General features: G+C 42.3%; 2 protein-coding genes across 2 annotated transcripts; both read left to right on the plus strand.

The window, feature by feature from the left end:
• Window positions 1-15,815: 15,815 nt before the first annotated feature.
• Window positions 15,816-26,542, plus strand: INO80B (INO80 complex subunit B). The gene is made up of 5 exons (XM_077280459.1): window positions 15,816-15,937; window positions 21,702-21,900; window positions 21,965-22,083; window positions 23,868-24,028; window positions 25,910-26,542. The coding sequence occupies exons 1-5, from the start codon at window positions 15,925-15,927 to the stop codon at window positions 26,423-26,425; spliced, it is 1,008 nt and encodes a 335-aa protein (XP_077136574.1). The 5' UTR covers window positions 15,816-15,924; the 3' UTR covers window positions 26,426-26,542.
• A 42,293-nt stretch (window positions 26,543-68,835) lies between these two features.
• LOC143801273 (uncharacterized) lies at window positions 68,836-71,360 on the plus strand. Its single transcript, XM_077281238.1, has 2 exons — window positions 68,836-69,100; window positions 69,892-71,360. The coding sequence occupies exons 1-2, from the start codon at window positions 68,860-68,862 to the stop codon at window positions 71,358-71,360; spliced, it is 1,710 nt and encodes a 569-aa protein (XP_077137353.1). The 5' UTR covers window positions 68,836-68,859.
• Window positions 71,361-72,089: the final 729 nt, after the last annotated feature.

The following is a 72,089-nucleotide window of genomic DNA, read 5'->3' on the forward strand; positions in this document are numbered from 1 at the left end:
GGCAGCACTCCTCCCCCAGGCAGATCCTGTAATGTATAAGGCAGCACTCCTTCCCCAGGCAGATCCTGTAATGTATAAGGCAGCACTCCCCCCCAGGCAGATCCTGTAATGTATAAGGCAGCACTCCCCCCCAGGCAGATCCTGTAATGTATAAGGCAGCACTCCCACCCAGGCAGATCCTGTAATGTATATGGCAGCACTCCTCCCCCAGGCAGATCCTGTAATGTATAAGGCAGCACTCCTTCCCCAGGCAGATCCTGTAATGTATAAGGCAGCACTCCCCCCCAGGCAGATCCTGTAATGTATAAGGCAGCACTCCTCTCCCAGGCAGATCCTGTAATGTATATGGCAGCACTCCCCCCCAGGCAGATCTTGTAATGTATATGGCAGCACTCCCCCCCAGGCAGATCCTGTAATGTATAAGGCAGCACTCCTCTCCCAGGCAGATCCTGTAATGTATAAGGCAGCACTCCTCCCCCAGGCAGATCCTGTAATGTATAAGGCAGCACTCCCCCCCCCCCCAGGCAGATCCTGTAATGTATAAGGCAGCACTCCTCCCCCAGGCAGATCCTGTAATGTATAAGGCAGCACTCCTCCCCAGGCAGATCCTGTAATGTATAAGGCAGCACTCCTCCCCCAGGCAGATCCTGTTATGTATAAGGCAGCACTCCCCCCCCCAGGCAGATCCTGTAATGTATATGGCAGCACTCCTCCCCCAGGCAGATCCTGTAATGTATAAGGCAGCACTCCTTCCCTAGTCAGATCCTGTAATGTATAAGGCAGCACTCCCCCCCAGGCAGATCCTGTAATGTATAAGGCAGCACTCCTCCCCCAGGCAGATCCTGTAATGTATATGGCAGCACTCCTCCCCCAGGCAGATCCTGTAATGTATAAGGCAGCACTCCTTCCCCAGGCAGATCCTGTAATGTATAAGGCAGCACTCCCCCCCAGGCAGATCCTGTAATGTATAAGGCAGCACTCCCCCCCAGGCAGATCCTGTAATGTATAAGGCAGCACTCCCCCCCAGGCAGATCCTGTTATGTATAAGGCAGCACTCCCCCCCCCAGGCAGATCCTGTAATGTATAAGGCAGCACTACCCCCCAGGCAGATCCTGTAATGTATAAGGCAGCACTCCCCCCCAGGCAGATCCTGTAATGTATAAGGCAGCACTCCCCCCCAGGCAGATCCTGCACTCCCCCCCAGGCAGATCCTGTAATGTATAAGGCAGCACTCCCCCCAGGCAGATCCTGTAATGTATAAGGCAGCACTCCCCCCCAGGCAGATCCTGTAATGTATAGGGCAGCACTCCCCCCCCCCCAGGCAGATCCTGTAATGTATAAGGCAGCACTCCCCCCCAGGCAGATCCTGTAATGTATAGGGCAGCACTCCCCCCCCCCCAGGCAGATCCTGTAATGTATAAGGCAGCACTCCCCCCCCCCAGGCAGATCCTGTAATGTATAAGGCAGCACTTCTCCCCAGGCAGATCCTGTTATGTATAAGGCAGCATTCCCCCCCCCCTAGGCAGATCCTGTAATGTATAAGGCAGCACTCCCCCCCAGGCAGATCCTGTTATGTATAAGGCAGCATTCCCCCCCCCCCATAGGCAGATCCTGTAATGTATAAGGCAGCACTCCTCCCCCAGGCAGATCCTGTAATGTATAAGGCAGCACTCCTTCCCTAGGCAGATCCTGTAATGTATAAGGCAGCACTCCCCCCCAGGCAGATCCTGTAATGTATAAGGCAGCACTCCTCTCCCAGGCAGATCCTGTAATGTATAAGGCAGCACTCCTCCCCCAGGCAGATCCTGTAATGTATATGGCAGCACTCCTCCCCCAGGCAGATCCTGTAACGTATAAGGCAGCACTCCTCTCCCAGGCAGATCCTGTAATGTATAAGGCAGCACTCCCCCCCAGGCAGACCCTGTAATGTATATGGCAGCACTCCCCCCCAGGCAGATCCTGTAATGTATAAGGCAGCACTCCTCTCCCAGGCAGATCCTGTAATGTATAAGGCAGCACTCCTCCCCCAGGCAGATCCTGTAATGTATAAGGCAGCACCCCCCCCCCAGGGCAGATCCTGTAATGTATAAGGCAGCACTCCTCCCCCAGGCAGATCCTGTAATGTATAAGGCAGCACTCCTCCCCCCCAGGCAGATCCTGTAATGTATAAGGCAGCACTCCTCTCCCAGGCAGATCCTGTAATGTATAAGGCAGCACTCCCCCCCCAGGCAGATCCTGTAATGTATAAGGCAGCACTCCTCTCCCAGTCAGATTCTGTAATGTATAAGGCAGCACTCCTCTCCCAGGCAGATCCTGTAATGTATAAGGCAGCACTCCCCCCCAGGCAGATCCTGTAATGTATAAGGCAGCACTCCTCCCCCAGGCAGATCCTGTAATGTATAAGGCAGCACTCCTCTCCCAGGCAGATCCTGTAATGTATAAGGCAGCACTCCTCCCCCCCCCCGGCAGATCCTGTAATGTATATGGCAGCACTCCCCCCCAGGCAGATCCTGTAATGTATAAGGCAGCACTCCTCCCCCAGGCAGATCCTGTAATGTATATGGCAGCACTCCTCTCCCAGGCAGATCCTGTAATGTATAAGGTAGCACTCCTCCCCCCACAGGCAGATCCTGTAATGTATAAGGCAGCAATCCTCCCCCAGGCAGATCCTGTAATGTATAAGGCAGCACTCCTCTCCCAGGCAGATCCTGTAATGTATATGGCAGCACTCCCCCCCAGGCAGATCCTGTAATGTATATGGCAGCACCCCCCCCCAGGCAGATCCTGTAATGTATAAGGCAGCACTCCTCTCCCAGGCAGATCCTGTAATGTATAAGGCAGCACTCCTCCCCCAGGCAGATCCTGTAATGTATAAGGCAGCACTCCCCCCCCCCCAGGCAGATCCTGTAATGTATAAGGCAGCACTCCTCCCCCAGGCAGATCCTGTAATGTATAAGGCAGCACTCCTCCCCAGGCAGATCCTGTAATGTATAAGGCAGCACTCCTCCCCCAGGCAGATCCTGTTATGTATAAGGCAGCACTCCCCCCCAGGCAGATCCTGTAATGTATATGGCAGCACTCCTCCCCCAGGCAGATCCTGTAATGTATAAGGCAGCACTCCTTCCCTAGGCAGATCCTGTAATGTATAAGGCAGCACTCCCCCCCAGGCAGATCCTGTAATGTATAAGGCAGCACTCCTCTCCCAGGCAGATCCTGTAATGTATAAGGCAGCACTCCTCCCCCAGGCAGATCCTGTAATGTATATGGCAGCACTCCTCCCCCAAGGCAGATCCTGTAATGTATAAGGCAGCACTCCTTCCCCAGGCAGATCCTGTAATGTATAAGGCAGCACTCCTCCCCCAGGCAGATCCTGTAATGTATATGGCAGCACTCCTCCCCCAGGCAGATCCTGTAATGTATAAGGCAGCACTCCTTCCCCAGGCAGATCCTGTAATGTATAAGGCAGCACTCCTTCCCCAGGCAGATCCTGTAATGTATAAGGCAGCACTCCCCCCCAGGCAGATCCTGTAATGTATAAGGCAGCACTCCCCCCCCAGGCAGATCCTGTAATGTATAAGGCAGCACTCCCCCCCCAGGCAGATCCTGTAATGTATAAGGCAGCACTCCTCCCCCAGGCAGATCCTGTAATGTATAAGGCAGCACTCCTCCCCAGGCAGATCCTGTAATGTATAAGGCAGCACTCCTCCCCCAGGCAGATCCTGTTATGTATAAGGCAGCACTCCCCCCCAGGCAGATCCTGTAATGTATATGGCAGCACTCCTCCCCCAGGCAGATCCTGTAATGTATAAGGCAGCACTCCTTCCCTAGGCAGATCCTGTAATGTATAAGGCAGCACTCCCCCCCAGGCAGATCCTGTAATGTATAAGGCAGCACTCCTCTTCCAGGCAGATCCTGTAATGTATATGGCAGCACTCCTCCCCCAAGGCAGATCCTGTAATGTATAAGGCAGCACTCCTTCCCCAGGCAGATCCTGTAATGTATAAGGCAGCACTCCTCCCCCAGGCAGATCCTGTAATGTATATGGCAGCACTCCTCCCCCAGGCAGATCCTGTAATGTATAAGGCAGCACTCCTTCCCCAGGCAGATCCTGTAATGTATAAGGCAGCACTCCTTCCCCAGGCAGATCCTGTAATGTATAAGGCAGCACTCCCCCCCAGGCAGATCCTGTAATGTATAAGGCAGCACTCCCCCCCCCAGGCAGATCCTGTAATGTATAAGGCAGCACTCCCCCCCCAGGCAGATCCTGTAATGTATAAGGCAGCACTCCCCCCCAGGCAGATCCTGTAATGTATAAGGCAGCACTCCCCCCCAGGCAGATCCTGTAATGTATATGGCAGCACTCCTCCCCCAGGCAGATCCTGTAATGTATAAGGCAGCACTCCTTCCCCAGGCAGATCCTGTAATGTATAAGGCAGCACTCCCCCCCAGGCAGATCCTGTAATGTATAAGGCAGCACTCCCCCCCAGGCAGATCCTGTAATGTATAAGGCAGCACTCCCACCCAGGCAGATCCTGTAATGTATATGGCAGCACTCCTCCCCCAGGCAGATCCTGTAATGTATAAGGCAGCACTCCTTCCCCAGGCAGATCCTGTAATGTATAAGGCAGCACTCCCCCCCAGGCAGATCCTGTAATGTATAAGGCAGCACTCCTCTCCCAGGCAGATCCTGTAATGTATATGGCAGCACTCCCCCCCAGGCAGATCCTGTAATGTATATGGCAGCACTCCCCCCCAGGCAGATCCTGTAATGTATAAGGCAGCACTCCTCTCCCAGGCAGATCCTGTAATGTATAAGGCAGCACTCCTCCCCCAGGCAGATCCTGTAATGTATAAGGCAGCACTCCCCCCCCCCAGGCAGATCCTGTAATGTATAAGGCAGCACTCCTCCCCCAGGCAGATCCTGTAATGTATAAGGCAGCACTCCTCCCCAGGCAGATCCTGTAATGTATAAGGCAGCACTCCTCCCCCAGGCAGATCCTGTTATGTATAAGGCAGCACTCCCCCCCCCCAGGCAGATCCTGTAATGTATATGGCAGCACTCCTCCCCCAGGCAGATCCTGTAATGTATAAGGCAGCACTCCTTCCCTAGGCAGATCCTGTAATGTATAAGGCAGCACTCCCCCCCAGGCAGATCCTGTAATGTATAAGGCAGCACTCCTCCCCCAGGCAGATCCTGTAATGTATATGGCAGCACTCCTCCCCCAGGCAGATCCTGTAATGTGTAAGGCAGCACTCCTTCCCCAGGCAGATCCTGTAATGTATAAGGCAGCACTCCCCCCCAGGCAGATCCTGTAATGTATAAGGCAGCACTCCCCCCCAGGCAGATCCTGTAATGTATAAGGCAGCACTCCCCCCCAGGCAGATCCTGTTATGTATAAGGCAGCACTCCCCCCCAGGCAGATCCTGTAATGTATAAGGCAGCACTCCCCCCCAGGCAGATCCTGTAATGTATAAGGCAGCACTCCCCCCCAGGCAGATCCTGTAATGTATAAGGCAGCACTCCCCCCCAGGCAGATTCTGCACTCCCCCCCAGGCAGATCCTGTAATGTATAAGGCAGCACTCCCCCCCAGGCAGATCCTGTAATGTATAAGGCAGCACTCCTGCCCCAGGCAGATCCTGTAATGTATAAGGCAGCACTCCCCCCCAGGCAGATCCTGTAATGTATAAGGCAGCACTCCCCCCCAGGCAGATCCTGTAATGTATAAGGCAGCACTCCCCCCCCCAGGCAGATCCTGTAATGTATAAGGCAGCACTCCCCCCCCAGGCAGATCCTGTAATGTATAAGGCAGCACTTCTCCCCAGGCAGATCCTGTTATGTATAAGGCAGCATTCCCCCCCCCTAGGCAGATCCTGTAATGTATAAGGCAGCACTCCCCCCCAGGCAGATCCTGTTATGTATAAGGCAGCATTCCCCCCGCCATAGGCAGATCCTGTAATGTATAAGGCAGCACTCCTCCCCCAGGCAGATCCTGTAATGTATAAGGCAGCACTCCTTCCCTAGGCAGATCCTGTAATGTATAAGGCAGCACTCCCCCCCAGGCAGATCCTGTAATGTATAAGGCAGCACTCCTCTCCCAGGCAGATCCTGTAATGTATAAGGCAGCACTCCTCCCCCAGGCAGATCCTGTAATGTATATGGCAGCACTCCTCCCCCAGGCAGATCCTGTAATGTATAAGGCAGCACTCCTCTCCCAGGGAGATCCTGTAATGTATAAGGCAGCACTCCCCCCCAGGCAGACCCTGTAATGTATATGGCAGCACTCCCCCCCAGGCAGATCCTGTAATGTATAAGGCAGCACTCCTCTCCCAGGCAGATCCTGTAATGTATAAGGCAGCACTCCTTCCCCAGTCAGATCCTGTAATGTATAAGGCAGCACTCCTCCCCCAGGCAGATCCTGTAATGTATAAGGCAGCACTCCTTCCCCAGGCAGATCCTGTAATGTATAAGGCAGCACTCCCCCCCAGGCAGATCCTGTAATGTATAAGGCAGCACTCCCCCCCAGGCAGATCCTGTAATGTATAAGGCAGCACTCCCACCCAGGCAGATCCTGTAATGTATATGGCAGCACTCCTCCCCCAGGCAGATCCTGTAATGTATAAGGCAGCACTCCTTCCCCAGGCAGATCCTGTAATGTATAAGGCAGCACTCCCCCCCAGGCAGATCCTGTAATGTATAAGGCAGCACTCCTCTCCCAGGCAGATCCTGTAATGTATATGGCAGCACTCCCCCCCAGGCAGATCCTGTAATGTATATGGCAGCACTCCCCCCCAGGCAGATCCTGTAATGTATAAGGCAGCACTCCTCTCCCAGGCAGATCCTGTAATGTATAAGGCAGCACTCCTCCCCCAGGCAGATCCTGTAATGTATAAGGCAGCACTCCCCCCCCCCCAGGCAGATCCTGTAATGTATAAGGCAGCACTCCTCCCCCAGGCAGATCCTGTAATGTATAAGGCAGCACTCCTCCCCAGGCAGATCCTGTAATGTATAAGGCAGCACTCCTCCCCCAGGCAGATCCTGTTATGTATAAGGCAGCACTCCCCCCCCCAGGCAGATCCTGTAATGTATATGGCAGCACTCCTCCCCCAGGCAGATCCTGTAATGTATAAGGCAGCACTCCTTCCCTAGTCAGATCCTGTAATGTATAAGGCAGCACTCCCCCCCAGGCAGATCCTGTAATGTATAAGGCAGCACTCCTCCCCCAGGCAGATCCTGTAATGTATATGGCAGCACTCCTCCCCCAGGCAGATCCTGTAATGTATAAGGCAGCACTCCTTCCCCAGGCAGATCCTGTAATGTATAAGGCAGCACTCCCCCCCAGGCAGATCCTGTAATGTATAAGGCAGCACTCCCCCCCAGGCAGATCCTGTAATGTATAAGGCAGCACTCCCCCCCAGGCAGATCCTGTTATGTATAAGGCAGCACTCCCCCCCCCCAGGCAGATCCTGTAATGTATAAGGCAGCACTACCCCCCAGGCAGATCCTGTAATGTATAAGGCAGCACTCCCCCCCAGGCAGATCCTGTAATGTATAAGGCAGCACTCCCCCCCAGGCAGATCCTGCACTCCCCCCCAGGCAGATCCTGTAATGTACAAGGCAGCACTCCCCCCAGGCAGATCCTGTAATGTATAAGGCAGCACTCCTGCCCCAGGCAGATCCTGTAATGTATAAGGCAGCACTCCCCCCCAGGCAGATCCTGTAATGTATAAGGCAGCACTCCCCCCCAGGCAGATCCTGTAATGTATAAGGCAGCACTCCCCCCCCCCAGGCAGATCCTGTAATGTATAAGGCAGCACTCCCCCCCCCCAGGCAGATCCTGTAATGTATAAGGCAGCACTTCTCCCCAGGCAGATCCTGTTATGTATAAGGCAGCATTCCCCCCCCCCTAGGCAGATCCTGTAATGTATAAGGCAGCACTCCCCCCCAGGCAGATCCTGTTATGTATAAGGCAGCATTCCCCCCCCCATAGGCAGATCCTGTAATGTATAAGGCAGCACTCCTCCCCCAGGCAGATCCTGTAATGTATAAGGCAGCACTCCTTCCCTAGGCAGATCCTGTAATGTATAAGGCAGCACTCCCCCCCAGGCAGATCCTGTAATGTATAAGGCAGCACTCCTCTCCCAGGCAGATCCTGTAATGTATAAGGCAGCACTCCTCCCCCAGGCAGATCCTGTAATGTATATGGCAGCACTCCTCCCCCAGGCAGATCCTGTAACGTATAAGGCAGCACTCCTCTCCCAGGCAGATCCTGTAATGTATAAGGCAGCACTCCCCCCCAGGCAGACCCTGTAATGTATATGGCAGCACTCCCCCCCAGGCAGATCCTGTAATGTATAAGGCAGCACTCCTCTCCCAGGCAGATCCTGTAATGTATAAGGCAGCACTCCTCCCCCAGGCAGATCCTGTAATGTATAAGGCAGCACCCCCCCCCAGGGCAGATCCTGTAATGTATAAGGCAGCACTCCTCCCCCAGGCAGATCCTGTAATGTATAAGGCAGCACTCCTCCCCCCCAGGCAGATCCTGTAATGTATATGGCAGCACTCCTCCCCCAGGCAGATCCTGTAATGTATAAGGCAGCACTCCTTCCCCAGGCAGATCCTGTAATGTATAAGGCAGCACTCCTCTCCCAGGCAGATCCTGTTATGTATAAGGCAGCATTTCCCCCCCCCATAGGCAGATCCTGTAATGTATAAGGCAGCACTCCCCCCCAGGCAGATCCTGTAATGTATAAGGCAGCACTCCTCCCCCAGGCAGATCCTGTAATGTATAAGGCAGCACTCCCCCCCAGGCAGATCCTGTAATGTATAATGCAGCACTCCCCCCCAGGCAGATCCTGTAATGTATAAGGCAGCACTCCTCCCCCAGGCAGATCCTGTAATGTATAATGCAGCACTCCCCCCCCAGGCAGATCCTGTAATGTATAAGGCAGCACTCCTTCCCTAGGCAGATCCTGTAATGTATAAGGCAGCACTCCCCCCCAGGCAGATCCTGTAATGTATATGGCAGCACTCCTCTCCCAAGCAGATCCTGTAATGTATAAGGCAGCACTCCTCCCCCAGGCAGATCCTGTAATGTATAAGGCAGCACTCCCCCCCCAGGCAGATCCTGTAATGTATATGGCAGCACTCCCCCCCCCATAGGCAGATCCTGTAATGTATAAGGCAGCACTCCCCCCCCCAGGCAGATCCTGTTATGTATAAGGCAGCATTCCCCCCCCCCATAGGCAGATCCTCTAATGTATAAGGCAGCACTCCCCCCCCAGGCAGATCCTGTAATGTATAATGCAGCACTCCCTCCCAGGCAGATCCTGTAATGTATAAGGCAGCACTCCTCCCCCAGGCAGATCCTGTAATGTATAATGCAGCACTCCCCCCCAGGCAGATCCTGTAATGTATAAGGCAGCACTCCTTCCCTAGGCAGATCCTGTAATGTATAAGGCAGCACTCCCCCCCAGGCAGATCCTGTAATGTATATGGCAGCACTCCTCTCCCAGGCAGATCCTGTAATGTATATGGCAGCACTCCCCCCCCCCATAGGCAGATCCTGTAATGTATAAGGCAGCACTCCCCCCCAGGCAGATCCTGTAATGTATAAGGCAGCACTCCTTCCCTAGGCAGATCCTGTAATGTATAAGGCAGCACTCCCCCCCCCCATAGGCAGATCCTGTAATGTATAAGGCAGCACTCCCCCCCAGGCAGATCCTGTTATGTATAAGGCAGCATTCCCCCCCCATAGGCAGATCCTGTTATGTATAAGGCAGCACTCCTTCCCCAGGCAGATCCTGTAATGTATAAGGCAGCCTCATTAAAAATACACAATAAATACTCACCTCTTGTCCTGACAGCGGGCGCCGGGCAGTGACGTCACCGCGCCAGCTGTCAGTGTCGGCGTCTGCGATGTCAGACGCTGACAGGGAATGATGGGAGGAGCGCAGCGTAGCGCTCCCTCATCATTGCGGTCAGCTGTATCTGCTAATGCCAATACAGCTCACCATACGATGACAGGCGGGGGGCCCACTGCTGGCACCGGGCCCCCCGCCTGCTCAGGGGCCCCATAGCACAGAGCAGGGGGATTGATTGATGTAACTGTAGCATAGCTCCGGGTGGGCCCCCTCAGAGCACCGGGACCGGGCCGATGGCCCCCACTGCCCCCCCCCCCCCCCCCAGTAGATACGCTACCGCTTCCCGGGCCAAGACTGAAGGCTGGGCTAAGAGTATAGTGACTTATACTTCTGAGCTTGTGACATCACTAAAGGGCTGGTTAATGATATGCACTAATCTGATAGTTATTTACACTTCTCCAAAGTCTCAGACAAAGGCATTCCTGAGTGAGAGGGGAGGGACAACGAGTGGCTTTACAGGATTGGTCACCTGCAGTTTAAAGCTACACCCTGCTCACACACTAGTTTCAAGTTACTTAGTGTGGCTGCTCTTGGCTTTGCCTTTGGGTGGAGGATGCAGCTGCATGGTGTGTGTAGAAAGCCATGTCCTTCTAAACTCACAATATGATATGGCATTATCGTGACACTCGTCCCTCAGGGTCTGGTTATTATTGGGGGATCACACTGATCGCTCGTCCCTCAGGGTCTGGTTATTATTGGGGATCACACTGATCGCTCGTCATCTGGTTATTATTGGGGGATCACACTGATCGCTCATCCATCAGGGTCTGGTTATTATTGGGGGATCACACTGATCGCTCGTCCATCAGAATCTGCTTATTATTGGGGGATCACACTGATCGCTCGTCCCTCAGGGTCTGGTTATTATTGGGGGATCACACTGATCGCTCGTCCATCAGGGTCTGGTTATTATTGGGGGATCACACTGATCGCTCGTCCCTCAGGGTCTGGTTATTATTGGGGGATCACACTGATCGCTCGTCCCTCAGGGTCTGGTTATTATTGGGGGATCACACTGATCTCTCGTCCCTCGGGCTCTGGTTATTATTGGGGGATCACACTGATCGCTCATCCATCAGGGTCTGGTTATTATTGGGGGATCACACTGATCGCTCGTCCCTCAGGGTCTGGTTATTATTGGGGGATCACACTGATCGCTCGTCCCTCAGGGTCTGGTTATTATTGGGGGATCACACTGATCGCTCGTCATCTGGTTATTATTGGGGGATCACACTGATCTCTCGTCCCTCGGGCTCTGGTTATTATTGGGGGATCACACTGATCGCTCATCCATCAGGGTCTGGTTATTATTGGGGGATCACACTGATCGCTCGTCCATCAGGGTCTGCTTATTATTGGGGGATCACACTGATCGCTCGTTCCTCAGGGTCTGGTTATTATTGGGGGATCACACTGATCGCTCGTCCATCAGGGTCTGGTTATTATTGGGGGATCACACTGATCGCTCGTCCCTCAGCGTCTGGTTATTATTGGGGGATCACACTGATCGCTCGTCCCTCAGGGTCTGGTTATTATTGGGGGATCACACTGATCTCTCGTCCCTCGGGCTCTGGTTATTATTGGGGGATCACACTGATCGCTCATCCATCAGGGTCTGGTTATTATTGGGGGATCACACTGATCGCTCGTCCCTCAGGGTCTGGTTATTATTGGGGGATCACACTGATCGCTCGTCATCTGGTTATTATTGGGGGATCACACTGATCTCTCGTCCCTCGGGCTCTGGTTATTATTGGGGGATCACACTGATCGCTCATCCATCAGGGTCTGGTTATTATTGGGGGATCACACTGATCGCTCGTCCCTCAGGGTCTGGTTATTTTTGGGGGATCACACTGACGCTCGTCATCTGGTTATTATTGGGGGATCACACTGATCGCTCGTCCCTCAGGGTCTGGTTATTATTGGGGGATCACACTGATCGCTCATCCATCAGGGTCTGGTTATTATTGGGGGATCACACTGACCGCTCGTCCCTCAGGGTCTGGTTATTATTGGGGGATCACACTGACGCTCGTCATCTGGTTATTATTGGGGGATCACACTGATCGCTCGTCCCTCAGGGTCTGGTTATTATTGGGGGATCACACTGATCGCTCGTCCCTCGGGGTCTGGTTATTTTTGGGGGATCACACCGACGCTCGTCATCTGGTTATTATTGGGGGATCACACTGACACTCGTCCCTCAGGGTCTGGTTATTATTGGGGGATCACACGGATCTCTCGTCCTTCGGGCTCTGGTTATTATTGGGGGATCACACTGATCGCTCGTCCCTCAGGGTCTGGTTATTATTGGGGGATCACACTGATCGCTCGTCATCTGGTTATTATTGGGGGATTACACTGATCGCTCGTCCCTCAGGGTCTGGTTATTATTGGGGGATCACACTGATCGCTCGTCCCTCAGGGTCTGGTTATTATTGGGGGATCACACTGATCGCTCGTCATCTGGTTATTATTGGGGGATCACACTGATCGCTCGTCATCTGGTTATTATTGGGGGATCACACTGATCGCTCGTCCCTCAGGGTCTGGTTATTATTGGGGGATCACACTGATCGCTCGTCCCTCAGGGTCTGGTTATTATTGGGGGATCACACTGATCGCTCGTCATCTGGTTATTATTGGGGGATTACACTGATCGCTCGTCCCTCAGGGTCTGGTTATTATTGGGGGATCACACTGATCGCTCGTCCCTCAGGGTCTGGTTATTATTGGGGGATCACACTGATCGCTCGTCATCTGGTTATTATTGGGGGATCACACTGATCGCTCGTCATCTGGTTATTATTGGGGGATCACACTGATCGCTCGTCCCTCAGGGTCTGGTTATTATTGGGGGATCACACTGATCGCTCATCCCTCAGGGTCTGGTTATTATTGGGGGATCACACTGATCGCTCGTCCATCAGGGTCTGGTTATTATTGGGGATCACACTGATCGCTTGTCCCTCGGGGTCTGGTTATTATTGGGGGATCACACTGATCGCTCGTCCATCAGGGTCTGGTTATTATTGGGGGATCACACTGATCGCTTGTCCCTCGGGGTCTGGTTATTATTGGGGGATCACACTGATCGCTTGTCCCTCGGGGTCTGGTTATTTTTGGGGGATCACACTGATCGCTCGTCCCTCAGGGTCTGGTTATTATTGGGGGATCACACTGATCGCTCGTCCCGCAGGGTCTGGTTATTATTGGGGGATCACACTGATCGCTCGTCCCTCAGGGTCTGGCTATTATTGGGGGATCACACTGATCGCTCGTCCCTCAGGGTCTGGTTATTATTGGGGGATCACACTGATCGCTCGTCCCGCAGGGTCTGGTTATTATTGGGGGATCACACTGATCGCTCGTCCCTCAGGGTCTGGCTATTATTGGGGGATCACACTGATCGCTCGTCCCTCAGGGTCTGGTTATTATTGGGGGATCACACTGATCGCTTGTCCCTCGGGGTCTGGTTATTATTGGGGGATCACACTGATCGCTTGTCCCTCGGGGTCTGGTTATTTTTGGGGGATCACACTGATCGCTCGTCATCTGGTTATTATTGGGGGATCACACAGGTCAGGTATCAGGCTTTTGAGAGATTTCAAGTGTTCTGATGTCTGTGGGTGTGGGAGGACGAGAACAGACGGAGAAAGAGGGAACAACCGAGAACAGGGAGGATGAGTCATGTACTGAGCAGTACATGAGGAATGGTCTGCAGATATGTGGGGAGGAGGAGGAATAGTCTGCAGTGTGTAATGTGCAGGAGGAATAGTCTGCAGGGTGTAATGTGCAGGAGGAGGAATAGTCTGCAGGGTGTAATGTGGGGGAGGAATAGTCTGCAGGGTGTAATGTGGAGGAGGAATAGTCTGCAGGGTGTAATGTGGAGGAGGAATAGTCTGCAGGGTGTAATGTGGGGAGGAGGAATAGTCTGCAGTGTGTAATGTGCAGGAGGAATAGTCTGCAGGGTGTAATGTGCAGGAGGAGGAATAGTCTGCAGGGTGTAATGTGGGGGAGGAATAGTCTGCAGGGTGTAATGTGGAGGAGGAATAGTCTGCAGGGTGTAATGTGGGGAGGAATAGTCTGCAGGGTGTAATGTGGGGGAGGAATAGTCTGCAGGGTGTAATGTGGGGGAGGAGGAATAGTCTGCAGGGTGTAATGTGGGGGAGGAGGAATAGTCTGCAGGGTGTAATGTGGGGGAGGAGGAATAGTCTGCAGGGTGTAATGTGGGGGAGGAGGAATAGTCTGCAGGGTGTAATGGGGAGGAGGAGGAATAGTCTGCAGGGTGTAATGGGGAGGAGGAGGAATAGTCTGCAGGGTGTAATGGGGAGGAGGAATAGTCTGCAGGGTGTAATGGGGAGGAGGAATAGTCTGCAGGGTGTAATGTGCAGGAGGAGGAATAGTCTGCAGGGTGTAATGAGGGGAGGAATAGTCTGCAGGGTGTAATGTGGAGGAGGAGGAATAGTCTGCAGGGTGTAATGTGGAGGAGGAATAGTCTGCAGGGTGTAATGTGGGGGAGGAATAGTCTGCAGGGTGTAATGTGGAGGAGGAATAGTCTGCAGGGTGTAATGTGGAGGAGGAATAGTCTGCAGGGTGTAATGTGGGGAGGAATAGTCTGCAGGGTGTAATGTGGGGGAGGAATAGTCTGCAGAGTGTAATGTGGAGGAGGAATAGTCTGCAGGGTGTAATGTGTGGAGGAGGAATAGTCTGCAGGGTGTAATGTGCAGGAGGAGGAATAGTCTGCAGGGTGTAATGTGGGGGAGGAATAGTCTGCAGGGTGTAATGTGGGGGAGGAGGAATAGTCTGCAGGGTGTAATGGGGAGGAGGAATAGTCTGCAGGGTGTAATGTGGGGGAGGAGGAATAGTCTGCAGGGTGTAATGGGGAGGAGGAATAGTCTGCAGGGTGTAATGTGGGGAGGAGGAATAGTCTGCAGGGTGTAATGTGGGGAGGAGGAATAGTCTGCAGGGTGTAATGTGGGGAGGAGGAATAGTCTGCAGGGTGTAATGTGGAGGAGGAATAGTCTGCAGGGTGTAATGTGGGGAGGAGGAGGAATAGTCTGCAGGGTGTAATGTTGGGGAGGAATAGTCTGCAGGGTGTAATGTGGGGGAGGAATAGTCTGCAGGGTGTAATGTGGGGAGGAGGAGGAATAGTCTGCAGGGTGTAATGTGGGGGAGGAGGAATGGTCTGCAGGGTGTAATGGGGAGGAGGAATAGTCTGCAGGGTGTAATGAGGAGGAGGAATAGTCTGCAGGGTGTAATGTGGGGAGGAATAGTCTGCAGGGTGTAATGAGGAGGAGGAATAGTCTGCAGGGTGTAATGTGGGGAGGAATAGTCTGCAGGGAGTAATGTGGAGGAGGAATAGTCTGCAGGGTGTAATGTGTGGAGGAGGAGGAATAGTCTGCAGGGTGTAATGTGGGGAGGAATAGTCTGCAGGGAGTAATGTGGAGGAGGAATAGTCTGCAGGGTGTAATGTGTGGAGGAGGAGGAATAGTCTGCAGGGTGTAATGTGGTGGAGGAATAGTCTGCAGGGTGTAATGTGGAGGAGGAATAGTCTGCAGGGTGTAATGTGGGGAGGAATAGTCTGCAGGGAGTAATGTGGAGGAGGAATAGTCTGCAGGGTGTAATGTGTGGAGGAGGAGGAATAGTCTGCAGGGTGTAATGTGGGGAGGAATAGTCTGCAGGGTGTAATGTGGGGAGGAATAGTCTGCAGGGTGTAATGTGGGGAGGAATAGTCTGCAGGGTGTAATGTGGGGAGGAATAGTCTGCAGGGTGTAATGTGGGGAGGAATAGTCTGCAGGCCGCGCTCTCTCTTGACGTCCCTTTCTCCTTCCTCCACCTACATGGCGGTGGCGCTGAGCGATTCTCCTGTGTTTGCTCTTTATCTTCCCGCGGAAACGAAAGAATCAATATATAGTTCCGGGAAGACGTTGTCGGACGTTTTATGAGGAGCACTGACCGGAAGTCTTGTGTTATTTGGATTGTGCACCGTTTATCACATGGAGGGAACAGGTGAGAAATACCCCGTTATACAGCGACCACACCAGCACCGCACTCTCGTCATGCAGCGCCCCCGTCATGCAGCGCCCCCCGTCATACAGCTCCCCCCGTCATACAGCTCCCCCCGTCATACAGCTCCATCATACAGCTCCCCCCGTCATACAGCTCCCCCGTCATACAGCTCCCCCCGTCATACAGCTCCCCCCGTCATACAGCTCCATCATACAGCTCCACCCGTCATACAGCTCCCCCGTCATACAGCTCCCCCGTCATACAGCTCCCCCCGTCATACAGCTCCCCCCGTCATACAGCTCCCCCCGTCATACAGCTCCCCCCGTCATACAGCGCCCCCGTCATACAGCTCCCCCCGTCATACAGCTCCCCCGTCATACAGCTCCCCCCGTCATACAGCTCCCCCCGTCATACAGCTCCCCCCGTCATACAGCTCCCCCCGTCATACAGCTCCCCCCGTCATACAGCTCCCCCCGTCATACAGCTCCCCCGTCATACAGCTCCCCCCGTCATACAGCTCCCCCCGTCATACAGCTCCCCCCGTCATACAGCTCCCCCGTCATACAGCTCCCCCCGTCATACAGCTCCCCCGTCATACAGCGCCATCATACAGCTCCCCCCGTCATACAGCTCCCCCCGTCATACAGCTCCCCCCGTCATACAGCTCCCCCCGTCATACAGCTCCCCCCGTCATACAGCTCCCCCCGTCATACAGCTCCCCCCGTCATACAGCTCCCCCCGTCATACAGCGCCCCCCCGTCATACAGCTCCCCCCGTCATACAGCTCCCCCGTCATGCAGCTCCATCATACCGCTCCCCCGTCATGCAGCTCCATCATACCGCTCCCCCGTCATACAGCTCCCCCCGTCATACAGCTCCCCCCGTCATACAGCTCCCCCCGTCATACAGCTCCCCCCGTCATACAGCTCCCCCCGTCATACAGCTCCCCCCGTCATGCAGCGCCCCCGTCATGCAGCGCCCCCCCGTCATACAGCTCCCCCCGTCATACAGCTCCCCCGTCATACAGCTCCCCCCGTCATACAGCTCCCCCCGTCATACAGCTCCATCATACAGCTCCCCCCGTCATACAGCTCCCCCGTCATACAGCTCCCCCGTCATACAGCTCCCCCCGTCATACAGCTCCCCCCGTCATACAGCTCCCCCCGTCATACAGCTCCCCCGTCATACAGCTCCCCCCGTCATACAGCTCCCCCCGTCATACAGCTCCCCCCGTCATACAGCTCCCCCCGTCATACAGCTCCCCCCGTCATACAGCTCCCCCCGTCATACAGCTCCCCCCGTCATACAGCTCCCCCCGTCATACAGCTCCCCCCGTCATACAGCTCCCCCCGTCATACAGCTCCCCCCGTCATACAGCTGCCCCCGTCATACAGCGCCCCCCCGTCATACAGCTCCCCCCGTCATACAGCTCCCCCGTCATACAGCTCCCCCCGTCATACAGCTCCCCCCGTCATACAGCTCCCCCCGTCATACAGCTCCCCCGTCATACAGCTCCCCCCGTCATACAGCTCCCCCCGTCATACAGCTCCCCCCGTCATACAGCTCCCCCCGTCATACAGCTCCCCCCGTCATACAGCTCCCCCCGTCATACAGCTCCCCCCGTCATACAGCTCCCCCCGTCATACAGCTCCCCCCGTCATACAGCGCCCCCCCGTCATACAGCTCCCCCGTCATACAGCTCCCCCCGTCATACAGCTCCCCCGTCATGCAGCTCCATCATACCGCTCCCCCGTCATACAGCTCCCCCCGTCATACAGCTCCCCCCGTCATACAGCTCCCCCCGTCATACAGCTCCCCCCGTCATACAGCTCCCCCCGTCATACAGCTCCCCCCGTCATACAGCTCCCCCCGTCATACAGCTCCCCCCGTCATACAGCTCCCCCCGTCATACAGCTCCCCCCGTCATACAGCTCCCCCCGTCATACAGCTCCCCCCGTCATACAGCTCCCCCCGTCATACAGCGCCCCCCCGTCATACAGCTCCCCCCGTCATACAGCTCCCCCGTCATGCAGCTCCATCATACCGCTCCCCCGTCATGCAGCTCCATCATACCGCTCCCCCGTCATACAGCTCCCCCCGTCATACAGCTCCCCCCGTCATACAGCTCCCCCCGTCATACAGCTCCCCCCGTCATACAGCTCCCCCCGTCATACAGCTCCCCCCGTCATACAGCTCCCCCCGTCATGCAGCGCCCCCGTCATGCAGCGCCCCCCCGTCATACAGCTCCCCCCGTCATACAGCTCCCCCCGTCATACAGCTCCCCCCGTCATACAGCTCCCCCCGTCATACAGCTCCATCATACAGCTCCCCCCGTCATACAGCTCCCCCGTCATACAGCTCCCCCGTCATACAGCTCCCCCCGTCATACAGCTCCCCCCGTCATACAGCTCCCCCCGTCATACAGCTCCCCCGTCATACAGCTCCCCCCGTCATACAGCTCCCCCCGTCATACAGCTCCCCCCGTCATACAGCTCCCCCCGTCATACAGCTCCCCCCGTCATACAGCTCCCCCCGTCATACAGCTCCCCCCGTCATACAGCTCCCCCCGTCATACAGCTCCCCCCGTCATACAGCTCCCCCCGTCATACAGCTCCCCCCGTCATACAGCTCCCCCCGTCATACAGCTCCCCCCGTCATACAGCTGCCCCCGTCATACAGCGCCCCCCCGTCATACAGCTCCCCCGTCATACAGCTCCCCCCGTCATACAGCTCCCCCCGTCATACAGCTCCCCCCGTCATACAGCTCCCCCGTCATACAGCTCCCCCCGTCATACAGCTCCCCCCGTCATACAGCTCCCCCGTCATACAGCTCCCCCCGTCATACAGCTCCCCCGTCATGCAGCTCCATCATACCGCTCCCCCGTCATACAGCTCCCCCCGTCATACAGCTCCCCCCGTCATACAGCTCCCCCCGTCATACAGCTCCCCCCGTCATACAGCTCCCCCGTCATACAGCTCCCCCCGTCATACAGCTCCCCCGTCATGCAGCTCCATCATACCGCTCCCCCGTCATACAGCTCCCCCCGTCATACAGCTCCCCCCGTCATACAGCTCCCCCCGTCATACAGCTCCCCCCGTCATACAGCTCCCCCCGTCATACAGCTCCCCCCGTCATACAGCTCCCCCCGTCATACAGCTCCCCCCGTCATACAGCTCCCCCCGTCATACAGCTCCCCCCGTCATACAGCGCCCCCCGTCATACAGCTCCCCCCGTCATACAGCGCCCCCGTCATCCAGGGCTGTAGTCAGTAGCCAAACCTCCAGCTCCTCAATTTCCCTCCACAGCCCGGCCTGGGGCGCTGTGATCTCAGGATGGGGGGGGGGGCTGTGATCTCAGGATGGGGGCGCTGTGATGTCAGGATGGGGGGGGCTGTGATGTCAGGATGGGGGGGGCTGTGATGTCAGGATGGGGGGGGCTGTGATGTCAGGATGGGGGGGCGCTGTGATCTCAGGATGGGGGGGGCGCTGTGATCTCAGGATGGGGGGGGGGCTGTGATCTCAGGATGGGGGCGCTGTGATGTCAGGATGGGGGGGGCTGTGATGTCAGGATGGGGGGGGCTGTGATGTCAGGATGGGGGGGGCTGTGATGTCAGGATGGGGGGGGCTGTGATGTCAGGATGGGGGGGGCTGTGATGTCAGGATGGGGGGGGCTGTGATCTCAGGATGGGGGGGCTGTGATGTCAGGATGGGGGGGCGCTGTGATCTCAGGATGGGGGGGCGCTGTGATCTCAGGATGGGGGGGCGCTGTGATCTCAGGATGGGGGGGCGCTGTGATCTCAGGATGGGGGGCGCTGTGATCTCAGGATGGGGGCGCTGTGATCTCAGGATGGGGGGGCGCTGTGATCTCAGGATGGGGGGGCGCTGTGATCTCAGGATGGGGGGGCGCTGTGATCTCAGGATGGGGGGCGCTGTGATCTCAGGATGGGGGGGCGCTGTGATCTCAGGATGGGGGGCGCTGTGATCTCAGGATGGGGGGGGGGCTGTGATCTCAGGATGGGGGCGCTGTGATCTCAGGATGGGGGGCGCTGTGATCTCAGGATGGGGGGGCGCTGTGATCTCAGTATGGGGGGGCGCTGTGATCTCAGGATGGGGGGGCGCTGTGATCTCAGGATGGGGGGGCGCTGTGATCTCAGGATGGGGGGCGCTGTGATCTCAGGATGGGGGCGCTGTGATCTCAGGATGGGGGGGTGCTGTGATCTCAGGATGGGGGGCGCTGTGATCTCAGGATGGGGGGGGGGCTGTGATCTCAGGATGGGGGGGGGGCTGTGATCTCAGGATGGGGGGGCTGTGATGTCAGGATGGGGGGCGCTGTGATGTCAGGATGGGGGGGCGCTGTGATGTCAGGATGGGGGGGCGCTGTGATGTCAGGATGGGGGGGCGCTGTGATGTCAGGATGGGGGGGCGCTGTGATGTCAGGATGGGGGGGCGCTGTGATGTCAGGATGGGGGGGCGCTGTGATGTCAGGATGGGGGGGCGCTGTGATGTCAGGATGGGGGGGCGCTGTGATGTCAGGATGGGGGGGCGCTGTGATGTCAGGATGGGGGGGCGCTGTGATGTCAGGATGGGGGGGCGCTGTGATGTCAGGATGGGGGGGCGCTGTGATGTCAGGATGGGGGGGCGCTGTGATGTCAGGATGGGGGGGCGCTGTGATGTCAGGATGGGGGGGCGCTGTGATGTCAGGATGGGGGGGCGCTGTGATGTCAGGATGGGGGGGCGCTGTGATGTCAGGATGGGGGGGCGCTGTGATGTCAGGATGGGGGGGCGCTGTGATGTCAGGATGGGGGGGCGCTGTGATGTCAGGATGGGGGGGCGCTGTGATGTCAGGATGGGGGGGCGCTGTGATGTCAGGATGGGGGGGCGCTGTGATCTCAGGATGGGGGGGCGCTGTGATCTCAGGATGGGGGGGCGCTGTGATGTCAGGATGGGGGGGCGCTGTGATGTCAGGATGGGGGGCGCTGTGATGTCAGGATGGGGGGCGCTGTGATGTCAGGATGGGGGGCGCTGTGATGTCAGGATGGGGGGCGCTGTGATCTCAGGATGGGGGGCGCTGTGATGTCAGGATGGGGGGGCTGTGATGTCAGGATGGGGGGCGCTGTGATCTCAGGATGGGGGCGCTGTGATCTCAGGATGGGGGCGCTGTGATCTCAGGATGGGGGGCGCTGTGATCTTATGTTCGGGGGTGGGGGCTGACCTTATATTTGGTGCCTTGTGCTCTTGTTTTTGGGGGGCTGACCTTATTTTAGGTGCGCTGTGATCTTATGTTCGGGGGTGGGGGTGATGACCTTATCTTCGGGGGTGGGGGTGATGACCTTATCTTCGGGGGTGGGGCTGACCTTATTTTTGGCGCCTTGTGATCTTATGTTTTGGGGGGCTGACCTTATTTTAGGTGCGCTGTGATCTTATGTTCGGGGGTGGGGGTGATGACCTTATCTTCGGGGGTGGGGCTGACCTTATTTTTGGCGCCTTGTGATCTTATGTTTTGGGGGGCTGACCTTATTTTAGGTGCGCTGTGATCTTATGTTCGGGGGTGGGGGTGATGACCTTATCTTCGGGGGTGGGGCTGACCTTATTTTTGGCGCCTTGTGATCTTATGTTTTGGGGGGCTGACCTTATTTTAGGTGCGCTGTGATCTTATGTTCGGGGGTGGGGGTGATGACCTTATCTTCGGGGGTGGGGCTGACCTTATTTTTGGCGCCTTGTGATCTCATGTTCTGGGGAGCTGACCTTTTGCTTGGCTTCTCAGGGGACGAGGATGATGTCGGATCTCACGTTCTTCACAAGAAGAAACACAAGAAGCACAAGAAACATAAGAAGAAGCATCATCAGGATGGCGGCGCCCCCTCCGTGCACTCACAGACCCGCGCCGCTGATCCCAAGACCACCCTGAAACCACAGCTCCGCCTCAAGATCAAGCTGGGGGGACAAGTGTTGGGCACCAAAAGGTAAGTGCCCCCGGACTGGGGCCGTGCGCCCTGTGTACAGACTGATGAGCTCCTCTCCCCACAGTGTGCCCACCTTCACCGTCATCCCCGAGCAGTCCCGCTCACAGTCCCCCCTTATGGTGGTGGATGAAGACGAGGAGCCGCTGGAGGGAGTCCCCATAGAGCAGTACCGGGCGTGGCTAGGTACGGGGTAGGTGTCGGGTGGGTGGTGAGTATGGTGGTGGTTGTGGCACCGAGAGGTCTGTGATTGTGATGATGGGTAGCGAAGGCTCAGTGCGAGGCGACGGTCAGTGAGGGTCGTATAATCCTCCGGTTGTGGACCGTGGCCATATGTGTGAGCGGTTGTTCCAGAGGATTGTACATTCTGAGTAGTATGTCCCCGCACCATGTTTCCCCTGTTCCCACACAGTCTCTCCGTGCCACGTCGTCTTTGTCTCTGCCGTGTCTCTGTACCGTTAATCACTTGTGCCATGTTTCCTGTCCCCATGCCGGGTTTCTGTACCGTGTCTCCATGTTATGTCTCCTGTGCCATCCCTTCTGTTACCCGTCTCCCATTCCGTCTCCTCCACGTCTCCCATGCTGTCTCTACTGTTCACCGTGCCGTGTTTTTGTGCACTGCGTCTCCTGTGCCAGGTTATTTGGCCCGCATCTCCCGTGTCATCTCCTCTGTTCACCGTGCCGCATTCCTGCGGCCCTCATCTCTCGTGTCATCTCCTCTGTTCACCGTGCCGCATTCCTGTGGCCCTCATCTCTCGTGTCATCTCCTCTGTTCACCGTGCCGCAGTCCTGAAGCCCTCATCTCCCGTGTCATCTCTGTTCACCGTGCCGCATTCCTGTGGCCCGCATCCCCCGTGTCATCTCCTCTGTTCACCGTGCCGCATTCCTGTGGCCCGCATCCCCCGTGTCATCTCCTCTGTTCACCATGCCGCATTCCTGTGGCCCGCATCTCCCCTGTCATCTCCTCTGGTCACCGTGCCGCAGTCCTGTGGCCCGCATTCCCCGTGTCTTCTCCTCTGTTCACCGTGCCGCATTCCTGTGGCCCGCATCCCCCGTGTCATCTCCTCTGTTCACCGTGCCGCATTCCTGTGGCCCTCATCTCTCGTGTCATCTCCTCTGTTCACCGTGCCGCATTCCTGTGGCCCGCATCCCCCGTGTAATCTCCTCTGTTCACCATGCCGCATTCCTGTGGCCCGCATCTCCCCTGTCATCTCCTCTGGTCACCGTGCCGCAGTCCTGTGGCCCGCATTCCCCGTGTCTTCTCCTCTGTTCACCGTGCCGCATTCCTGTGGCCCGCATCCCCCGTGTCATCTCCTCTGTTCACCGTGCCGCATTCCTGTGGCCCTCATCTCTCATGTCATCTCCTCTGTTCACCGTGCCGCATTCCTGTGGCCCGCATCCCCCGTGTAATCTCCTCTGTTCACCATGCCACATTCCTGTGGCCCGCATCTCCCCTGTCATCTCCTCTGGTCACCGTGCCGCAGTCCTGTGGCCCGCATTCCCCGTGTCTTCTCCTCTGTTCACCGTGCCGCATTCCTGTGGCCCGCATCCCCCGTGTCATCTCCTCTGTTCACCGTGCCGCATTCCTGTGGCCCTCATCTCTCATGTCATCTCCTCTGTTCACCGTGCCGCATTCCTGTGGCCCTCATCTCTCGTGTCATCTCCTCTGTTCACCGTGCCGCAGTCCTGTGGCCCGCATCCCCCGTGTCTTCTCCTCTGTTCACTGTGCCGCATTCCTGTGGCCCGCATCTCCCGTGTCATCTCCTCTGTTCACCGTGCCGCATTCCTGTGGCCCGCATCTCCCGTGTCGTGCCGTGCCGTCTCCTTTGTTCCCCATACCGTCTCCCGTGTGCTGTGACTGTTCTGCACTATTAGTACAATACAGTGTTGGGGCTGCTCTATACCGGTTGACATCTTGTCACTGTGCCCTCCTGGCGGCATGTGATGTGTTGGGTCTCCATGTGTCATAGATGAGGACAGTAACATGGATCCGCTGCCCTCGCCCGCTGCGGCTCCGGTGTCAGAGCAGGATGAGGAGTTGCGTTGGTTGGACGCTCTTGAGAGGGGAGATCTGGATGTCAATGGCGATCTAAAGAGAGAGACTGACGATACACTGCTGACCGCTCGCCAGGTGAGTGCGGTATAGGGGGTGGGTGGGGGACAGTATGTGGGTGTGGTATGGTTGGGGTGTGGTAGGTTCAGTATGGTGGTGGGGTTGGCGGTGCAGTACATTATGGTATGTGGTAGTGGGGGGGGTGCGCTATGGGGGGTTAAGCACAATATGGGAAGGTATCCTTGGTGGGGTGCAGTATGGAGAGGCAGGGACGCCCGTTCCCTCGTCTCCCTCCCTCCCGTTCCCTCGTCTCCCTCCCTCCCGTTCCCTCGTCTCCCTCCCGTTCCCTCGTCTCCCTCCCTCCCGTTCCCTCGTCTCCCTCCCTCCCGTTCCCTCGTCTCCCTCCCTCCCTCCCTCCCGTTCCCTCGTCTCCCTCCCTCCCGTTCCCTCGTCTCCCTCCCTCCCTCCCGTTCCCTCGTCTCCCTCCCGTTCCCTCGTCTCCCTCCCTCCCGTTCCCTCGTCTCCCTCCCTCCCGTTCCCTCGTCTCCCTCCCTCCCGTTCCCTCGTCTCCCTCCCTCCCTCCCGTTCCCTCGTCTCCCTCCCTCCCGTTCCCTCGTCTCCCTCCCTGCCTCCCGTTCCCTCGTCTCCCTCCCTCCCTCCCGTTCCCTCGTCTCCCTCCCTCCCTCCCGTTCCCTCGTCTCCCTCCCTCCCGTTCCCTCGTCTCCCTCCCTCCCGTTCCCTCGTCTCCCTCCCTCCCGTTCCCTCGTCTCCCTCCCTCCCGTTCCCTCGTCTCCCTCCCTCCCGTTCCCTCTGTCTCCCTCCCGTTCCCTCTGTCTCCCTCCCTCCCGTTCCCTCTGTCTCCCTCCCTCCCGTTCCCTCTGTCTCCCTCCCTCCCGTTCCCTCTGTCTCCCTCCCTCCCGTTCCCTCTGTCTCCCTCCCTCCCGTTCCCTCTGTCTCCCTCCCTCCCGTTCCCTCTGTCTCCCTCCCTCCCGTTCCCTCTGTCTCCCTCCCTCCCGTTCCCTCTGTCTCCCTCCCTCCCGTTCCCTCTGTCTCCCTCCCTCCCGTTCCCTCTGTCTCCCTCCCTCCCGTTCCCTCTGTCTCCCTCCCTCCCCTTCCCTCTGTCTCCCTCCCTCCCCTTCCCTCTGTCTCCCTCCCTCCCCTTCCCTCTGTCTCCCTCCCTCCCCTTCCCTCTGTCTCCCTCCCTCCCCTTCCCTCTGTCTCCCTCCCCTTCCCTCTGTCTCCCTCCCCTTCCCTCTGTCTCCCTCCCCTTCCCTCTGTCTCCCTCCCTCCCCTCCCCTTCCCTCGTCTCCCTCCCGTTCCCTCGTCTCCCTCCCCTCCCCTTCCCTCGTCTCCCTCCCTCCCCTCCCCTTCCCTCGTCTCCCTCCCTCCCCTCCCCTCCCTCGTCTCCCTCCCCTCCCCTTCCCTCGTCTCCCTCCCCTCCCCTTCCCTCGTCTCCCTCCCTCCCCTCCCCTTCCCTCGTCTCCCTCCCTCCCCTCCCCTTCCTCCCCTCCCCTTCCCTCCTCTCCCTCCCCTCCCCTTCCCTCGTCTCCCTTCCTCCCCTCCCCTTCCCTCGTCTTCCTCCCCTCCCCTTCCCTCGTCTCCCTCCCCTCCCCTTCCCTCGTCCCCTTCCCTCCCCTTCCCTCGTCCCCTTCCCTCGTCCCCTTCCCTCGTCCCCTTCCCTCGTCCCCTTCCCTCGTCCCCTTCCCTCGTCCCCTTCCCTCGTCCCCTTCCCTCGTCCCCTTCCCTCGTCCCCTTCCCTCGTCCCCTTCCCTCGTCCCCTTCCCTCGTCCCCTTCCCTCGTCCCCTTCCCTCGTCCCCTTCCCTCGTCCCCTTCCCTCGTCCCCTTTCCTCGTCCCCTTCCCTCCTCCCGTTTCCTCGTCTCCCTCCCTCTCCTTCACCCGTTCCCTTCCTCTCTTCTCTATGTTGCCTACAGTGTGTGATGTGCTGGTCTTTCCGCAGAGAGCCCTTTTGCAGAAGCAGCAGACCCCCACTGCCCCTTTGTACCCGCCAGCTGTTTACTCACGACCCCCGCAGGAGATGTCTCAGGAGATGTTGGTGAAGAGAGAGGAGAAAGCTCGAAAGAGGAGACTGCAGGCGGCAAAGAAAGCAGAGGAGAGTAAAAAGCAGACCATAGAGAGACTGACCAAGACATCCAAATCCCGGGGCGCCAAGCCGGCCTCTGGAAGAAGAGGGGGCCGCCAGCCTCCGTGCCCCACTATCCGTTACCAGAACAGTGCCCACAGTATTACCATGTCTTACCCCCCAGGAGTTCCCCACCCTGTCCCGGCAGAACCCCGGGCCGCACTGCCTGCCCCACAGCTTTGCGGTGCCCCTGGCTGCACCAACCCAAAGAAATACTCCTGTTCTAGGACTCACGTCCCGCTCTGCAGTCTGCAGTGCTACCACAAAAACTTGGAGGTCCACAGTCACCAGAACTCTGACCCTTCCCCCCACATGGAAACATCGAGACCCTGACTGAATGGAGAAACCCCAGGATGTCACTCTCAAGGATCCTTCTGTAGGTTGTTACCAAAACACGGACCTGTGTCATGTACAGCTCCAATACGTGTAATAAATGTCAGAGTAACTAATGATCATAGGATGGTGTGTGTGCCCACAAGGGTGGTGTGATGGGAGTTATAATCTCGTCCATGTGAGGCAGTATTATAGTAGTGCTATTCATGTACGTACATAGCAGGGAGTATTATACTGGCTATATTCTTGTACATAGGAGCAGTATTATAGGAGTTATATTCTTGTACATAGGAGCAGTATTATAGTAGTTATACTCTTGTACATAGGGGACAGTATTATAGTAGTTATATTCCTCTACATAGGAGCAGTATTATAGTAGTTATATTCTTGTACATAGGGGCAGTATTATAGTAGTTATATTCCTCTACATAGGAGCAGTATTATAGTAGTTATATTCTTGTACATAGGGGCAGTATTATTGTAGTTATATTCTTGTACATGGGAGCAGTATTATAGTAGTTATATTCTTGTACATAGAGGGCAGTATTATAGTAGTTATATTCTTGTATATAGGAGCAGTATTATAGTAGTTATATTCCTGTACATAGGAGCAGTATTATAGTAGTTATATTCTTGTACATAGGAGCAGTATTATAGTAGTTATATTCTTGTACATGGGGGCAGTATTATAGTAGTTATATTCTTGTACATTGGGAGCAGTATTATAGTAGTTATACTCTTGTACATAGGGGACAGTATTATAGTAGTTATATTCTTGTACATAGGAGCAGTATTATAGTAGTTATACTCTTGTACATAGGGGACAGTATTATAGTAGTTATATTCTTGTACATAGGAGCAGTATTATAGTAGTTATATTCTTGTACATGGGGGCAGTATTATAGTAGTTATATTCCTGTACATAGGAGCAGTATTATAGTAGTTATATTCTTGTACATTGGGAGCAGTATTATAGTAGTTATATTCTTGTACATTGGGAGCAGTATTATAGTAGTTATACTCTTGTACATAGGGGACAGTATTATAGTAGTTATATTCTTGTACATAGGAGCAGTATTATAGTAGTTATATTCTTGTACATAGGAGCAGTATTATAGTAGTTATATTCTTGTATATAGGGGCAGTATTATAGTAGTTATATTCTTGTACATAGAGGCAGTATTATAGTAGTTATATTCTTGTACATAGGAGCAGTATTATAGTAGTTATATTCTTGTACATAGGGGGCAGTATTATAGTAGTTATATTCTTGTACATAGGAGCAGTATTATAGTAGTTATATTCTTGTACATAGGGGGCAGTATTATAGTAGTTATATTCTTGTACATAGGAGCAGTATTATAGTAGTTATATTCTTGTACATAGGAGCAGTATTATAGTAGTTATATTATTGTTCATAGAAGCAGTATTATAGTAGTTATATTATTGTACATAGGGGCAGTATTATAATAGTTATATTCTTGTACATAGGAGCAGTATTATAGTAGTTATATTCTTGTATATAGGAGCAGTATTATAGTAGTTATATTCTGTACATAGGAGCAGTATTATAGTAGTTATATTCTGTACATAGGAGCAGTATTATAGTAGTTATATTCTGTACATAGGAGCAGTATTATAGTAGTTATATTCCTGTACATAGGGGCAGTATTATAGTAGTTATATTCTTGTACATAGGGGCAGTATTATAGTAGTTATATTCTTGTACATAGGAGCAGTATTATAATAGTGATATTCTTGTACATAGGAGCAGTATTATAGTAGTTATATTCTTGTACATAGGGGCAGTATTATAGTAGTTTATATTCTTGTACATAGGAGCAGTATTATAGTAGTTATATTCTTGTACATAGGAGCAGTATTATAGTAGTTATATTCTTGTACATAGGGGCAGTATTATAGTAGTTATATTCTTGTACATAGGGGCAGTATTATAGTAGTTATATTCTTGTACATAGGAGCAGTATTATAGTAGTTATATTCTTGTACATAGCAGCAGTATTATAGTAGTTATATTCTTGTATATAGGGGCAGTATTATAGTAGTTATATTCTTGTACATAGCGGCAGTATTATAGTAGTTATATTCTTGTACATAGGGGCAGTATTATAGTAGTTATATTCTTGTACATAGGAGCAGTATTATAGTAGTTATATTCTGTACATAGCAGTATTATAGTGGTTATATTCTTGTACATAGGGGCAGTATTATAGTGGTTATATTCTTGTACATAGGAGCAGTATTATAGTAGTTATATTCTTGTACATAGGGGCAGTATTATAGTAGTTATATTCTTGTACATAGGAGCAGTATTATAGTAGTTATATTCTTGTATATAGGGGCAGTATTATAGTAGTTATATTCTGTACATAGCAGTATTATAGTGGTTATATTCTTGTACATAGGGGCAGTATTATAGTAGTTATATTCTTGTACATAGGAGCAGTATTATAGTAGTTATATTCTTGTACATAGGGGCAGTATTACAGTAGTTATATTCTTGTACATAGGTGCAGTATTATAGTAGTTATATTCTTGTATATAGAGAGCAGTATTATAGTAGTTATATTCTTGTACATAGGGGCAGTATTATAGTAGTTATATTCTTGTACATAGGGAGCAGTATTATAGCAGTTATATTCTTGTACATAGGAGCAGTATTATAGTAGTTATATTCTTGTACATAGGGGCAGTATTATAGTAGTTATATTCTTGTACATAGGGAGCAGTATTATAGTAGTTATATTCTTGTACATAGGGGCAGTATTACAGTAGTTATATTCTTGTACATAGGTGCAGCATTATAGCAGTTATATTCTTGTACATAGGGGCAGTATTACAGTAGTTATATTCTTGTACATAGGTGCAGTATTATAGTAGTTATATTCTTGTATATAGGGAGCAGTATTATAGTAGTTATATTCCTGTACATAGGGGCAGTATTATAGTAGTTATATTCTTGTACATAGGAGCAGTATTATAGTAGTTATATTCTTGTACATAGGAGCAGTATTATAGTATTTATATTCTTGTATATAGGAGCAGTATTTTAGTAGTTATATTCTTGTACATAGGGGTCAGTATTATAGTAGTTATATTCTTGTACATAGGAGCAGTATTATAGCAGTTATATTATTGTACATAGGGGCAGTATTATAGTAGTTATATTCTTGTACATAGGAGCAGTATTATAGCAGTTATATTCTTGTACATAGGGGCAGTATTATAGTAGTTATATTCATGTACATAGGAGCAGTATTATAGTAGTTATATTCTTTTATATAGGAGCAGTATTATAGTAGTTATATTATTGTACATAGAAGCAGTATTATAGTAGTTATATTCTTGTACATAGGGGGCAGTATTATAGTAGTTATATTCTTGCATATAGGGCAGTATTATAGTAGTTATATTCTTGTATATAGGAGCAGTATTATAGTAGTTATATTCTTGTACAGAGGGGCAGTATTATAGTAGTTATATTCTTGTACATAGGGGCAGTATTATAGTGGTTATACTCTTGTACATAGGAGCAGTATTATAGTAGTTATATTCTTGTACAGAGGGGCAGTATTATAGTAGTTATATTCTTGTACATAGGGGCAGTAGTATAGTAGTTATATTCTTGTACATAGGAGCAGTATTATAGTAGTTATATTCTTGTACATAGGGGCAGTATTATAGTAGTTATATTCTTGTACATAGGGGCAGTATTATAGTAGTTATATTCTTGTACATAGGGGCAGTATTATAGTAGTTATATTCTTGTACATAGGGGGCAGTATTATAGTAGTTATATTCTTGTACATAGGAGCAGTATTATAGTAGTTATATTCTCGTACATAGGGACAGTATTATAGTAGTTATATTCTTGTACATAGGAGCAGTATTATAGTAGTTATATTCGTGTACATAGGGGGCAGTATTATAGTAGTTATATTCTTGTACATATGAGCAGTATTATAGTAGTTATATTCTTGTACATAGGAGCAGTATTATAGTAGTTATATTCTGTATATAGGGGCAGTATTATAGTAGTTATATTCTTGTACATAGGGGCAGTATTATAGTAGTTATATTCTTGTACATAGGAGCAGTATTATAGTAGTTATATTCTTGTATATAGGGGCAGTATTATAGTAGTTATATTCTTGTACATAGGGAACAGTATTATAGTAGTTATATTCTTGTACATAGGAGCAGTATTATAGTAGTTATATTCTTGTATATAGGGGCAGTATTATAGTAGTTATATTCTTGTACATAGGGAACAGTATTATAGTAGTTATATTCTTGTATATAGGAGCAGTATTATAGTAGTTATATTCTGTACATAGGAGCAGTATTATAGTAGTTATATTCTTGTACATAGGGGACAGTATTATAGTAGTTATATTCTTGTACATAGGGGCAGTATTATAATAGTTATATTCTTGTACATAGGAGCAGTATTATAGTAGTTATATTCTTGTACATAGGAGCAGTATTATAGTAGTTATATTCTTGTACATAGGGAACAGTATTATAGTAGTTATATTCTTGTACATAGGGGCAGTATTATAGTAGTTATATTCTTGTACATAGGGGACAGTATTATAGTAGTTATATTCTTATACATATCAGTATTATAGTAGATATATTCTTGTACATAGGGGCAGTATTATAGTAGTTATATTCTTGTACATAGGGGCAGTATTATAGTAGTTATATTCTTGTATATAGGGGGCAGTATTATAGTAGTTATATTCTTGTACATAGGGGCAGTATTATAGTAGTTATATTCTTGTACATAGGGGCAGTATTATAGCAGTTATATTCTTGTACATAGGAGCAGTATTATAGTAGTTATATTCTTGTACATAGGTGCAGTATTATAGTAGTTATATTCTTGTATATAGGGAGCAGTATTATAGTAGTTATATTCCTGTACATAGGGGCAGTATTATAGTAGTTATATTCTTGTACATAGGAGCAGTATTATAGTAGTTATATTCTTGTACATAGGGGCAGTATTATAGTAGTTATATTCTTGTACATAGGGGCAGTATTATAGTAGTTATATTCTTGTATATAGGGAGCAGTATTATAGTAGTTATATTCCTGTACATAGGGGCAGTATTATAGTAGTTATATTCTTGTACATAGGAGCAGTATTATAGTAGTTATATTATTGTACATAGGGGCAGTATTATAGTAGTTATATTCTTGTACATAGGTGCAGTATTATAGTAGTTATATTCTTGTATATAGGGAGCAGTATTATAGTAGTTATATTCCTGTACATAGGGGCAGTATTATAGTAGTTATATTCTTGTACATAGGGGCAGTATTATAGTAGTTATATTCTTGTACATAGGGGCAGTATTATAGTAGTTATATTCTTGTACATAGGAGCAGTATTATAGTAGTTATATTCTTGTACATAGGGGGCAGTATTATAGTAGTTATATTCTTGTACATAGGGGCAGTAGTATAGTAGTTATATTCTTGTACATAGAAGCAGTATTATAGTAGTTATATTCTTGTACATAGGGGGCAGTATTATAGTAGTTATATTCTTGTACATAGGGGGCAGTATTATAGTAGTTATTTTCTTGTACATAGGAGCAGTATTATAGTAGTTATATTCTTGTACATAGGGGCAGTATTATAGTAGTTATATTCTTGTACATAGGGGCAGTATTATAGTAGTTATATTCTTGTACATAGGGGCAGTATTATAGTAGTTATATTCTTGTACATAGGAGCAGTATTATAGTAGTTATAGTCTTGTACATAGGGGCAGTATTATTGTAGTTATATTCTTGTACATAGGGGCAGTATTATAGTAGTTATAGTCTTGTACATAGGAGCAGTATTATAGTAGTTATATTCTTGTACATAGGGGCAGTATTATTGTAGTTATATTCTTGTACATGGGAGCAGTATTATAGTAGTTATATTCTTGTACATAGAGGGCAGTATTATAGTAGTTATATTCTTGTACATGGGGGCAGTATTATAGTAGTTATATTCCTGTACATAGGAGCAGTATTATAGTAGTTATATTCTTGTACATTGGGAGCAGTATTATAGTAGTTATACTCTTGTACATAGGGGGCAGTATTATAGTAGTTATATTCTTGTACATAGGAGCAGTATTATAGTAGTTATATTCTTGTACATAGGAGCAGTATTATAGTAGTTATATTCTTGTACATTGGGAGCAGTATTATAGTAGTTATACTCTTGTACATAGGGGACAGTATTATAGTAGTTATATTCTTGTACATAGGAGCAGTATTATAGTAGTTATATTCTTGTACATAGGGGCAGTATTATAGTAGTTATATTCTTGTACATAGGGGCAGTATTATAGTAGTTATATTCTTGTATATAGGGAGCAGTATTATAGTAGTTATATTCCTGTACATAGGGGCAGTATTATAGTAGTTATATTCTTGTACATAGGAGCAGTATTATAGTAGTTATATTATTGTACATAGGGGCAGTATTATAGTAGTTATATTCTTGTACATAGGTGCAGTATTATAGTAGTTATATTCTTGTATATAGGGAGCAGTATTATAGTAGTTATATTCCTGTACATAGGGGCAGTATTATAGTAGTTATATTCTTGTACATAGGGGCAGTATTATAGTAGTTATATTCTTGTACATAGGGGCAGTATTATAGTAGTTATATTCTTGTACATAGGAGCAGTATTATAGTAGTTATATTCTTGTACATAGGGGGCAGTATTATAGTAGTTATATTCTTGTACATAGGGGGCAGTATTATAGTAGTTATTTTCTTGTACATAGGAGCAGTATTATAGTAGTTATATTCTTGTACATAGGGGCAGTATTATAGTAGTTATATTCTTGTACATAGGGGCAGTATTATAGTAGTTATATTCTTGTACATAGGGGCAGTATTATAGTAGTTATATTCTTGTACATAGGAGCAGTATTATAGTAGTTATAGTCTTGTACATAGGGGCAGTATTATAGTAGTTATATTCTTGTACATAGGGGCAGTATTATAGTAGTTATAGTCTTGTACATAGGAGCAGTATTATAGTAGTTATATTCTTGTACATAGGGGCAGTATTATTGTAGTTATATTCTTGTACATGGGAGCAGTATTATAGTAGTTATATTCTTGTACATAGGGGGCAGTATTATAGTAGTTATTTTCTTGTGCATAGGAGCAGTATTATAGTAGTTATATTCTTGTACATAGGGGCAGTATTATAGTAGTTATATTCTTGTACATAGGGGCAGTATTATAGTAGTTATATTCTTGTACATAGGGGCAGTATTATAGTAGTTATATTCTTGTACATAGGGGCAGTATTATAGTAGTTATATTCTTGTACATAGGAGCAGTATTATAGTAGTTATAGTCTTGTATATAGGGAGCAGTATTATAGTAGTTATATTCCTGTACATAGGGGCAGTATTATAGTAGTTATATTCTTGTACATAGGGGCAGTATTATAGTAGTTATATTCTTGTACATAGGGGCAGTATTATAGTAGTTATATTCTTGTACATAGGAGCAGTATTATAGTAGTTATATTCTTGTACATAGGGGGCAGTATTATAGTAGTTATATTCTTGTACATAGGGGGCAGTATTATAGTAGTTATTTTCTTGTGCATAGGAGCAGTATTATAGTAGTTATATTCTTGTACATAGGGGCAGTATTATAGTAGTTATATTCTTGTACATAGGGGCAGTATTATAGTAGTTATATTCTTGTACATAGGGGCAGTATTATAGTAGTTATATTCTTGTACATAGGAGCAGTATTATAGTAGTTATAGTCTTGTACATAGGGGCAGTATTATAGTAGTTATATTCTTGTACATAGGGGCAGTATTATAGTAGTTATAGTCTTGTACATAGGAGCAGTATTATAGTAGTTATATTGTTGTACATAGGGGCAGTATTATTGTAGTTATATTCTTGTACATGGGAGCAGTATTATAGTAGTTATATTCTTGTACATAGAGGGCAGTATTATAGTAGTTATATTCTTGTACATGGGGGCAGTATTATAGTAGTTATATTCCTGTACATAGGAGCAGTATTATAGTAGTTATATTCTTGTACATTGGGAGCAGTATTATAGTAGTTATACTCTTGTACATAGGGGGCAGTATTATAGTAGTTATATTCTTGTACATAGGAGCAGTATTATAGTAGTTATATTCTTGTACATAGGAGCAGTATTATAGTAGTTATATTCTTGTACATTGGGAGCAGTATTATAGTAGTTATACTCTTGTACATAGGGGACAGTATTATAGTAGTTATATTCTTGTACATAGGAGCAGTATTATAGTAGTTATATTCTTGTGTATAGGGGCAGTATTATAGTAGTTATATTCCTCTACATAGGAGCAGTATTATAGTAGTTATATTCTTGTACATAGGGGCAGTATTATTGTAGTTATATTCTTGTACATGGGAGCAGTATTATAGTAGTTATATTCTTGTACATAGAGGGCAGTATTATAGTAGTTATATTCTTGTACATGGGGGCAGTATTATAGTAGTTATATTCCTGTACATAGGAGCAGTATTATAGTAGTTATATTCTTGTACATTGGGAGCAGTATTATAGTAGTTATATTCTTGTACATTGGGAGCAGTATTATAGTAGTTATACTCTTGTACATAGGGGACAGTATTATAGTAGTTATATTCTTGTACATAGGAGCAGTATTATAGCAGTTATATTCTTGTGTATAGGGGCAGTATTATAGTAGTTATATTCCTCTACATAGGAGCAGTATTATAGTAGTTATATTCTTGTGTATAGGGGCAGTATTATAGTAGTTATATTCTTGTACATAGGAGCAGTATTATAGTAGTTATATTCTTGTGTATAGGGGCAGTATTATAGTAGTTATATTCCTCTACATAGGAGCAGTATTATAGTAGTTATATTCTTGTACAGAGGGGCAGTATTATAGTAGTTATATTCTTGTACATAGGGGCAGTATTATAGTAGTTATATTCTTGTACATAGGGGCAGTATTATAGTAGTTATATTCTTGTACATAGGGGCAGTATTATAGTAGTTATATTCTTGTACATAGGAGCAGTATTATAGTAGTTATATTCTTGTACATAGGAGCAGTATTATAGTAGTTATATTATTGTACATAGAAGCAGTATTATAGTAGTTATATTATTGTACATAGGGGCAGTATTATAATAGTTATATTCTTGTACATAGGAGCAGTATTATAGTAGTTATATTCTTGTATATAGGAGCAGTATTATAGTAGTTATATTCTGTACATAGGAGCAGTATTATAGTAGTTATATTCTGTACATAGGAGCAGTATTATAGTAGTTATATTCTGTACATAGGAGCAGTATTATAGTAGTTATATTCCTGTACATAGGGGCAGTATTATAGTAGTTATATTCTTGTACATAGGAGCAGTATTATAGTAGTTATATTCTTGTACATAGGGGCAGTATTATAGTAGTTATATTCTTGTACATAGGAGCAGTATTATAATAGTGATATTCTTGTACATAGGAGCAGTATTATAGTAGTTATATTCTTGTACATAGGGGCAGTATTATAGTAGTTTATATTCTTGTACATAGGAGCAGTATTATAGTAGTTATATTCTTGTACATAGGAGCAGTATTATAGTAGTTATATTCTTGTACATAGGGGCAGTATTATAGTAGTTATATTCTTGTACATAGGGGCAGTATTATAGTAGTTATATTCTTGTACATAGGAGCAGTATTATAGTAGTTATATTCTTGTACATAGCAGCAGTATTATAGTAGTTATATTCTTGTATATAGGGGCAGTATTATAGTAGTTATATTCTTGTACATAGCGGCAGTATTATAGTAGTTATATTCTTGTACATAGGGGCAGTATTATAGTAGTTATATTCTTGTACATAGGAGCAGTATTATAGTAGTTATATTCTGTACATAGCAGTATTATAGTGGTTATATTCTTGTACATAGGGGCAGTATTATAGTGGTTATATTCTTGTACATAGGAGCAGTATTATAGTAGTTATATTCTTGTACATAGGGGCAGTATTATAGTAGTTATATTCTTGTACATAGGAGCAGTATTATAGTAGTTATATTCTTGTATATAGGGGCAGTATTATAGTAGTTATATTCTGTACATAGCAGTATTATAGTGGTTATATTCTTGTACATAGGGGCAGTATTATAGTAGTTATATTCTTGTACATAGGAGCAGTATTATAGTAGTTATATTCTTGTACATAGGGGCAGTATTACAGTAGTTATATTCTTGTACATAGGTGCAGTATTATAGTAGTTATATTCTTGTATATAGGGAGCAGTATTATAGTAGTTATATTCTTGTACATAGGGGCAGTATTATAGTAGTTATATTCTTGTACATAGGGAGCAGTATTATAGCAGTTATATTCTTGTACATAGGAGCAGTATTATAGTAGTTATATTCTTGTACATAGGGGCAGTATTATAGTAGTTATATTCTTGTACATAGGGAGCAGTATTATAGTAGTTATATTCTTGTACATAGGGGCAGTATTACAGTAGTTATATTCTTGTACATAGGTGCAGCATTATAGCAGTTATATTCTTGTACATAGGGGCAGTATTACAGTAGTTATATTCTTGTACATAGGTGCAGTATTATAGTAGTTATATTCTTGTATATAGGGAGCAGTATTATAGTAGTTATATTCCTGTACATAGGGGCAGTATTATAGTAGTTATATTCTTGTACATAGGAGCAGTATTATAGTAGTTATATTCTTGTACATAGGAGCAGTATTATAGTATTTATATTCTTGTATATAGGAGCAGTATTTTAGTAGTTATATTCTTGTACATAGGGGTCAGTATTATAGTAGTTATATTCTTGTACATAGGAGCAGTATTATAGCAGTTATATTATTGTACATAGGGGCAGTATTATAGTAGTTATATTCTTGTACATAGGAGCAGTATTATAGCAGTTATATTCTTGTACATAGGGGCAGTATTATAGTAGTTATATTCATGTACATAGGAGCAGTATTATAGTAGTTATATTCTTTTATATAGGAGCAGTATTATAGTAGTTATATTATTGTACATAGAAGCAGTATTATAGTAGTTATATTCTTGTACATAGGGGGCAGTATTATAGTAGTTATATTCTTGCATATAGGGCAGTATTATAGTAGTTATATTCTTGTATATAGGAGCAGTATTATAGTAGTTATATTCTTGTACAGAGGGGCAGTATTATAGTAGTTATATTCTTGTACATAGGGGCAGTATTATAGTGGTTATACTCTTGTACATAGGAGCAGTATTATAGTAGTTATATTCTTGTACAGAGGGGCAGTATTATAGTAGTTATATTCTTGTACATAGGGGCAGTAGTATAGTAGTTATATTCTTGTACATAGGAGCAGTATTATAGTAGTTATATTCTTGTACATAGGGGCAGTATTATAGTAGTTATATTCTTGTACATAGGGGCAGTATTATAGTAGTTATATTCTGTATATAGGGGCAGTATTATAGTAGTTATATTCTTGTACATAGGGGCAGTATTATAGTAGTTATATTCTTGTACATAGGAGCAGTATTATAGTAGTTATATTCTTGTATATAGGGGCAGTATTATAGTAGTTATATTCTTGTACATAGGGAACAGTATTATAGTAGTTATATTCTTGTACATAGGAGCAGTATTATAGTAGTTATATTCTTGTATATAGGGGCAGTATTATAGTAGTTATATTCTTGTACATAGGGAACAGTATTATAGTAGTTATATTCTTGTATATAGGAGCAGTATTATAGTAGTTATATTCTGTACATAGGAGCAGTATTATAGTAGTTATATTCTTGTACATAGGGGACAGTATTATAGTAGTTATATTCTTGTACATAGGGGCAGTATTATAATAGTTATATTCTTGTACATAGGAGCAGTATTATAGTAGTTATATTCTTGTACATAGGAGCAGTATTATAGTAGTTATATTCTTGTACATAGGGAACAGTATTATAGTAGTTATATTCTTGTACATAGGGGCAGTATTATAGTAGTTATATTCTTGTACATAGGGGACAGTATTATAGTAGTTATATTCTTATACATATCAGTATTATAGTAGATATATTCTTGTACATAGGGGCAGTATTATAGTAGTTATATTCTTGTACATAGGGGCAGTATTATAGTAGTTATATTCTTGTATATAGGGGGCAGTATTATAGTAGTTATATTCTTGTACATAGGGGCAGTATTATAGTAGTTATATTCTTGTACATAGGGGCAGTATTATAGCAGTTATATTCTTGTACATAGGAGCAGTATTATAGTAGTTATATTCTTGTACATAGGTGCAGTATTATAGTAGTTATATTCTTGTATATAGGGAGCAGTATTATAGTAGTTATATTCCTGTACATAGGGGCAGTATTATAGTAGTTATATTCTTGTACATAGGAGCAGTATTATAGTAGTTATATTCTTGTACATAGGGGCAGTATTATAGTAGTTATATTCTTGTACATAGGGGCAGTATTATAGTAGTTATATTCTTGTATATAGGGAGCAGTATTATAGTAGTTATATTCCTGTACATAGGGGCAGTATTATAGTAGTTATATTCTTGTACATAGGAGCAGTATTATAGTAGTTATATTATTGTACATAGGGGCAGTATTATAGTAGTTATATTCTTGTACATAGGTGCAGTATTATAGTAGTTATATTCTTGTATATAGGGAGCAGTATTATAGTAGTTATATTCCTGTACATAGGGGCAGTATTATAGTAGTTATATTCTTGTACATAGGGGCAGTATTATAGTAGTTATATTCTTGTACATAGGGGCAGTATTATAGTAGTTATATTCTTGTACATAGGAGCAGTATTATAGTAGTTATATTCTTGTACATAGGGGGCAGTATTATAGTAGTTATATTCTTGTACATAGGGGCAGTAGTATAGTAGTTATATTCTTGTACATAGAAGCAGTATTATAGTAGTTATATTCTTGTACATAGGGGGCAGTATTATAGTAGTTATATTCTTGTACATAGGGGGCAGTATTATAGTAGTTATTTTCTTGTACATAGGAGCAGTATTATAGTAGTTATATTCTTGTACATAGGGGCAGTATTATAGTAGTTATATTCTTGTACATAGGGGCAGTATTATAGTAGTTATATTCTTGTACATAGGGGCAGTATTATAGTAGTTATATTCTTGTACATAGGAGCAGTATTATAGTAGTTATAGTCTTGTACATAGGGGCAGTATTATAGTAGTTATATTCTTGTACATAGGGGCAGTATTATAGTAGTTATAGTCTTGTACATAGGAGCAGTATTATAGTAGTTATATTCTTGTACATAGGGGCAGTATTATTGTAGTTATATTCTTGTACATGGGAGCAGTATTATAGTAGTTATATTCTTGTACATAGAGGGCAGTATTATAGTAGTTATATTCTTGTACATGGGGGCAGTATTATAGTAGTTATATTCCTGTACATAGGAGCAGTATTATAGTAGTTATATTCTTGTACATTGGGAGCAGTATTATAGTAGTTATACTCTTGTACATAGGGGGCAGTATTATAGTAGTTATATTCTTGTACATAGGAGCAGTATTATAGTAGTTATATTCTTGTACATAGGAGCAGTATTATAGTAGTTATATTCTTGTACATTGGGAGCAGTATTATAGTAGTTATACTCTTGTACATAGGGGACAGTATTATAGTAGTTATATTCTTGTACATAGGAGCAGTATTATAGTAGTTATATTCTTGTACATAGGGGCAGTATTATAGTAGTTATATTCTTGTACATAGGGGCAGTATTATAGTAGTTATATTCTTGTATATAGGGAGCAGTATTATAGTAGTTATATTCCTGTACATAGGGGCAGTATTATAGTAGTTATATTCTTGTACATAGGAGCAGTATTATAGTAGTTATATTATTGTACATAGGGGCAGTATTATAGTAGTTATATTCTTGTACATAGGTGCAGTATTATAGTAGTTATATTCTTGTATATAGGGAGCAGTATTATAGTAGTTATATTCCTGTACATAGGGGCAGTATTATAGTAGTTATATTCTTGTACATAGGGGCAGTATTATAGTAGTTATATTCTTGTACATAGGGGCAGTATTATAGTAGTTATATTCTTGTACATAGGAGCAGTATTATAGTAGTTATATTCTTGTACATAGGGGGCAGTATTATAGTAGTTATATTCTTGTACATAGGGGGCAGTATTATAGTAGTTATTTTCTTGTACATAGGAGCAGTATTATAGTAGTTATATTCTTGTACATAGGGGCAGTATTATAGTAGTTATATTCTTGTACATAGGGGCAGTATTATAGTAGTTATATTCTTGTACATAGGGGCAGTATTATAGTAGTTATATTCTTGTACATAGGAGCAGTATTATAGTAGTTATAGTCTTGTACATAGGGGCAGTATTATAGTAGTTATATTCTTGTACATAGGGGCAGTATTATAGTAGTTATAGTCTTGTACATAGGAGCAGTATTATAGTAGTTATATTCTTGTACATAGGGGCAGTATTATTGTAGTTATATTCTTGTACATGGGAGCAGTATTATAGTAGTTATATTCTTGTATATAGGGAGCAGTATTATAGTAGTTATATTCCTGTACATAGGGGCAGTATTATAGTAGTTATATTCTTGTACATAGGGGCAGTATTATAGTAGTTATATTCTTGTACATAGGGGCAGTATTATAGTAGTTATATTCTTGTACATAGGAGCAGTATTATAGTAGTTATATTCTTGTACATAGGGGGCAGTATTATAGTAGATATATTCTTGTACATAGGGGGCAGTATTATAGTAGTTATTTTCTTGTGCATAGGAGCAGTATTATAGTAGTTATATTCTTGTACATAGGGGCAGTATTATAGTAGTTATATTCTTGTACATAGGAGCAGTATTATAGTAGTTATATTCTTGTACATAGGGGCAGTATTATAGTAGTTATATTCTTGTACATAGGGGCAGTATTATAGTAGTTATATTCTTGTATATAGGGAGCAGTATTATAGTAGTTATATTCCTGTACATAGGGGCAGTATTATAGTAGTTATATTCTTGTACATAGGAGCAGTATTATAGTAGTTATATTATTGTACATAGGGGCAGTATTATAGTAGTTATATTCTTGTACATAGGTGCAGTATTATAGTAGTTATATTCTTGTATATAGGGAGCAGTATTATAGTAGTTATATTCCTGTACATAGGGGCAGTATTATAGTAGTTATATTCTTGTACATAGGGGCAGTATTATAGTAGTTATATTCTTGTACATAGGGGCAGTATTATAGTAGTTATATTCTTGTACATAGGAGCAGTATTATAGTAGTTATATTCTTGTACATAGGGGGCAGTATTATAGTAGTTATATTCTTGTACATAGGGGGCAGTATTATAGTAGTTATTTTCTTGTACATAGGAGCAGTATTATAGTAGTTATATTCTTGTACATAGGGGCAGTATTATAGTAGTTATATTCTTGTACATAGGGGCAGTATTATAGTAGTTATATTCTTGTACATAGGGGCAGTATTATAGTAGTTATATTCTTGTACATAGGAGCAGTATTATAGTAGTTATAGTCTTGTACATAGGGGCAGTATTATAGTAGTTATATTCTTGTACATAGGGGCAGTATTATAGTAGTTATAGTCTTGTACATAGGAGCAGTATTATAGTAGTTATATTCTTGTACATAGGGGCAGTATTATTGTAGTTATATTCTTGTACATGGGAGCAGTATTATAGTAGTTATATTCTTGTATATAGGGAGCAGTATTATAGTAGTTATATTCCTGTACATAGGGGCAGTATTATAGTAGTTATATTCTTGTACATAGGGGCAGTATTATAGTAGTTATATTCTTGTACATAGGGGCAGTATTATAGTAGTTATATTCTTGTACATAGGAGCAGTATTATAGTAGTTATATTCTTGTACATAGGGGGCAGTATTATAGTAGATATATTCTTGTACATAGGGGGCAGTATTATAGTAGTTATTTTCTTGTGCATAGGAGCAGTATTATAGTAGTTATATTCTTGTACATAGGGGCAGTATTATAGTAGTTATATTCTTGTACATAGGGGCAGTATTATAGTAGTTATATTCTTGTACATAGGGGCAGTATTATAGTAGTTATATTCTTGTACATAGGAGCAGTATTATAGTAGTTATAGTCTTGTACATAGGGGCAGTATTATAGTAGTTATATTCTTGTACATAGGGGCAGTATTATAGTAGTTATAGTCTTGTACATAGGAGCAGTATTATAGTAGTTATATTCTTGTACATAGGGGCAGTATTATTGTAGTTATATTCTTGTACATGGGAGCAGTATTATAGTAGTTATATTCTTGTACATAGAGGGCAGTATTATAGTAGTTATATTCTTGTACATGGGGGCAGTATTATAGTAGTTATATTCCTGTACATAGGAGCAGTATTATAGTAGTTATATTCTTGTACATTGGGAGCAGTATTATAGTAGTTATACTCTTGTACATAGGGGGCAGTATTATAGTAGTTATATTCTTGTACATAGGAGCAGTATTATAGTAGTTATATTCTTGTACATAGGAGCAGTATTATAGTAGTTATATTCTTGTACATTGGGAGCAGTATTATAGTAGTTATACTCTTGTACATAGGGGACAGTATCATAGTAGTTATATTCTTGTACATAGGAGCAGTATTATAGTAGTTATATTCTTGTGTATAGGGGCAGTATTATAGTAGTTATATTCCTCTACATAGGAGCAGTATTATAGTAGTTATATTCTTGTACATAGGGGCAGTATTATTGTAGTTATATTCTTGTACATGGGAGCAGTATTATAGTAGTTATATTCTTGTACATAGAGGGCAGTATTATAGTAGTTATATTCTTGTACATGGGGGCAGTATTATAGTAGTTATATTCCTGTACATAGGAGCAGTATTATAGTAGTTATATTCTTGTACATTGGGAGCAGTATTATAGTAGTTATATTCTTGTACATTGGGAGCAGTATTATAGTAGTTATACTCTTGTACATAGGGGACAGTATTATAGTAGTTATATTCTTGTACATAGGAGCAGTATTATAGTAGTTATATTCTTGTGTATAGGGGCAGTATTATAGTAGTTATATTCCTCTACATAGGAGCAGTATTATAGTAGTTATATTCTTGTGTATAGGGGCAGTATTATAGTAGTTATATTCTTGTACATAGGAGCAGTATTATAGTAGTTATATTCTTGTGTATAGGGGCAGTATTATAGTAGTTATATTCCTCTACATAGGAGCAGTATTATAGTAGTTATATTCTTGTACAGAGGGGCAGTATTATAGTAGTTATATTCTTGTACATAGGGGCAGTATTATAGTAGTTATATTCTTGTACATAGGGGCAGTGTTATAGTAGTTATATTCTTGTACATAGGGGCAGTATTATAGTAGTTATATTCTTGTACATAGGGGCAGTATTATAGTAGTTATATTCTTGTACATAGGAGCAGTATTATAGTAGTTATATTATTGTACATAGAAGCAGTATTATAGTAGTTATATTATTGTACATAGGGGCAGTATTATAGTAGTTATATTCTTGTACATAGGAGCAGTATTATAGTAGTTATATTCTTGTACATAGGAGCAGTATTATAGTAGTTATATTCTTGTACATAGGAGCAGTATTATAGTAGTTATATTCTTGTACATAGGAGCAGTATTATAGTAGTTATATTCTTGTATATAGGGGCAGTATTATAGTAGTTATATTCTTGTACATAGAGGCAGTATTATAGTAGTTATATTCTTGTACATAGGAGCAGTATTATAGTAGTTATATTCTTGTACATAGGGGGCAGTATTATAGTAGTTATATTCTTGTACATAGGAGCAGTATTATAGTAGTTATATTCTTGTACATAGGGGGCAGTATTATAGTAGTTATATTCTTGTACATAGGAGCAGTATTATAGTAGTTATATTCTTGTACATAGGAGCAGTATTATAGTAGTTATATTATTGTTCATAGAAGCAGTATTATAGTAGTTATATTATTGTACATAGGGGCAGTATTATAATAGTTATATTCTTGTACATAGGAGCAGTATTATAGTAGTTATATTCTTGTATATAGGAGCAGTATTATAGTAGTTATATTCTGTACATAGGAGCAGTATTATAGTAGTTATATTCTGTACATAGGAGCAGTATTATAGTAGTTATATTCTGTACATAGGAGCAGTATTATAGTAGTTATATTCCTGTACATAGGGAGCAGTATTATAGTAGTTATATTCTTGTACATAGGAGCAGTATTATAATAGTGATATTCTTGTACATAGGAGCAGTATTATAGTAGTTATATTCTTGTACATAGGGGCAGTATTATAGTAGTTTATATTCTTGTACATAGGAGCAGTATTATAGTAGTTATATTCTTGTACATAGGAGCAGTATTATAGTAGTTATATTCTTGTACATAGGGGCAGTATTATAGTAGTTATATTCTTGTACATAGGGGCAGTATTATAGTAGTTATATTCTTGTACATAGGGGCAGTATTATAGTAGTTATATTCTTGTACATAGGAGCAGTATTATAGTAGTTATATTCTTGTACATAGCAGCAGTATTATAGTAGTTATATTCTTGTATATAGGGGCAGTATTATAGTAGTTATATTCTTGTACATAGCGGCAGTATTATAGTAGTTATATTCTTGTACATAGGGGCAGTATTATAGTAGTTATATTCTTGTACATAGGAGCAGTATTATAGTAGTTATATTCTTGTATATAGGGGCAGTATTATAGTAGTTATATTCTGTACATAGCAGTATTATAGTGGTTATATTCTTGTACATAGGGGCAGTATTATAGTAGTTATATTCTTGTACATAGGAGCAGTATTATAGTAGTTATATTCTTGTACATAGGGGCAGTATTATAGTAGTTATATTCTTGTACATAGGAGCAGTATTATAGTAGTTATATTCTTGTACATAGGGGCAGTATTATAGTAGTTTATATTCTTGTACATAGGAGCAGTATTATAGTAGTTATATTCTTGTACATATGGAGCAGTATTATAGTAGTTATATTCTTGTACATAGGGAGCAGTATTATAGCAGTTATATTCTTGTACATAGGAGCAGTATTATAGTAGTTATATTCTTGTACATAGGGGCAGTATTAGAGTAGTTATATTCTTGTACATAGGGGCAGTATTACAGTAGTTATATTCTTGTACATAGGTGCAGTATTATAGTAGTTATATTCTTGTATATAGGGAGCAGTATTATAGTAGTTATATTCTTGTACATAGGGGCAGTATTATAGTAGTTATATTCTTGTACATAGGGAGCAGTATTATAGCAGTTATATTCTTGTACATAGGAGCAGTATTATAGTAGTTATATTCTTGTACATAGGGGCAGTATTAGAGTAGTTATATTCTTGTACATAGGGGCAGTATTACAGTAGTTATATTCTTGTACATAGGTGCAGTATTATAGCAGTTATATTCTTGTACATAGGGGCAGTATTACAGTAGTTATATTCTTGTACATAGGTGCAGTATTATAGTAGTTATATTCTTGTATATAGGGAGCAGTATTATAGTAGTTATATTCCTGTACATAGGGGCAGTATTATAGTAGTTATATTCTTGTACATAGGAGCAGTATTATAGTAGTTATATTCTTGTACATAGGAGCAGTATTATAGTAGTTATATTCTTGTACATAGGAGCAGTATTATAGTAGTTATATTCTTGTACATTGGGAGCAGTATTATAGTAGTTATACTCTTGTACATAGGGGACAGTATTATAGTAGTTATATTCTTGTACATAGGAGCAGTATTATAGTAGTTATATTCTTGTGTATAGGGGCAGTATTATAGTAGTTATATTCCTCTACATAGGAGCAGTATTATAGTAGTTATATTCTTGTACATAGGGGCAGTATTATTGTAGTTATATTCTTGTACATGGGAGCAGTATTATAGTAGTTATATTCTTGTACATAGAGGGCAGTATTATAGTAGTTATATTCTTGTACATGGGGGCAGTATTATAGTAGTTATATTCCTGTACATAGGAGCAGTATTATAGTAGTTATATTCTTGTACATTGGGAGCAGTATTATAGTAGTTATATTCTTGTACATTGGGAGCAGTATTATAGTAGTTATACTCTTGTACATAGGGGACAGTATTATAGTAGTTATATTCTTGTACATAGGAGCAGTATTATAGTAGTTATATTCTTGTGTATAGGGGCAGTATTATAGTAGTTATATTCCTCTACATAGGAGCAGTATTATAGTAGTTATATTCTTGTGTATAGGGGCAGTATTATAGTAGTTATATTCTTGTACATAGGAGCAGTATTATAGTAGTTATATTCTTGTGTATAGGGGCAGTATTATAGTAGTTATATTCCTCTACATAGGAGCAGTATTATAGTAGTTATATTCTTGTACAGAGGGGCAGTATTATAGTAGTTATATTCTTGTACATAGGGGCAGTATTATAGTAGTTATATTCTTGTACATAGGGGCAGTATTATAGTAGTTATATTCTTGTACATAGGGGCAGTATTATAGTAGTTATATTCTTGTACATAGGGGCAGTATTATAGTAGTTATATTCTTGTACATAGGAGCAGTATTATAGTAGTTATATTATTGTACATAGAAGCAGTATTATAGTAGTTATATTATTGTACATAGGGGCAGTATTATAGTAGTTATATTCTTGTACATAGGGGCAGTATTATAGTAGTTATATTCTTGTACATAGGAGCAGTATTATAGTAGTTATATTCTTGTACATAGGAGCAGTATTATAGTAGTTATATTCTTGTACATAGGAGCAGTATTATAGTAGTTATATTCTTGTACATAGGAGCAGTATTATAGTAGTTATATTCTTGTATATAGGGGCAGTATTATAGTAGTTATATTCTTGTACATAGAGGCAGTATTATAGTAGTTATATTCTTGTACATAGGAGCAGTATTATAGTAGTTATATTCTTGTACATAGGGGGCAGTATTATAGTAGTTATATTCTTGTACATAGGAGCAGTATTATAGTAGTTATATTCTTGTACATAGGGGGCAGTATTATAGTAGTTATATTCTTGTACATAGGAGCAGTATTATAGTAGTTATATTCTTGTACATAGGAGCAGTATTATAGTAGTTATATTATTGTTCATAGAAGCAGTATTATAGTAGTTATATTATTGTACATAGGGGCAGTATTGTAATAGTTATATTCTTGTACATAGGAGCAGTATTATAGTAGTTATATTCTTGTATATAGGAGCAGTATTATAGTAGTTATATTCTGTACATAGGAGCAGTATTATAGTAGTTATATTCTGTACATAGGAGCAGTATTATAGTAGTTATATTCCTGTACATAGGGAGCAGTATTATAGTAGTTATATTCTTGTACATAGGAGCAGTATTATAATAGTGATATTCTTGTACATAGGAGCAGTATTATAGTAGTTATATTCTTGTACATAGGAGCAGTATTATAGTAGTTATATTCTTGTACATAGGGGCAGTATTATAGTAGTTTATATTCTTGTACATAGGAGCAGTATTATAGTAGTTATATTCTTGTACATAGGAGCAGTATTATAGTAGTTATATTCTTGTACATAGGGGCAGTATTATAGTAGTTATATTCTTGTACATAGGGGCAGTATTATAGTAGTTATATTCTTGTACATAGGGGCAGTATTATAGTAGTTATATTCTTGTACATAGGAGCAGTATTATAGTAGTTATATTCTTGTACATAGCAGCAGTATTATAGTAGTTATATTCTTGTATATAGGGGCAGTATTATAGTAGTTATATTCTTGTACATAGCGGCAGTATTATAGTAGTTATATTCTTGTACATAGGGGCAGTATTATAGTAGTTATATTCTTGTACATAGGAGCAGTATTATAGTAGTTATATTCTTGTATATAGGGGCAGTATTATAGTAGTTATATTCTGTACATAGCAGTATTATAGTGGTTCTATTCTTGTACATAGGGGCAGTATTATAGTAGTTATATTCTTGTACATAGGAGCAGTATTATAGTAGTTATATTCTTGTACATAGGGGCAGTATTATAGTAGTTATATTCTTGTACATAGGAGCAGTATTATAGTAGTTATATTCTTGTACATAGGGGCAGTATTATAGTAGTTTATATTCTTGTACATAGGAGCAGTATTATAGTAGTTATATTCTTGTACATAGGGAGCAGTATTATAGCAGTTATATTCTTGTACATAGGAGCAGTATTATAGTAGTTATATTCTTGTACATAGGGGCAGTATTAGAGTAGTTATATTCTTGTACATAGGGGCAGTATTACAGTAGTTATATTCTTGTACATAGGTGCAGTATTATAGTAGTTATATTCTTGTATATAGGGAGCAGTATTATAGTAGTTATATTCTTGTACATAGGGGCAGTATTATAGTAGTTATATTCTTGTACATAGGGAGCAGTATTATAGCAGTTATATTCTTGTACATAGGAGCAGTATTATAGTAGTTATATTCTTGTACATAGGGGCAGTATTAGAGTAGTTATATTCTTGTACATAGGGGCACTATTACAGTAGTTATATTCTTGTACATAGGTGCAGTATTATAGCAGTTATATTCTTGTACATAGGGGCAGTATTACAGTAGTTATATTCTTGTACATAGGTGCAGTATTATAGTAGTTATATTCTTGTATATAGGGAGCAGTATTATAGTAGTTATATTCCTGTACATAGGGGCAGTATTATAGTAGTTATATTCTTGTACATAGGAGCAGTATTATAGTAGTTATATTCTTGTACATAGGAGCAGTATTATAGTATTTATATTCTTGTATATAGGAGCAGTATTTTAGTAGTTATATTCTTGTACATAGGGGCAGTATTATAGTTATATTCTTGTACATCGGAGCAGTATTATAGTAGTTATATTCTTGTACATAGGAGCAGTATTATAGCAGTTATATTATTGTACATAGGGGCAGTATTATAGTAGTTATATTCATGTACATAGGAGCAGTATTATAGTAGTTATATTCTTTTATATAGGAGCAGTATTATAGTAGTTATATTATTGTACATAGAAGCAGTATTATAGCAGTTATATTCTTGTACATAGGGGGCAGTATTATAGTAGTTATATTCTTGCATATGGGGCAGTATTATAGTAGTTATATTCTTGTATATAGGAGCAGTATTATAGTAGTTATATTCTTGTACAGAGGGGCAGTATTATAGTAGTTATATTCTTGTACATAGGGGCAGTATTATAGTGGTTCTACTCTTGTACATAGGAGCAGTATTATAGTAGTTATATTCTTGTACAGAGGGGCAGTATTATAGTAGTTATATTCTTGTACAGAGGGGCAGTATTATAGTAGTTATATTCTTGTACATAGGAGCGGTATTATAGTAGTTATATTCTTGTACATAGGAGCAGTATTATAGTAGTTATATTCTTGTACATAGGGGGCAGTATTATAGCATTTATATTCTTGTACATAGGGGCAGTATTATAGTAGTTATATTCTTGTACATAGCGGCAGTATTATAGTAGTTATATTCTTGTACATAGGGCAGTATTATAGTAGTTATACTCTTGTACATAGGAGCAGTATTATAGTAGTTATATTCTTGTACATAGGAGCAGTATTATAGTATTTATATTCTTGTACATAGGAGCAGTATTATAGTAGTTATATTCCTCTACATAGGAGCAGTATTATAGTAGTTATATTCTTGTGTATAGGGGCAGTATTATAGTAGTTATATTCTTGTACATAGGAGCAGTATTATAGTAGTTATATTCTTGTACGTAGGGGCAGTATTATAGTAGTTATATTCTTGTACATAGGGGCAGTATTATAGTAGTTATATTCTTGTACATAGGGGCAGTATTATAGTAGTTATATTCTTGTACATAGGGGCAGTATTATAGTAGTTATACTCTTGTACATAGGGGGCAGTATTATAGTAGTTATATTCTTGTACATAGGAGCAGTATTATAGTAGTTATATTATTGTACATAGAAGCAGTATTATAGTATATTATTGTACATAGGGGCAGTATTATAATAGTTATATTCTTGTACATAGGAGCAGTATTATAGTAGTTATATTCTTGTATATAGGAGCAGTATTATAGCAGTTATATTCTTGTACATAGGAGCAGTATTATAGTAGTTATATTCTGTACATAGGAGCAGTATTATAGTAGTTATATTCTGTACATAGGAGCAGTATTATAGTAGTTATATTCTGTACATAGGAGCAGTATTATAGTAGTTATATTCCTGTACATAGGGAGCAGTATTATAGTAGTTATATTCTTGTACATAGGAGCAGTATTATAATAGTGATATTCTTGTACATAGGAGCAGTATTATAGTAGTTATATTCTTGTACATAGGAGCAGTATTATAGTAGTTATATTCTTGTACATTGGGAGCAGTATTATAGTAGTTATATTCTTGTACATAGGAGCAGTATTATAGTAGTTATATTCTTGTACATAGGAGCAGTATTATAGTAGTTATATTCTTGTACATAGGGGGCAGTATTATAGTAGTTATATTCTTGTACATAGGAGCAGTATTATAGTAGTTATATTCTTGTACATAGGGGCAGTATTAGAGTAGTTATATTCTTGTACATAGGGGCAGTATTATAGTAGTTATATTCTTGTACATAGGAGCAGTATTATAGTAGTTATATTCTTGTACATATCAGTATTATAGTAGTCATATTCTTGTACATAGGGGCAGTATTATAGTAGTTATATTCTTGTATATAGGGGGCAGTATTATAGTAGTTATATTCTTGTACATAGGGGCAGTATTATAGTAGTTATATTCTTGTACATAGGGGCAGTATTATAGTAGTTATATTCTTGTACATAGGGGCAGTATTATAGTAATTATATTCTTGTACATAGGAGCGGTATTATAGTAGTTATATTCTTGTACATAGCGGCAGTATTATAGTAGTTATATTCTTGTACATAGCGGCAGTATTATAGTAGTTATATTCTTGTACATAGGAGCAGTATTATAGTAGTGATATTCTTGTACATAGGGGACAGTATTATAGTAGTTATATTCTGTATATAGGGGCAGTATTATAGTAGTTATATTCTTGTGCATAGGGGGCAGTATTATAGTAGTTATATTCTTGTACATAGGGGCAGTATTATAGTAGTTATATTCTTGTACATAGGAGCAGTATTATAGTAGTTATATTCTTGTACATAGGAGCAGTATTATAGTAGTTATATTCTTGTACATAGGGGCAGTATTATAGTAGTTATATTCTTGTACATATGGACAGTATTATAGCAGTTATATTCTTGTACATAGGGCAGTATTATAGCAGTTATATTCTTGTGTATAGGGGCAGTATTATAGTAGTTATATTCTTGTACATAGGAGCAGTATTATAGTAGTTATATTCTTGTACATAGGAGCAGTATTATAGTAGTTATATTCTTGTACATAGGGCAGTATTATAGTAGTTATATTCTGTATATAGGGGCAGTATTATAGTAGTTATATTCTTGTACATAGGGGCAGTATTATAGTAGTTATACTCTTGTACATAGGAGCAGTATTATAGTAGTTATATTCTTGTACAGAGGGGCAGTATTATAGTAGTTATATTCTTGTACAGAGGGGCAGTATTATAGTAGTTATATTCTTGTACAGAGGGGCAGTATTATAGTAGTTATATTCTTGTACATAGGAGCAGTATTATAGTAGTGATATTCTTGTACATAGGGGACAGTATTATAGTAGTTATATTCTTGTACATAGGGCAGTATTATAGTAGTTATATTCTGTATATAGGGGCAGTATTATAGTAGTTATATTCTTGTACATAGGGGGCAGTATTATAGTAGTTATATTCTTGTACAGAGGGGCAGTATTATAGTAGTTATATTCTTGTACAGAGGGGCAGTATTATAGTTATATTCTTGTACATCGGAGCAGTATTATAGTAGTTATATTCTTGTACATAGGGGTCAGTATTATAGTAGTTATATTCTTGTACATAGGAGCAGTATTATAGCAGTTATATTATTGTACATAGGGGCAGTATTATAGTAGTTATATTCTTGTACATAGGGGACAGTATTATAGTAGTTATATTCTTGTACATAGGAGCAGTATTATAGTAGTTATATTCTTGTACATAGGAGCAGTATTATAGTAGTTATATTCTTGTACATAGGGGACAGTATTATAGTAGTTATATTCTTGTATATAGGAGCAGTATTATAGTAGTTATATTCTTGTACATAGGAGCAGTATTATAGTAGTTATATTCTTGTACATAGGAGCAGTATTATAGTATTTATATTCTTGTACATAGGAGCAGTATTATAGTAGTTATATTCCTCTACATAGGAGCAGTATTATAGTAGTTATATTCTTGTGTATAGGGGCAGTATTATAGTAGTTATATTCTTGTACATAGGAGCAGTATTATAGTAGTTATATTCTTGTACGTAGGGGCAGTATTATAGTAGTTATATTCTTGTACATAGGGGCAGTATTATAGTAGTTATATTCTTGTACATAGGGGCAGTATTATAGTAGTTATATTCTTGTACATAGGGGCAGTATTATAGTAGTTATACTCTTGTACATAGGGGGCAGTATTATAGTAGTTATATTCTTGTACATAGGAGCAGTATTATAGTAGTTATATTATTGTACATAGAAGCAGTATTATAGTATATTATTGTACATAGGGGCAGTATTATAATAGTTATATTCTTGTACATAGGAGCAGTATTATAGTAGTTATATTCTTGTATATAGGAGCAGTATTATAGCAGTTATATTCTTGTACATAGGAGCAGTATTATAGTAGTTATATTCTGTACATAGGAGCAGTATTATAGTAGTTATATTCTGTACATAGGAGCAGTATTATAGTAGTTATATTCTGTACATAGGAGCAGTATTATAGTAGTTATATTCCTGTACATAGGGAGCAGTATTATAGTAGTTATATTCTTGTACATAGGAGCAGTATTATAATAGTGATATTCTTGTACATAGGAGCAGTATTATAGTAGTTATATTCTTGTACATAGGAGCAGTATTATAGTAGTTATATTCTTGTACATTGGGAGCAGTATTATAGTAGTTATATTCTTGTACATAGGAGCAGTATTATAGTAGTTATATTCTTGTACATAGGAGCAGTATTATAGTAGTTATATTCTTGTACATAGGGGGCAGTATTATAGTAGTTATATTCTTGTACATAGGAGCAGTATTATAGTAGTTATATTCTTGTACATAGGGGCAGTATTAGAGTAGTTATATTCTTGTACATAGGGGCAGTATTACAGTAGTTATATTCTTGTACATAGGAGCAGTATTATAGTAGTTATATTCTTGTACATATCAGTATTATAGTAGTCATATACTTGTACATAGGGGCAGTATTATAGTAGTTATATTCTTGTATATAGGGGGCAGTATTATAGTAGTTATATTCTTGTACATAGGGGCAGTATTATAGTAGTTATATTCTTGTACATAGGGGCAGTATTATAGTAGTTATATTCTAGTACATAGGGGCAGTATTATAGTAGTTATATTCTTGTACATAGGAGCGGTATTATAGTAGTTATATTCTTGTACATAGCGGCAGTATTATAGTAGTTATATTCTTGTACATAGCGGCAGTATTATAGTAGTTATATTCTTGTACATAGGAGCAGTATTATAGTAGTGATATTCTTGTACATAGGGGACAGTATTATAGTAGTTATATTCTTGTACATAGGGCAGTATTATAGTAGTTATATTCTGTATATAGGGGCAGTATTATAGTAGTTATATTCTTGTACATAGGGGGCAGTATTATAGTAGTTATATTCTTGTACATAGGGGCAGTATTATAGTAGTTATATTCTTGTACATAGGGGCAGTATTATAGTAGTTATATTCTTGTACAGAGGGGCAGTATTATAGTAGTTATATTCTTGTACAGAGGGGCGGTATTATAGTAGTTATATTCTTGTACATAGGAGCGGTATTATAGTAGTTATATTCTTGTACATAGGGGCAGTATTATAGTAGTTATATTATTGTACATAGGGACAGTATTATAGCAGTTATATTCTTGTACATAGGGACAGTATTATAGCAGTTATATTCTTGTACATAGGGCAGTATTATAGCAGTTATATTCTTGTGTATAGGGGCAGTATTATAGTAGTTATATTCTTGTACATAGGAGCAGTATTATAGTAGTTATATTCTTGTACATAGGAGCAGTATTATAGCAGTTATATTCTTGTACATAGGGGCAGTATTATAGTAGTTATATTCATGTACATAGGAGCAGTATTATAGTAGTTATATTCTTGTACATAGGAGCAGTATTATAGTAGTTATATTCTGTATATAGGGGCAGTATTATAGTAGTTATATTCTTGTACATAGGGCAGTATTATAGTAGTTATATTCTTGTACATAGGGCAGTATTATAGTAGTTATATTCTGTATATAGGGGCAGTATTATAGTAGTTATATTCTTGTACATAGGGGCAGTATTATAGTAGTTATATTCTTGTACATAGGGGCAGTATTATAGTAGTTATATTCTTGTACATAGGGGCAGTATTATAGTAGTTATATTCTTGTACATAGGGGCAGTATTATAGTAGTTATATTCTTGTACATAGGAGCGGTATTATAGTAGTTATATTCTTGTACATAGCGGCAGTATTATAGTAGTTATATTCTTGTACATAGCGGCAGTATTATAGTAGTTATATTCTTGTACATAGGAGCAGTATTATAGTAGTGATATTCTTGTACATAGGGGACAGTATTATAGTAGTTATATTCTTGTACATAGGGCAGTATTATAGTAGTTATATTCTGTATATAGGGGCAGTATTATAGTAGTTATATTCTTGTACATAGGGGGCAGTATTATAGTAGTTATATTCTTGTACATAGGGGCAGTATTATAGTAGTTATATTCTTGTACATAGGGGCAGTATTATAGTAGTTATATTCTTGTACAGAGGGGCAGTATTATAGTAGTTATATTCTTGTACAGAGGGGCGGTATTATAGTAGTTATATTCTTGTACATAGGAGCGGTATTATAGTAGTTATATTCTTGTACATAGGGGCAGTATTATAGTAGTTATATTCTTGTACATAGGGGACAGTATTATAGTAGTTATATTCTTGTACATAGGGCAGTATTATAGTAGTTATATTCTGTATATAGGGGCAGTATTATAGTAGTTATATTCTTGTACATAGGGGGCAGTATTATAGTAGTTATATTCTTGTACATAGGGGGCAGTATTATAGTAGTTATATTCTTGTATATAGGAGCAGTATTATAGTAGTTATATTCTTGTACATAGGGACAGTATTATAGCAGTTATATTCTTGTACATAGGGACAGTATTATAGCAGTTATATTCTTGTACATAGGGCAGTATTATAGCAGTTATATTCTTGTGTATAGGGGCAGTATTATAGTAGTTATATTCTTGTACATAGGAGCAGTATTATAGTAGTTATATTCTTGTACATAGGAGCAGTATTATAGCAGTTATATTCTTGTACATAGGGGCAGTATTATAGTAGTTATATTCATGTACATAGGAGCAGTATTATAGTAGTTATATTCTTGTACATAGGAGCAGTATTATAGTAGTTATATTCTGTATATAGGGGCAGTATTATAGTAGTTATATTCTTGTACATAGGGCAGTATTATAGTAGTTATATTCTTGTACATAGGGCAGTATTATAGTAGTTATATTCTGTATATAGGGGCAGTATTATAGTAGTTATATTCTTGTACATAGGGGCAGTATTATAGTAGTTATACTCTTGTACATAGGAGCAGTATTATAGTAGTTATATTCTTGTACAGAGGGGCAGTATTATAGTAGTTATATTCTTGTACAGAGGGGCAGTATTATAGTAGTTATATTCTTGTACAGAGGGGCAGTATTATAGTAGTTATATTCTTGTACATAGGAGCAGTATTATAGTAGTGATATTCTTGTACATAGGGGACAGTATTATAGTAGTTATATTCTTGTACATAGGGCAGTATTATAGTAGTTATATTCTGTATATAGGGGCAGTATTATAGTAGTTATATTCTTGTACATAGGGGGCAGTATTATAGTAGTTATATTCTTGTACAGAGGGGCAGTATTATAGTAGTTATATTCTTGTACAGAGGGGCAGTATTATAGTTATATTCTTGTACATCGGAGCAGTATTATAGTAGTTATATTCTTGTACATAGGGGTCAGTATTATAGTAGTTATATTCTTGTACATAGGAGCAGTATTATAGTAGTTATATTCTTGTACATAGGAGCAGTATTATAGTAGTTATATTCTTGTACATAGGAGCAGTATTATAGCAGTTATATTATTGTACATAGGGGCAGTATTATAGTAGTTATATTCTTGTACATAGGGGACAGTATTATAGTAGTTATATTCTTGTACATAGGGGCAGTATTATAGTAGTTATATTCTTGTACATAGGAGCAGTATTATAGTAGTTATATTCTTGTACATAGGAGCAGTATTATAGTAGTTATATTCTTGTATATAGGGGACAGTATTATAGTAGTTATATTCTTGTACATAGGAGCAGTATTATAGTAGTTATATTCTTGTACATAGGAGCAGTATTATAGTAGTTATATTCTTTTACATAGGAGCAGTATTATAGTAGTTATATTCTTGTACATAGGAGCAGTATTATAGTAGTTATATTCTTGTACATAGGAGCAGTATTATAGTATTTATATTCTTGTACATAGGAGCAGTATTATAGTAGTTATATTCCTCTACATAGTAGCAGTATTATAGTAGTTATATTCTTGTGTATAGGGGCAGTATTATAGTAGTTATATTCTTGTACATAGGAGCAGTATTATAGTAGTTATATTCTTGTACGTAGGGGCAGTATTATAGTAGTTATATTCTTGTACATAGGGGCAGTATTATAGTAGTTATATTCTTGTACATAGGGGCAGTATTATAGTAGTTATTTTCTTGTACATAGGGGCAGTATTATAGTAGTTATATTCTTGTACATAGGGGGCAGTATTATAGTAGTTATATTCTTGTACATAGGAGCAGTATTATAGTAGTTATATTATTGTACATAGAAGCAGTATTATAGTATATTATTGTACATAGGGGCAGTATTATAATAGTTATATTCTTGTACATAGGAGCAGTATTATAGTAGTTATATTCTTGTATATAGGAGCAGTATTATAGCAGTTATATTCTTGTACATAGGAGCAGTATTATAGTAGTTATATTCTGTACATAGGAGCAGTATTATAGTAGTTATATTCTGTACATAGGAGCAGTATTATAGTAGTTATATTCTGTACATAGGAGCAGTATTATAGTAGTTATATTCCTGTACATAGGGAGCAGTATTATAGTAGTTATATTCTTGTACATAGGAGCAGTATTATAATAGTGATATTCTTGTACATAGGAGCAGTATTATAGTAGTTATATTCTTGTACATAGGAGCAGTATTATAGTAGTTATATTCTTGTACATTGGGAGCAGTATTATAGTAGTTATATTCTTGTACATAGGAGCAGTATTATAGTAGTTATATTCTTGTACATAGGAGCAGTATTATAGTAGTTATATTCTTGTACATAGGGGGCAGTATTATAGTAGTTATATTCTTGTACATAGGAGCAGTATTATAGTAGTTATATTCTTGTACATAGGGGCAGTATAAGAGTAGTTATATTCTTGTACATAGGGGCAGTATTACAGTAGTTATATTCTTGTACATAGGAGCAGTATTATAGTAGTTATATTCTTGTACATAAGAGCAGTATTATAGTAGTTATATTCTTGTACATAGCGGCAGTATTATAGTAGTGATATTCTTGTACATAGGGGACAGTATTATAGTAGTTATATTCTTGTACATAGGGCAGTATTATAGTAGTTATATTCTGTATATAGGGGCAGTATTATAGTAGTTATATTCTTGTACATAGGGGGCAGTATTATAGTAGTTATATTCTTGTACATAGGGGACAGTATTATAGTAGTTATATTCTTGTACATAGGAGCAGTATTATAGTAGTTATATTCTTGTACATAGGGGCAGTATTATAGTAGTTATATTCTTGTACATAGGGACAGTATTATAGCAGTTATATTCTTGTACATAGGGCAGTATTATAGCAGTTATATTCTTGTGTATAGGGGCAGTATTATAGTAGTTATATTCTTGTACATAGGAGCAGTATTATAGTAGTTATATTCTTGTACATAGGAGCAGTATTATAGCAGTTATATTCTTGTACATAGGGGCAGTATTATAGTAGTTATATTCATGTACATAGGAGCAGTATTATAGTAGTTATATTCTTGTACATAGGAGCAGTATTATAGTAGTTATATTCTGTATATAGGGGCAGTATTATAGTAGTTATATTCTTGTACATAGGGCAGTATTATAGTAGTTATATTCTGTATATAGGGGCAGTATTATAGTAGTTATATTCTTGTACATAGGGCAGTATTATAGTAGTTATATTCTGTATATAGGGGCAGTATTATAGTAGTTATATTCTTGTACATAGGGGGCAGTATTATAGTAGTTATATTCTTGTACATAGGGGACAGTATTATAGTAGTTATATTCTTGTACATAGGAGCAGTATTATAGTAGTTATATTCTTGTACATAGGGGCAGTATTATAGTAGTTATATTCTTGTACATAGGGACAGTATTATAGCAGTTATATTCTTGTACATAGGGCAGTATTATAGCAGTTATATTCTTGTGTATAGGGGCAGTATTATAGTAGTTATATTCTTGTACATAGGAGCAGTATTATAGTAGTTATATTCTTGTACATAGGGGCAGTATAAGAGTAGTTATATTCTTGTACATAGGAGCAGTATTATAGTAGTTATATTCTTGTACATAGGAGCAGTATTATAGTAGTTATATTCTGTATATAGGGGCAGTATTATAGTAGTTATATTCTTGTACATAGGGCAGTATTATAGTAGTTATATTCTGTATATAGGGGCAGTATTATAGTAGTTATATTCTTGTACATAGGAGCAGTATTATAGTAGTTATATTCTTGTACATAGGAGCAGTATTATAGCAGTTATATTCTTGTACGTAGGGGCAGTATTATAGTAGTTATATTCTTGTACGTAGGGGCAGTATTATAGTAGTTATATTCTTGTATATAGGAGGCAGTATTATAGTAGTTATATTCTTGTACATAGGGGCAGTATTATAGTGGTTATATTCTTGTACATAGGGGCAGTATTATAGTAGTTATATTCTTGTACATTAGGGGCAGTATTATAGTAGTTATATTCCTGTACATAGGGGCAGTATTATAGTAGTTATATTCTTGTACATAGGGGCAGTATTATAGTAGTTATATTCTTGTATATAGGGGGCAGTATTATAGTAGTTATATTCTTGTACATAGGGGCAGTATTATAGTAGTTATATTCTTGTACATAGGGGCAGTATTATAGTAGTTATATTCTTGTACATAGGGGCAGTATTATAGTAGTTATATTCTTGTACATAGGGGCAGTATTATAGTAGTTATATTCTTGTACATAGGGGCAGTATTATAGTAGTTATATTCTTGTACATAGGAGCAGTATTATAGTAGTTATATTCTTGTACATAGGGGCAGTACTATAGTAGGTGCCTGTGGTTCTGCTCGGTTATGCGCTGTATTCCTTACGTCTTGTCCCGTCATTTCCTGCTTGTCTTGTAGATTGGGATTGGGGTTGGGGTGTTCAGGCAACATGGCACAAAGATGTCATTCAGCCTTCATCCTGACCACCTTTGGTCCAGTCTTTTCTCCTTGGTTCCTGGTTTGTCTCGTTTGGGTGTTTCTCCTGATGCTGCTTCATGTGTGCCAGGGGCAGTCATACCGCCGGTGCAGCTACACGGGGGCCCCCAGGCACTGGCACCTATTTTAGCTGGGTGTGTGTCCAATGACCTTCATCTGAAATGTATTATAGTGTAGAGACCTGTCAAATCCTTGCACTGTAATACACGCCACCGGCCAATCAGAGGCTGGCATGGCAGTGATGTCATATGCCATGGTCGGTACGCTGACGACAGTCTCTGCTCCCTTATTGAAGAAGCAGCCGTGGGCACCAAGAAAGGTGAGTATAAAAGTATATTTTATCTGTGTTAAATAACAAGAAACAATATTACAAGAAAGGGCCCAGGATGAGGACATTTTATGGGATGGGTCCGACGATGGGGGGGGATATTACATGGATGGAAAACACATACAGTACAGAGCAAAAGTTTGAACACACCTTCTCATTTAGAGATTTTTCTGTATTTTCATGACTATGAAAATTGTACATTCACACTGAAGGCATCAAAACTATGAATTACCACATGTGGAATTATATACTTAACAAAAAAGTGTGAAACAACTGGAATTATGTCTTATATTCTAGGTTCTTCAAAGTAGCCACCATTTGCTTTGATGACTGTTTTGCACACTCTTGGCATTCTGTTGATGAGCTTCCAGAGGTAGTCACCGGGAATGGTTTTCACTTCACAGGTGTGCCCTGTCAGGTTTAATAAGTGGGGTTTCTTGCCTTATAAATGGGGTTGGGACCATCAGTTGTGTTGTGCAGAAGTCTGGTGGATACACAGCTGATAGTCCTACTGAGTAGACTGTTAGAATTTGTATTATGAAAAAAGCAGCTAAGTAAAGAAAAACGAGTGGCCATCATTACTTTAAGAAATGAAGGTCAGTCAGTCTGAAAAATTGGGAAACTTTGAAAGTGTCCCCAAGTGCAGTGGCAAAAACCATCAAGCGCTACAAAGAAACTGGCTCACATGAGGACCACCCCAGGAAAGGAAGACCAAGAGTCACCTCTGCTTCTGAGGATAAGTTTATCCGAGTCACCAGCCTCAGAAATCGCAGGTTAACAGCAGCTCAGATTAGAGACCAGGTCAATGCCACACAGAGTTCTAGCAGCAGACAAAACTCTACAACAACTGGTAAGAGGAGACTTTGTGCAGCAGGCCTTCATGGTAAAATAGCTGCTAGGAAACCACTGGTAAGGACAGGCAACAAGCAGAAGAGACTTGTTTGGGCTAAAGAACACAAGGAATGGACATTAGACCAGTGGAAATCTGTGCTTTGGTCTGATGAGTCCAAATTTGAGATCTTTGGTTCCAACCTCTGTGTCTTTGTGCGACACAGAAAAGGTGAAGGATGGACTCTACATGCCTGGTTCCCACCGTGAAGCATGGAGGAGGAGGTGTGATGGTGTGGGGGTGCTTTGCTGGTGACACTGTTGTGGATTTATTCAGAATTGAAGGCATACTGAACCAGCATGGCTACCACAGCATCTTGCAGCGGCATGCTATTCCATCCGGTTTGCGTTTAGTTGGACCATCATTTATTTTTCAACAGGACAATGACCCCAAACACACCTCCAGGCTGTGTAAGGGCTATTTGAGCAAGAAGGAGAGTGATGGGGTGCTACGTCAGATGACCTGGCCTCCACAGTCACCAGACCTGAACCCAATCGAGATGGTTTGGGGTGAGCTGGACCGCAGAGTGAAGGCAAAAGGGCCAACAAGTGCTAAGCATCTCTGGGAACTCCTTCAAGATTGTTGGAAGACCATTCCCGGTGACTACCTCTTGAGCTCATCAAGAGAATGCCAAGCGTGTGCAAAGCAGTCATCAAAGCAAAAGGTGGCTACATTGAAGAACCTAGAATATAAGACATAATTTCAGTTGTTTCACACTTTTTTGTTAAGTATACAATTCCACATGTGTTAATTAATAGTTTTGATGCCTTCAGTGTGAATGTACAATTTTCATAGTCATGAAAATACAGAAAAATCTTTAAATGAGAAGGTGTGTCCAAACTTTTGGTCTGTACTGTGTGTATTTCACCAGCCACCGTATAGACTGTAATATATTCACCCCATGAATCCGTATGGACACTTTACCAGAGGAGGCTGCATCGCCATTAACAAGAGGCACCACTAACCTAACACCACCATGAAGACCAAGGAGATCTCCTAACAAGTCAGGTTGAAAACTGTTTATCCCCCAGACATGGATTCTGGCGTGGGACAACGACGGAGAGGTGAGGGTTTTGGTTGTTTTTTGTTTTATTACAGGAGATGAGGGCCTTTTACTCACCTATGTGGAACACGGTGCATTTTTCATGCGTTTTCGCTCCAGTTTTCCACGTGGTAACGGGCCATAAACACTATGGAATCCTTTATTCAAGCTATAATGACCGTCCTGACGTGTTGTGCACATGGTCAGTAATCTTCCTCGAGTATTGGCAGTGCGTTTTTATCTGCAGCATCTCAATTCTTTGTGTGGATTTTTCAATTGAGTCCGTTAAATCCGCAGCAAAAATGCAGGTATAAAAATGTTTCTGGATTTGCGGAGTTTTTGTTTGCGTTTTACAGCTTCCTATGGTGTTTCCCACACGGTCATCTGTGCGACAACGTGGGAGACACCGGCATGGAGGTTCTTATCAGCAGTAACACATCTGCCGGTAAGACTGTTGGTCAGAGCCTTGCGGGACCATGCTGGCAGACGTCATCGAGACCCCGCAGCTGTGACTGTGACCCACAAATTATTATTAGTTGTTTGTTTTTTTTAAGAGTTGCTGTTTGGTTCCAGCCCATGTAGGTTCATTCTGTTAATGCTCCTACGTAGTGACAATGTGTGTGTGTTTTTTTTTTCTTTTATCGGCTTAGTAATGAAAAGTTGTCAGCCCGACACCCTCATTACTAAGCCTAGGGCTTGGTGTCAATGATAGCTGCTGACACCAAGCCCTAACCCCATTACCCTGATGCTACTGCATCAGAATGAAAAAGGTGGGGTACAACCAAGAAATTACATTACAACTTTTTTTTTTTTTAACCCCTTCCCGACATGTGACGGTATAGTACGTCACATGTCGGGACCCCCGCTTTGATGTGCGCTCCGGCGGTGAGCGCACATCAAAGTCGCGACATGTCAGCTGTTTTTTACAGCTGACATGTGCGCGCAATAGCGGCGGGTGAAATCGCGATCACCCGCCGCTATTAACTAGTTAAATGCCGCTGTCAAACTCAGACAGCGGCATTTAACTACCGCATCCGGCCGTGCGGCCGGATATGAGCGCATCGCCGACCCCCGTCACATGATCGGGGGTCGGCGATGAGTCAGGAAGGTAACCATAGAGGTCCTTGAGACCTCTATGGTTACTGATTGCCGGTGGCTGTGAGCGCCCCCCTGTGGTCGGCGCTCACAGCACACCTGCAAATCTGCTGTGTAGCAGCGATCTTATGATCACTGCTGCATAGCAGAGCCGATCGGGCTGTGCCTGCTTCTAGCCTCCCATGGAGGCTATAGAAGCATGGCAAAAGTAAAAAAAAAAAGTTTTTAAAAATGTGAAAAAAATAAAAAAAATATAAAAGTTTAAATCATCCCCCTTTCGCCCCAATCAAAATAAATCAATAAAAAAAAACCCCAACCTACACATATTTGGTATCGCCGCGTTCAGAATCGCCCGATCTATCAATTAAAAAAAAGCATTAACCTGATCGCTAAATGGCGTAATGAGAAAAAAATTCGAAACGCCAGATTTACGTTTTTTTGGTCGCCACGACATTGCATTAAAATGCAATAACGGGCGATCAAAAGAACGTATCTACACCAAAATGCTATCATTAAAAACGCCAGCTCGGCACGCAAAAAATAAGCCCTCACCTGACCCCAGATCACGAAAAATGGAGACGCTACGAGTATCGGAAAATGGCGCAATTTTGTTTTGTTTTGTTTTTTGCAAAGTTTGGAATTTTTTTTCACCACTTAGGTGAAAAATAACCTAGTCATGTTAGGTGTCTATAAACTCGTAGTGACCTGGAGAATCATAATGGCAGGTCAGTTTTAGCATTTAGTGAACCTAGCAAAATAGGCAAGCAAAAAACAAGTGTGGGATTGCACTTTTTTTGCAATTTCACTGCACTTGGAATTTTTTTCCCGTTTTCTAGTACACGACATGCTAAAACCAATGATGTCGTTCAAAAGTACAACTCGTCCCGCAAAAAATAAGCCCTCACATGGCCAAATTGACGGAAAAATAAAAAAGTTATGGCTCTGGGAAGGAGGGTAGCGAAAAACGAAAATGGAAAAACGGAAAAAGCTCCGGGGGTGAAGGGGTTAATATCTTTATTTAGCTCAAAAAGCCTTCATTGCTGTACAAAAACGCACCAGAAACTGCAGCAAAATGCGAGTTTTTGCTGCCAACAGATGCAGAAACCTTGCAGAAATGTCTGCAAGCAAATACTCAATGTGCGCCCAGTCTGTGATTGTTATATTGTAAATACACAGCCAGAATAAAGGCCTTTATTTGAAATAAGAAAGAGTTTTCCTTTTTATTTAAAAATAACCATAGGATTAGTACAGTGCCTTGTGAAAGTATTCGGCCCCCTGGACCTTTTCCCACATATCACGCTTCAAACATAAAGATACCAAATGTACATTTTTGGTGAAGAATCAACAACTGGAACACAATTGTGAAGTTGAAGGAAATTTATTGGTTAGTTAAAATTTTTGTAGAAATTCAAAAACTGAGAAGTGGGGCGTGCAATATTATTTGGCCCCTTTCCTTTCACTCCAGAAGTTCATTGTGGATCTCGGAATGATCCAATGTTGTCCTAAATGCCTAATGATGATGGCATTAAGCTACTTACCGGTAGCAGCATTTTTCGGAGTCCATGACAGTACCACGAGAGAGGGGATCCGCCCTTCAGGAACAGGAAATCTACAGATACAAAAGGGCGGCACCTCTCCCACACATCAGTTGTATTTCAGAGCTTGAGAGGACTACCATGGTTAATGGCACAAATATATAACCAATATATACAAATATATACAAAATATATCATTCTAACTAATTTTATTAACACACGTGAAACCTTATAAAAGGGAGTGCAGCTGCCACATGAAAGGGAGGGAACTAAGGGTGCTGTCATGGGCCTCCGAAAAATGCTGCTACCGGTAAGTAGCTTAAGGCCATGTTCACACTTTGCGGGTTTTACCGCGGACCCGCAGCGTTTCTGCAGCTGCGGGTCCGTAGCAGTTTCCATTGCATCTACATTTACATTTAAACCCTATGGAAACCGCAATCCGCAGTGCACATGCTGCGGAAAAAACCGCGCAGAAACGCAGCGGTTTACAACCCGCAGCATGTCACTTCTTTGTGCAGAATCGCTGCAATTCTGCACACATAGGAATGCATTGATCCACTAACTTCCCGCATGGGGCTGTGCCCACGATGCGGGAAGTAAGCGGATTATGTGCAGATGGTACCCGGGGTGGAGGAGAGGAGACTCTCCTCCAGGCCCTGGGAACCATATTAGTGGTAAAAAATAAAATAAAAAAAATGATATACTCACCTCTCAGCGCTGCACGCGGCCGTCCGGTCTGTTGCTGTGCGAGCAGGGCCTGAGATGATGCCGCGGTCACATGACTGTGACGTCACGAAGGTCCTTCTCGCACAGCATCTTTGGAACCGGACCGCCGTGTGCAGCGCCGAGGAGATCGGGATGTCAGAGTGAGTATAGCCATTTTTTTTTTATTTTTAACATTACTATTGATGCTGCATATGCAGCATCAATAGTAAAACCAAAACCCGCAGCGGAAACCGCAAGACAAAACGTGATAAATCTGCAGGGATAACCGCAGTGGTTTTGCACTGCAGATTTATCAAATCCGCTACGGGAGAACCCGCAGGGACCCGAACCTACGTGTGCACATGGCCTTATGCTTTATTCGGACTCCCATGACAGCACCACAAGAGAATTACAGAGATGTAAGCTACCTTAGGGAGGGACTATAGACTGCAGTACCCTTAACCCGAAGGTGAGATCTGAGGAGCTCCTCAAGTCCAACCGATAGTGCTTAATAAAGGTGGAAGGAGATGACCATGTGGTCGCCTTACATATCTGGTTGATGGACACTCCAGATCTTTCTGCCCAGGACGATGCCATGCCCAGCGTGGAATGCACCCTCAGATTCTGCGGAGCCGGACCCCCACCTGCTGTAAACGCTAGAGAGATAGCCTCCCTATTCCATTTGGCTAGTCTGCATTTTGATACTCTAAGCCCTTTTCTAGAACCTTGGAAGGACAAAAATAATGCATTATCCTTTTTCCAAGGATTAGTAGCCGAGATATAGTGTAGTAGGCCTCTTCTAACGTCTAACGAATTAAGCTTCTCTTCTTTAGGTTTAGAAGGGTTAGGGAGAAAAGAGGGTAGGATTATGTCTTGTGACCTGTGAAAGTGGAATAATACTTTGGGTAAGTAAGCTGGGTCCGGCCTTAGGACTACCCTGTCCTGCAAGAACTCTGTATAGGGGGGAATATCCCCTACTCTACGAGCAGATGTTATTGCTATCTGAATACTGTTTTAAGGGATGGCATCTTAATCGAGGCTGACTCCAGGGTTCAATGGGGGCCTCTGTCAAAGCTGAAAGAACTAGGTTGAGATCCTACGGCATGCTTCTATTCTTGTGTATGGGCCTAGCTCTCCCAGTGAGCTTAATAAATTTAGAAATCCAATAGATATTGGCAATATTACAGGAAAATAAGGCCCACAGGTGTGAGACCGGCACCTTTAGTGTACTCGTGGAAAGGCCTAATTCCAAACTCTTCTGAGAAATTCAAAGATCTGTCGCACCGGTACCCCGTCTTCAACACCAAACTCAGAAGAGGCTAGGAATCATTTACAGCTTCTAAAGTAGATCTTTTTTTTTTTTAATTCGTTTATTAACCATAAAGTGAAAATATACATATTTGTGCTCATTAGTATTACAGTCTATATGGAACATATACATTGTATGCATGACTGAATATCACAATTTGTGCTCCACATATCCTTTACTCCATTTAAAACCGTACAAACCTAACATGGAGTCATGAAAATGTACAGTCATTAAACCAGAACTACAACTATATCCTACTAACTACCTTTCTGCTGCTTGGCAATAAGTCCGCATCCTCCTTTGTGGAACATCTAGAGAAATTTGACACTTTGCACTAACACAATTAACTATAAGTTTATAAGGAGAGGTGAGAGGAGTTCCATCCGCTCCAAATTTTCTCAAATTTACCTGGACATCCTCTGTTTTGATATAGCGTATGTTCACACGGAATGACCGAATTTACTAACTCAACCCAAGCTCTGAGAGAGGGGCATGAACCCCCCATCCACCGCATTGCCACCACCTTCCTTGCCATAAAGAGTGACTCCCGTAAAAAAATCCCAATATGATGACCCCAAGTCTCCTCATCCCACACCCCAAATAAACAAATTAATGGCTCAAGAGGAACAGGAGGTAAGACTATGGATGAAAGCAGTGACGTCACCTCTCTCCAATATTGAAGGATAATAGGACAACTCCACATCATGTGGATAAAATCTGCGTCTGGTGAATGACAACGCAGACATTCCGAGGAGTGAAGTCGACCCATCTTAAAAAGCCGTATATTATATATAGTTGTGTCATTCTATTATTGACCGACGGGGATACTGTAAGTGGGGACTCTAAAATTCCCTCCCATTCTTCTTCCTGCACATCAGGGATGAGTCTCTCCCACCTCTCTTTGATGAGTCTTATAGTTGATCCTGTCCCCACTGACAACATATAGGTGTATAAAGAAGAAATAAGGCCCTGGGGTCCCTGGGATTTGAGGATTCCTATCAGAGGTAAAGATGAAAATGTGCGGCCTATGCCCACCCCCCTCATATCAGGGTGGATTGATTTAAATCACGCCGATTTAAATCAAAAGGTTTTTTTTAATATAAATCACGATTAAAATGAGAAGTGAGAGCAGTGCGCATGTGCGCCCATAGTTACACGGACGAAACTAGGGGCAACGATCTAACGCCAGGGTGAGGGGGGGACCCCAAAGTAAGTAAAAATCTTTTTTGTTTTACTATATGGCAATAGGTAGGTGTTTAAAAGCAGCATGTCTTAATTGTATAAACTATTAATAGCCTCCACATTTTGTTCATACTGCCCCTTTAATTCCACACTTCTAGCTTGGTTTCACTTTTGGTTTAGTTTCTTTTTCCATTCAGTTGACATGCCCAAACTTGTTGGATAGTCAGCAGTACTTGGCTGTAGTAACAATCAAACTTCATAAGTGATCTGTGTGAGCCATGGCAGGTCGTAAGAGAGACCCTATTTGGGTTCATTTTGTTGAGATGCCAGCAGCAGATCTTGGAAAGAAAGGTGCAAGAGCAAAGTGCAAATACTGTCAAAAGGATATCCAAGGACTTGTTTGCCGTTTGAAATCACATTATGAAAACTGCAACCAGAAGGGAAATGAAGATGTTGATAGTGATACAACTAATGTCAATGAACCCCCACAGCTTCTTATGCACCAGGAGCCTAGTACTAGTAAGTCTGGCAATTACAACCTATTTTTTTAACACACATTTTACTGGGATGGTTAAAGTCTATGAAAAGAGAAATTTCTAGCACTAGTAGTTCTGGAGTATAGAATTTAAATTTATGTTAAGGCAATATTTCACAGAAAATTAACGCTAAAGGACATGTGCACCTTTATTTTTTTAAGGTGCACATGTCCTCCCCCCCCCCCCCCCGCAGCGCTCTTACCTCCGATCCCCGCAGCGCTGAGATCCGTGGCTTCGTTTTGACCGTCCGCCTCCCGTCCTCCGGTTGCGGCCTACTCGCAGTGATCCAGCGGCGTGACGTCAGCGGGCCGCACGCTCCATTGAAATGAATGGAGGCGCGCTCGCGGACGGGCAGAACGAAGCCACGGATCCCCGCAGCGCTGACATCGGAGGTAAGAAAGCTGCGGGGGGAGGACATGTGCACACTGCACCTTAAAAAATAAAGGTGCACATGTCCTTTAAGTAAAAATAAAGTGTGTATACGCTTATTTTTTTTTTTATTGTAGGCTGCAATTCACTTTTGAAGTCTGCCAAATTGACCATTTTTTAAAAAAAACATTTTTAAAACTTTTGTGACATAATTTTTTTCAGTTGCTCTGATATTAGTTACCAGTATTACAGCAACTTCACCGGAAAACTTGAGTAGCATAACTTTTGAGACAGCCCTTATAGGACGAGGACCATTACATTGTTCAAAAAGTTTGTTTCAAAATATTTTTGTTATATTTCTTCAAATACGCAGTCGATTTATATTTTTAATTTCTGTGCTTTCAGGGTCAAATATGGCTTGTGCTGCACGTGACAATCAATATCTGGGTACAACTTCAACAAAGCAGCCCAAAAAAAAACTTTGCGTGCAAAGTGTAGAAAAATTAATCTTAAAGACTACGACGAGCCAGAAAGAACATTTTGATGAATTAATTGCTGAATTCATATTTGCAACCAATTCTTCTTTCCGACTAGTTGAGCACCCATTGTTTGTACAAATGATCGAAGGAATTAGACCAGGCTACAAACCACCAAGTAGATTTGATATCTCAGGAAAACATCTTCAGGCTGTATACGACATAGAAAGAGCGGCTTGTACAAAATATTTGAAAGACAAGGTTGTTAACATGAGCTTGGATGGTTGGAGCAACATCCACAACGACCCCATAATTTGCACTTGTGTCACAACAGAAGATGGTGAAACTTACCTTACAGACACAATCGACACATCTGGAAATTCACATACTGCTGAATATTTACTTGAAATTGCTAAGAACTCAATTCACCAATGCCAAGAACAGTTTGGATGTAAAGTAAGGAGCTTAGTTACTGATAACGCAAGCAATGTGGCAAAAATGCGAGCGGAACTGGCACATGAGGATGACACAAATGTCATTACATACGGTTGTTCTGCCCATTTGTTGCATCTTTTGGCAAAAGACCTGCATATTTCGGGTGTCAAGGAACATGTTGTAGAAATTGTTAAATATTTCCGCAATAATCATTTTGCACATGCAACCTACAAGGAAATGGGAGGACTGAAGTTGGTTCTACCACAAGATGTTAGATGGAATACCTTGGCTGACTGCTTGGAACTGTTTATTAACAACTGGTCAAAATTACTGTCCATTTGCGAAACACATCGGGATAAAATTGATGCTAATATACGAAGCAAAGTATTAAATCTTGGTGTGAAGAGAAATGCCGAGGACCTTTTGGAAAGGTTAAAGCCAATATCGATTGCGTTGGATAAAATGCAGAAAGATACTGCAACCATAGCTGATGCCACAGAAGTTTGGAAAGATTTAGAAGGTTCTCTAGATCGCTTGAACCTCTCAAACAATGTAAAGGTTGCAATACAGCACCGCAAGGACCAAGCATTAAAAGAAGAACACTATTTAGCCAATATCTTGCATCCCATCTACAGAGGGAAAAAATTATCTGAGGCGGAAATCAACTCTACAATGGAGTGGCTCGCCAATACTAACCATGACATTGTGGCAACTGTGCTGAAATTGAAGTGTGAATCTGCACCATTTCAAAAATACATGTTTGCAGATAACGTCGTTAATGAACTAAAACCACTGGACTGGTGGAAGTCGCAATCACTTGTTCTTCCAGCAAAGATAATAAATCTAGCTACTCAGCTACTGACTGCATCGGCTTCATCCGCAGGAGTAGAGAGATCGTTTTCTTCATTTGGTTTTGTGCACACAACAGTCCGAAACCGCTTAGGAACTGCTAAAGCAGGATAACTGGTTTTCCTATTAAAAGTCCTAAATAAACAGTAGGCTTAAAGGACTGATGTATTCACTGAAGATGTTTGCTTACTTCAAACGTTAGAGATAGGCTATTGTTAAAAAGTACTTACTCTCTGTAGTTCAATTCTGAGTGTTTAATAGTGCAAATAAAAATTATTAGGTTTCATAATCAACTGTTTTAATATTTTTATTTGTGTAAAACAATTAGATTTGCAAAAAGACAAAGTTTTGCTTGTGTACAACTTGATTAAAAAATCTGATTTAAATCAAATGATTTAAATAAAAAAAATCTGATTTAAATCAAAAAAATCTGATTTTTTAGATTTTTTTTAAAAAATCAAGATTTTTATCCACTCTGCCTCATATATGACTGGAAAGCTGATCTTAATTGTAAGAAACGAAAAAATTGGGATCTTGGAATATCGTACTCAGACTGCAATTGTTCAGAGGACACAAAGGTTCCCTGGTCATGTAAATCCCCCACCGAGGTAACACCATGCATCACCCAGAAATCAGTGGACGGGTGGTTTAGCAGCGCCGGAAAGTAGTTATTTTTCCACAGGGGCATTTCAGCTATAATATCCGTAAATCCAACAACTTTTTTTATTTGTCTCCAGACCAATCGTGCCAACCGGAGCATGGGCAGTGGGTGAGAGGTACTCATTCTTTCTGATTCTAAAAAGCTCAATGGACATTCCACCCGAGCAGAATGAAGCAGATGAT

The sequence above is a fragment of the Ranitomeya variabilis genome, chromosome 1 (assembly GCF_051348905.1).
Source record: "Ranitomeya variabilis isolate aRanVar5 chromosome 1, aRanVar5.hap1, whole genome shotgun sequence".
Taxonomy (NCBI): Eukaryota; Metazoa; Chordata; class Amphibia; order Anura; family Dendrobatidae; genus Ranitomeya; species Ranitomeya variabilis.

Bases quoted from the DNA above. Each gene is read 5' to 3' on its own strand.
- INO80B (XM_077280459.1), top strand. The intron at 22,084-23,867 runs GTACGGGGTAGG...CATGTGTCATAG, and splicing joins GCAGTACCGGGCGTGGCTAG to ATGAGGACAGTAACATGGAT. The intron at 24,029-25,909 runs GTGAGTGCGGTA...GTCTTTCCGCAG, and splicing joins CACTGCTGACCGCTCGCCAG to AGAGCCCTTTTGCAGAAGCA.
- LOC143801273 (XM_077281238.1), top strand. From the start codon at position 68,860: ATGGCAGGTCGTAAGAGAGACCCTATTTGGGTTCATTTTGTTGAGATG. The intron at 69,101-69,891 runs GTAAGTCTGGCA...CTGTGCTTTCAG, and splicing joins GCACCAGGAGCCTAGTACTA to GGTCAAATATGGCTTGTGCT.